General features: G+C 46.9%; 1 protein-coding gene across 1 annotated transcript; it reads right to left on the reverse strand.

Moving 5' to 3' along the window:
• Positions 1–21,360: 21,360 nt before the first annotated feature.
• On the reverse strand, positions 21,361–60,720 carry LOC141194319 (uncharacterized). Its single transcript, XM_073662222.1, has 2 exons — positions 60,696–60,720; positions 21,361–22,878 (listed from the first exon to the last, which is right to left on the reverse strand). Exons 1-2 carry the CDS (start codon positions 60,718–60,720, stop codon positions 21,542–21,544), a joined length of 1,362 nt encoding a protein of 453 aa, XP_073518323.1. The 3' UTR covers positions 21,361–21,541.
• Positions 60,721–60,948: the final 228 nt, after the last annotated feature.

Genomic DNA, 60,948 nt, shown 5'->3' on the forward strand with positions numbered 1-60,948 from the left:
TATGTGTGAATGTAACGTGGGATTTTCCTGCTTGTAGACAAATAGACGACACATGAGGTGATTATTACCAGTTACCGGACGTCTACTATATGGCGGCATATGATTGTGCTATCCACCTCATACCAGGAGCTAAAAGGCCGAAATCTAGTTTGTTTAACCCTTTCCAGGGAGGGCGGCCTTGATAGACTATACTCAGAAGAGTCCGGCTGAGGGCAGAGACAGATGGCCGTACTTCTCCTGCGAGGATCGCCTCGAACCTCATACTGGCCGACACCTCTCCTGACCTGAGCTTGACAGCTGCAAAGAAATCCATCATGCTGTCATGTTCAGGTCAGGAGAGGTGCGGGCCAGTCAATTCAGTGCGATGCGATCCTCGCACGAGTTATACGGCAGTGTGTCTCTGCCCTAAGGGTCATATACGGCCATCCACCTCTCTAGTTGTAGTGGGGGTTTTTACTTGTTAAAAAAAGGATGGAGAGTTGCATCCGTGCTTGAATTTTAGAGAGATTAATAAAATCACGGTTCACAATCCCTGTCCTTTGCCCCTTATACCGGACCTGTTTAAGCAATTATCTGGAGCTAAATGGTTTTCCAAACTTGACTTGAGAGGGGCATATAACTTTATACTCATACATCAGGGTGACGAACGGAAGACCGCATTCATTACGCCTCAGTGTCATTTTAAAAATTTGGTGATGCCATTTGGGTTAAGCAATGCACCTTCAGTCTTTTAAAATATCATAATATTTTTTGCTCACTAGTGGGTAGACTTGTGGTGATTTACCTGTATGACATATTGATTTATTCACATACTCTGGAGGAGCATCACAAGCATGTCAGAGAGTTTCTTCAGGCTCTACGTGACAACCATTTATTTGCTAAACTGGAGAAATGTCAATTTGAGGTCCAGCAGATAAGGTGACTGTCTTGACCGATCATAAGAACCTGTTGTACGTTGACGGTGCTAAGTGCTTAAACACCAGACAGGCTTGGTGGGCCTTGTATTTTTTGCCCGGTTTGATTTTGCCGTTACTTATCTCCCTGGCTCTACGAATGTCAACACGAAATTCAAGTCAAGATTCTTAGTGAAGGGGTGGGGAAGATCTCAGGCAGCGCATTTGACTAGCCCAGGGGGAGATGGGGATGAATCGGTACCCGGGCCTTTAGCCTGGCCTTTAGGGATGTCGCGGTGGTCGGCTCCCGGGCCCGTACCCTGGGCCTCTCCTTTAAAAAAGGGTTAGTGATTTGTTAAGTTTATAAAAGAGTTTGTGACGCCACCTATGGTTTCTGATGATATTCACCAGCGCTGCGCAGTCCACTGAGGACGGTGATCAGGCAGCTAGATGGTATGGCTCCCCATAGGTGGAGCTAGGCCTCAGGGCAGGGTACGGACGGGGTATGCAGGACGGAGAGACTCAGCCGGGTCAGAGCAAGAACAGGGATGGACACAATAGTCACTTCAGTACCTTTTACTGATGGAAATTCAGGCACTCCCCGGAGCACTGTAGGGTGAAGGGTGTATGTCCGGATCTTCCCCAATGAGCAGGTTTTGGGCCTCATGCTTCTTGACTCTGCGTAGTAAGTTTCTGACCTGCCTGGAGCTAGGCCTAACTTTGTCTCTGTCCTGCGCTGGCTGACCTTGTGGTAGGGCCTTCTCTTGGAGTGCACGCTCCCGACCTACGGGGCCTATGTGTCTCCTGGCTCTGGTACGTATCAGCACTTTAGCGATCCTGGGACTTGTAGTTCTCCAGGGATTCCGGTTTATCTTACTGGGTCATGGAGATCCCGGTAAGCTTCGGACCCGGTGTCCGGTAACTGCTTCTTCGGGGTGAGCTAGTTAAGCTCCTCTGCCCCCTATGAACTAACTCTGTCTACTCGCCTTCGGCCTACTTGGGCCCTCTCTAGGCTACTCACACTAACGGCAGCTTGCCGCGCTTCACCGATCTTATGGCGCCGGCACACCTGAAGCTCACCTCTCTGAGCTACACGGAGTCTTGATCTGGATAAGCTCCACTGCAGGTTAGCAATTGCAGGAGCTGGAACAGGCTTTTGTCCTCTGAGGTAACTCCTCTCAGACTGCACTGGATTCACTGCTAAACCAGACTGAACTAGACTCTGACTCAAACCAACTGCTGCCTGGCTCCACCTTCCCTTTTATATCCCTAACGGTCTCCCTCTGGTGGTCTGAGGTGGAAGGTGGAGATGTGTGAATGGTTATGGGGGCCTCTTGTGGAGGAATCCTTCAACACACCCTTCTAGGATTTGTGATACCAAGCACAGCTGGGCTTCACACATTCAGGATGCTCAGGACAGTGCGCAGGAAGGTTTACCTATAAATAAGCTTTATGTACTGCCCTCTTTAGTCATAGATCTTCTTAATGAAGTACATGATTCCTTTTTCGCTGGCCATGTGGGTTCTTCTGCCTCTTCAAGATCACTTTCTGGGTCTTTTTAGTGGCAGAATGCTCTTAAGGATATTGAAGAGTATGTCTGAAAATGCAAAGTCTGAAAGTCTGTGCCAGGGCTAAAGCCTCTAGTTATCTCTTCCCTAACGATGTTCCATTACAAACCTGGACCCACTTGTCTATGGACTTTGTCACTGATTTGCTTAACTGGTGGTATTACTGTCATGTGGGTGGTGGTAGACCGTTTTAGCAAAATCATTCTTTTGGTCCCACTTCAAAACATGCAAACTGCTAGGATCTTAGCAACTTTGTTAATTTCTCAAATCGTTAAACTTCATGGTGTTCCCAAAAACATAATTTTCGATTGAGGAGTTCAATTTCTGGCTAGTTTTTGGCTTAGTTTTTGCTCCAGATTGGGTATCAATCTGTTTTTTCTCTTAGTGTATCATCCCGAGACTAACAGTCAAACAGAAAAGGATGATCCTGGAAATAGAGCAGTATTAGGGATGTTTTGTCTCCTCTAATCAGAAAGACTGGGTGGAATTTTTGTCCCATACCAAGTGTGCTCTAAATAACCATTCCTCTAAGACTACCGGGACCTTGCTTTTTTTTTAGCTGCTGTAGTTTGTAGTGTTTGGGAATTTTTCAGGATTACAATCCTCCATGTCAGAGGAGGAGAGATTTTGTCCCCAATTAATTAAGGTCTGGAGGGAGGTCAAAAGGGATCTTTAAGTAGCTAGTGACCAGGCCAAAAGGTAGGAAGGCTTCTATCTTTAGGGAGGGAGATTTTGTGTGGTTGTCTTCAAAATATCTGCACTTAAAGATCACATCTAGAAAGTTTGTGCCTAAATTTGTAGGTCCTTATAAAATTATAAAAATGTTAAATCCTGTAAGTTAAGTTGCAACTTCCTATTGCCTGGAAAATCATAATTCTTTCTATTCTTCTCTTTTAAAAAAAAAATTGATGGGGCCTCAAGACATAATTGAGGTGGATTTGGAAGGGTATCAGTAGTATGAGGTAGGGCGAGTGCTTTGTTCCAGGTGGGTCAGGTGCCGTCTGCATTATCTCGTTAAGTGGAAAGATTATGGTCCTTAAGATAGCTCCTAAGTTAATTTGGGGATCTTCATGTGATCAGATAGACAGATTATTGGGTGGGGCTGGGGAAAATCCAGCAGTCATGGTACACATGGGTACCAATGACAAAGTTAGAGGGAGGTGGAGGGTCTTTGAAAATGATTACAGGGAATTAGGAGAGAAGCTGAAGTACAGGGCCTCCAAGGAAGTGTCTTCAGAAATACTGCAGATTCCACTATCATCACTAGAAAGTTAACTGGATCTTAAAGAGTTAAATAAGTGGCAGGAAGAAAGGGTTTGGATTCATGGAGAACTGGGCCAGCTTCTCTGTCAGCTACAGGCGCTACGATAGGGACAGGCTGCACCTTAACGGGGAGGGTGCAGCTGTGCTGCGGGAAAAAATGGTCAGATGGATGAAGGAGCTTTTAAACTAGGATCTGGGGGGAGGGAGGGTACTTGTGTAAATAAGGACATACAGTAGACAGAGAGACAGTAGGGGTCAATGAGGATTTATGGGGGCTAGGACATGCAAGGAAATTAAGTAGGCGAGTAGGAGTAATAAATGTCTGCTGGCAAATGCAATAAGACTTGCAAACAAAATGAATGAATTAGAGGCTCTTGTGTCAGCCACAGATTACAATGTGGTGGGCATTACGGAAACCTGGCTAGAAAGCCATGACTGGGTGACAAACAGAGGGTTACACTACACTTAAAAAGTTAGGAAAGAAACAAAAGATAGAGGGATGGGTATTTTCATTAAATCCAATTTATAACCTGTGCTCAATGACGACAATGAAGGGCCAGTATGGGTAAATGTACATGGAAATGGCAATAATGGAAAGCTGCTAATTTGCGATTGCTGCAAGCCTCCTAATATAGCTGAACACGTAGAGGATGATATGCTGCAACACATTTAAAAGGCAACAAAAACAAGTCATGGCCATAGTGTTGGCTCCCTTGAAATTGTTCCAGAAAATTATTACAATCACACATGTTTTGTTATACACGTTTATTTCTTTTGTGTGTATTGGAACAACACAATAAAAAAAAAGAGAAAAAAAGGCAAATTGAACATAATTTCACACAAAACCACCAAAAATGCGCCGGACAAAATTGTTGGCACCTTGTCAAAATTGTGGGGTATGGGTAAACAACTTTATTTCATGCATGTGAAGCTCGTTCAAACTCAATTGTGGCAACATGAAAATTACACCTGAAACCAGATAAAAAAGAGAGAAGTTGATTCAATCTTTGCATTGTGTGCATGTGTGTGCCACACTAAGTATGGAGAACGAAAGAGAAGAAGAGAAATGTTTGAGGACTTGAGAACCAAAATTGTTGTAACCTTGAAATTGTTGATATTTTTCAAGTCCATCTCCAGAGATCTGGATGTTCCTTTGTCCATGGTGCGCAACATAATCAACACATTTACAACCCATGGAACTGTAGCTAATCTCTCTGGATGTGGACAGAAGAGAGAAACTGACGAAAGGTTGCAATGCAGGATAGTCCAGATGGTGGATAAGCAGCCCCACTAAAGTGACACAGAGACATAAAGAAGCTACACTGCAGTTTGCCAAAATGTACATGAATAAGCCAAAATCCTTCTGGGGAAGCGTCTTGTGGACAGATGAGACCAATATAGAGTTTTTGGTAAAGCACATCATTCTACTGTTTAAACAAAATGAAGCCTACAAAGAAAAGAACAGAACACAGTAACTACAGTCAAATATGGTGGAGGTTCAAAGATGTTCTTGAGTTCTTTTGCTGCCTCTGGCACTGGGTGCCTTGACTGTGTGCAAGGCATCCTGAAATCTGAAGATTAAGAAAGGATTTTGTGTGGCAATGTAGTGCATAGTGTCAAAAAGCTGGGTTTATGTTCTAGGTAATGAGTCTTCCAGAATGACAATGACCCCAAGCATACATCAAGAAGCACCCAGAAATGGATGGAAACAAAGTGCTGTAGAGTTGTGAAGTGACCAGCAATGAGTCCGGATCTAAATCCCATTGAACACCTGTGTATAGATCTTAAAATTGCTGTTTGGAAAAAAATATTAAAATTTGAGAGTCTTCAGTGGTTGATACCTTTGGTTAACTGAAAAGATGGTAACAAATTACAAGCTTTCGAGACTACTCAGATCTCTTCATCAGACATAGTATAACACAAAATCTGAAGAGTCACATATTTATACACAACAGAGCACAGGAATAATGCAATAGATAAGACAAGTGACGTGAAGCAGAACTATTAGTATGGGAGAGGGAGAAGCAGTTGTGGCTGTGAATATTGGAACAGTTCATTGATAAGGAGTATAAAAGTTTTATTGCCCTGTGATTGAGGTCTGGTCCATGATTGTGATGCCCCCAAACGGTCTGAGGAGCACATTCCTTAGTTGATGAAGAAAGACATATATCCATGTGACACATTCATTCCTGCTCTGTGTGTCAAAGATTGTCATAAGTTTGTAATTCCACATTTTTCTGTCTGAGATTTGAAGTTACCTTTTAATACAAGTAATTTCATGTCCATGATGCTGTGATCAGGGATAAAAAAATGTTAGGCCACAGGTAGATCTAATCTTTTTTCTTTTATTGTGTGGCGATAACAATTCATCCTTGTTCTAAGTTTTTGCCCTGTCTCCCCTACATACAGACCCCCAGCTGGACATTTATTACATATAATTAAAGTACACTACATTAGATGTGATGCAGCTGAAAGTACCTGGGATAGTGTGGTTGTCTCCTGATTTGAGTTGGGAATCTTTATCTTATCTGTGTTCATTATAAATAGACAGGTTTTACATTTTTTTCTGGTTGCAGGGAAAGGTTCCTGTAGCTGTTGGAGAGGACAGAGAGCTTCTGACAATGATGCTTTTTAGTTTTGGGGGCTGCCTAAAACACAGAAGTGGGGGATCTGGAAATATAGATTGTAATCGGGCATCTTTTTGTAATAATGGTTGTAATTTCCATGCAGCTCCCCTTAGCACCTCCAGATTTGGATTTTAGGGGACTATTAGAAGCACCCAGTTGCTTTCTTGTTTAGTTTTGTAATGTAGGAGATGATTCCTTGATATTCTGGTGGCTCTTGCAATCTGGTTTTCAATTCTTCTTGTATGGTATCCCTCGTTCATAAAAGTCCTTCTGAGGCCACCAAGGTGTTGTCTCTGTCCATAGGGTTGGAACATATCCGATTGTATCTTGTCACGGGGTCCTTCTCCAACATCACACAATCAACAGAGCAAGAGAAGATTGAACAATTCCAAGACCTTTATTATAGGCAATACTGAAAGGTCCATATACAACCCACCACACAGAGGATAAAAATAGTCCAGAAACATGAATGCAGTCCGGTAATGGTACAAACGCCCTGGGAGATGAGAGTCCAACAATCCAGCAGACAGAGGATAAAATAGTCCATATGTTTCTCCATATATATTCCTTCAAGAAATATTTCCAAAGTCATCCAGGCTTCTCCCATTCTCTCTGGCATGCAATCCTCACATCCTCGTCCCCTACAGAATCTCACCAATGTCTCCCCTGGCAGTGATATTTAAAAGTCCCTTCTCCTCATTCACAGGTCGGAGGGGGGGGGTCACATTGCTGGTATTTCCATTGCATTGCAAAATCAACAAGCTAGCCTGGTTCAATATGTCAGCATATTATTATTAGCATATTAGCAAACAGCATTATTCACTGACCCTGGGCAAAGATAACAGTACAATAAACTGTGGGAGCTGATATCAGATGATAATTAACAGCTATTCATCAATTAACAAATATCAACTCATGCTACAAGAGAAGTCAGAAACCAAAGACAAGAAAAATACCCAAATAACTGAAAGTAAATGTATAAATCGCACGGTGCAAAAATAATAATAAATAATAAAGGGTATTTAGTTAACATAATTTTGATCAAAATAATGTGAAAGCCATCCCGCCACTTCACGGCAACCCTTATGGGACAGTCCTAACTCTAATATTAAAAACCTTACCGTTTGTCAAGTGACATACATATGGACAAGGGCAGAGAGACTGGATCCCTGGTGTAAGCATAAAGCCAAGCAGAATGGGCGTCTCAGCCCAAAGGGCGGCCACACCCTTTTATATGCACTAAAGCATACTGACTGCAAAAAAAGAGAAGTCAACATTAAAAGGGACACAGAGCAACAAAAGAACACTATGAAAATCAGTAAAATATAACTATACACAAAATGATACCCACATACCATATCACACCATCACATATCTAATGGGTTGGTTGTAGACAATAGAGTTTTATTATGTGTTTTGGATGGAAACTGACCCATGTAGAGGGACAGGGACATCTCTATTTCATTGTTCAATAGCTTGAAGGTGTCTAAAAAGTTAGTTTCAGTACATGAGTGAATAGTTGCTTGATGAGTTGATGGTGGGATAAAATTTATTAAAGTGTTGTGAGGGGTCTGCTCTGTGGTAGGCGCTGGTTCACACAGGGATGCAGTGCGCAGGTTCAAACAAACTGGTGGGTTATCAAATGTCCATAAACCAGGCAGGAAACAAAACATAGCAGCCTATTTCAGGTTCCAAAAAGGTATAACAGAACAAAACACAAAATAACTAGTCCATACAGCACGGACTCAGTCGTTTAAATGCAGATGCCTTTTTCTGCCTTCAGCAAGGTCTGAGCAGCACACGCAAGGTCTGCTCACCTTGCACAACACAGAGCACACTGAGACAAGCACAGCTGTCTTAAATCAGGCCTTCCAAGACCTGGACTGGAGGTAAGTGAGCAGCTGATCACCCCAGCTCTTTCAGCTGCCCGTAAAACACGGCCCTATAATCCGAGCCCATTAAATACCTCTCAGCACTATGTGTGCTGCAGCCTACTTTTCCGAGTCTTACATTATTATTATTATTTATTATTATAGCACCATTTATTCCATGGCGCTTTACATGTGAAAAAGGGGTATACATACATGAACTATTACAAAGATCTTTAACAAAACGTGACGACAACTGGTACAGGAGGAAAGAGGACCATGCCTGCGAGGGCTCACAATCTACAAGGGATAGTTGAGCATACAGTAAGTGAGGGTAGAGCTGCACCAGTATGGTGGAGCAATGGTTACTGCAGGTTGTAGGCTTGTCGGAAGAGGTGAGTCCTCAGGTTCCTTTTGAAGGTTTCCATGGTAGGTGAGAGTCTGATATGTTGGGGTAGAGAATTCCAGAGTAGGGGGGGATGCACGGGAGAAATCTTGTATGCGATTGTGGGAAGAGGAGATAAGAGGGGAGTAAAGAAGGAGCTCTTGTGAGGATTGGAGGTTGCGTGCGGGTATGTACCAGGAGACCAGGTCAAAGAGATAAGGAGACAGGTTGTGGATGGCTATGTATGCCAGGGTTAGGGTTTTGAACTGGATTCTATGGGCAATGGGGAGCCAGTGAAGGGATTGACAGAGGGGAGAGGCTGGGGAATAGCGTGGGGACAGGTGGATTAGTCGGGCAGCGAGCAGGGACTGGGGAGAGTGGGCAGCCATTGACGTTGATAGATAGGTCAGGTGGGGGGGGGGTGAATGAGATGGCGGAAAGACAATGAATTCTGTTTTATCCATGTTAAGTTTTAGAAATCTGTCAGAGAAGAAGGATGAGATACTGGGCAGACATTGTGGGATTTTGGTTAGTAGGGAGGAGATATCGGGTCCAGAGAGGTGGATCTGTGTGTCGTCAGCATAGAGGTGGTGTTACGGGTCCGGGTGGTGGAACCTCTGTGCCACGGTGCAAGGAGGGACCCAGAGGGGCGTAACTAAGTATCAACCCGAACCGACCCTGGTCGGACGGCAGCTAACGACTCCGTGACCAGGGAGGATCCGGGCAGAGGGACCAGGTGCTACTCTGGGGATGACCTTGTAAGAGAGCCGGTGGCCCCCGCGGGTCAGATGGCTGGAACTGACCGGTATGACGGATGGACACAGCAAGCAGGCAGAAGTCTCTGGTTAACTGACAGGTGGTCACGGTACGTGACAGCAGAGCAAGTAGTAGTCTCTAGATTTACCAGGCAGGTGGTCACAGCAAGTGACGGCAGGGCCTCCAGGTAGGCTAGCAGGAAACAGGCGGGTGCTCCCAGGTGAGCGGGCAGGCAGACAAGGCAGGTAACAGGCAGGTTAGAGGTGGGCGCTCCCAGGTGAGCGGGCTGACGGACACCGCAGGTAACAGGCGGGTGCTCCCAGGTGAGCGGGCTGACGGACACAGCAGGTAACAGGCGGGTGCTCCCAGGTGAGCGGGCTGACGGACACAGCAGGTAACAGGCGGGTGCTCCCAGGTGAGCGGGCTGATAGACACAGCAGGTAACAGACGGGTGCTCCCAGGTGAGCGGGCTGACAGGGCAGGTAACAGGCAGGTAACAGGTGAGCGCTCCAGGTGAGCAGGCTGCCAGGCTCGGCAGGTAACGGGCAGATAACAGGCTGGCAGGCAGGACGAGGAGTCAGGCTAGCAACGGGACCTGAGGGCTGAAGCAGAGATAAGAAACTGTGCAACAACTTTGCTCGGGCACCTCCATTTTGGAGGAGGTGCCCTATTGGCCGGGGACTCCTTAGGACGGCACGTGTGGCCCCTTTAAGAGGGGGGGGAGCGTGCGCGCGCGCCCTAAGCAAAGTGCCCGGGGGACTGCGCGTGCCGACAGCAGGCTGAGAAGGAGAGCGGGGAGAGCGGAGAGAGAGGAGGTGAGAGGGAAGGCGTCTCTGCCTGGCAGGAGGCAGAGACGCTGATGTTACAGGACTGCGCGAGCCGACAGCAGGCTGGGAAGGAGAGCGGGGAGCGCGGGGAGAGAGAGAGGTGAGAGGGACGGCGTCTCTGCCTGGAAGAAGGCAGAAACGCCGATGCTACAGTACCCCCCCCCCCTTTACGCCACTCTTTTTTAGGCCAGAAAGGAATTTTTCAAGGAGAAGCGGGGCGTGGATGTTCTCCCTGGGTTCCCAAGTTCTCTCCTCTGGGCCAAACCCCTTCCAATCCACCAGAAAAAAAGTTCTCCCTCTTACCCTCTTGGTGGCCAGAATATTCTCTACCTCAAAAACGTCCTCAGCAGCAACCGGCGCAGGAGGAGTACCTGAATTATTGGAGAAAGAGTTAAAGACAGCAGGTTTGAGGAGAGACACGTGGAAGGAGTTGGGAATGCGTAGGGTGGGTGGAAGATTCAACTTGTAGGCCACTGGATTGATCTGTTTAAGGACCTTAAATGGACTGATGAACCGAGGGCCCAGCTTGTAGGAGGGTATTTTGAGCCGCACATGTTTGGAGGAGAGCCAAACCTTGTCTCCCAGACGGAATTGAGGCGGATCCAGACGTTTTTTGTCAGCAAATCTCTTCATCCGCTCGGAAGACTGAAGAAGTGCGGACCTAGTATTCTCCCAAATAGTGGAAACGTCACTGACCATGGACTCCGCAGCAGGGTTGTCCACAGAAGCGGAGACGGGAAACGGAATCCGGGGTTGTTGGCCATAGACAATAAAGAACGGGGACTTGGAAGTGGATTCACTCTCATGATTGTTATAAGAGAATTCGGCCCATGGCAGGAGGTCCACCCAATCAGTATGGTGGGCATTGACAAAGTGCCAGAGGTAGCTGGTAAGGATCTGGTTGATCCGCTCTACTTGACCATTGGACTGAGGGTGGTAGGCGGAGGAGAAATCCAGGGTGACATCCAGCAGCTTACAGGTAGCTCTCCAGAAGCGTGAGGTGAACTGAACCCCTCGATCCAACACGATGTGGAGGGGTAGGCCATGGAGACGAAAGATATGGTGAAAGAAGTCTTTAGCTAGCTCAGATGCAGACGGGAGACCAGGCAGAGGAATGAAGTGGGCCATTTTAGAAAAGCGGTCCGCGACCACCCAAATGACTGTACAACCGGCAGAAACAGGGAGATCGGTAATAAAGTCCATAGCGATATGTTGCCACGGGGCAGCAGGTATGGGAAGAGGCAGGAGATGACTGGCTGGTAAATGTTTGGGAACTTTGTTGCGGGCACAAGATGAACAGGCTGAGACGAAGTCTACCACATCCTTATGCAGGGTAGGCCACCAGTAATGCCGGGTAATGAGCTGGAAGGTCTTCTTTTGACCAGCATGGCCAGCTAGTTTAGAAGAATGGCCCCAGCGAAGAACCTTCTCACGTTCTGGAACAACTACAAACGTCTTACTGGGTGGAAGACGAGTTACATCCAAGGGGGCCACATTCATCACCTTGGAGGGGTCGATGATGTGCATAGGCTCCTCCTCTTGATCGGAGGACAGGAAGGATCGGGACAAGGCATCGGCTTTGACATTCTTGTCCGCCGGGCGGAAATGCAGGATGAAGTCGAAGCGGGCAAAAAACAAAGACCACCGGGCCTGACGCGGATTGAGTCTTTGGGCATTCTGGAGATATGCCAGATTTTTGTGATCTGTATAGATGATCACCGGGTATAGAGCCCCCTCAAGCAGGTAGCGCCACTCCTCCAGCGCCAATTTGACAGCTAGCAATTCTCGGTCTCCTATGGAGTAGTTGGGCTCAGATGAGGAGAAGATTTTAGAGAAGAAGTCGCAGGTTACCATTCTCCCGGAAGAAGATTTTTGGGTGAGCACCACCCCGGCTCCGGAGGAGGAAGCATCAACCTCCAGGTAGAATTGTTTATTACAGTCCGGACTGTGCAGTACAGGGGCAGAGGAGAAGGCTTGCTTTAAGGAAAGGAAGGCCTCCTCGGCTTCGGGCGACCATACCTTGGGATTTGCTCCCTTACGGGTGAGCACAGATATGGGAGCCGTCCGGGACGAGAAGTGTGGAATGAAGAGACGATAGTAATTGGCGAAGCCCAGGAATCGCTGAATCGCCTTCAACCCCTCCGGACGGGGCCACTTTAGGACAGCAGAGAGTTTCTCGGGGTCCATTCGCAAGCCTGTCTGGGAGATAACATAGCCTAGGAATGGAAGAGAGGTCTGTTCGAAGAGGCACTTCTCGTATTTAGCATAGAGGTGGTTCTGCCTGAGCCTAAGCAGGACCTGATGAACATCCCTCCGGTGTGTGGGAAGATCCGGAGAGAAGACCAAGATGTCGTCCAGGTATACCACCATGCAGGAGTAAAGAAGATCACGGAAGATGTCGTTGACCAGTTCTTGGAAGACAGCGGGAGCATTGCAGAGACCGAAGGGCATCACACGGTACTCATAGTGACCGTCCCGGGTATTGAATGCCGTCTTCCACTCGTCTCCTTGCCGGATACGGACCAGGTTATATGCTCCACGTAGATCCAGCTTGGAAAAGATCCTGGCACCTTTAAGGCGATCAAACAACTCGGAGATGAGTGGCAGGGGGTATTTATTCTTTACCGTGATCTGATTGAGTCCTCTATAGTCAATACAAGGGCGTAGCGAGCCATCCTTTTTTATGACAAAGAAGAATCCGGCTCCAGCTGGGGAGGTAGACTTCCGGATGAGTCCCCTAGCCAGATTCTCTTCAATGTACTCAGACATGGCCCAGGTTTCGGCCGCAGACAAAGGGTAAATACGGCCATGGGGTGGAGTGGCACCAGGTACCAGGTCGATCGGGCAATCATATGGCCTATGAGGTGGCAAAGTCTCTGCTTCCTTTTTACCGAAGACGTCAGCATAGGGCCAATAAGGAGGCGGAAGACCGGGTAAATTAGCTGGGGTAGGTGGTGGACGAACCGGGTGAACCGGAACCAGGCAGGTCTTGTGGCAGTCCGGCCCCCACCGGAGTACTTCACTGGATTTCCAGTTCAACACGGGTTCATGTGTCTGGAGCCAAGGTAGGCCTAGCAATAGGGAGTGAGAGAGTCCAGGTAGCACATGGAAGGAGATTTTCTCAGAGTGCAGCATTCCCACCTGCAGGGTTATGGGTTCCGTGACGAGCAGGATGGTCACCGGAAGGAGTCTTCCATCCACGGAGGCAACTAACAATGGTTCAGCCAGAGACTTGGTAGGAATATGGTACTTCTCAACCAGGGACTGGGAAATGAGGTTTCCAGCAGCTCCGGAATCCAGGTGAGCGAGTTCAAAGTGACGGTTCTCTCTCCAGGAGATAGAGACAGACAAAGTCAGGGATGGAGAGGGTTTACTTTTGTCTAGGGCGACCTCTCCGAGCGTTCCTAGACACTGGAGTTTCCCGGCCTCTCTGGGCAGGAACGGATCAGGTGCTCCTTACTGCCGCAATAGAAACAGCTCCCCTCAGCTCGGCGTGACTCTTGGCGAGATTTGACCATCTTGGTCTGGTTGATCTGCATAGGCTCAGGTGAGTGCGCCCGGGGAGTGACAGATGAGGAGACAGGTCTCTGGAAAGTAGGAGCAAGGCGGGGAAACCTTCTCTCACGGGTGGTCTCTTTGGTGCGCTCTTGAAACCGGATGTCAATCCGGGTAGCCAGTGACACCAGGTCATCCAGGGTGGTAGGAATGTCCTGACCAGCGAGCTCGTCTTTAATCCGACCGGAAAGGCCCTCCCAGAAGACGGACACCAGGGCCTCGTTATCCCAGGCAAGCTCAGAAGCGAGGGTGCGGAACCATATGGCATATTGGCCCACGGTGAGACTCCCTTGGTGGAGACGTAGCAGAGAGGAGGCTGATGAGGTCTTACGTCCCGGTACATCGAAGACTTTCTGGAAAGCCGTGATGAAAGACGACAGGTCGGACACCAGGGGGTCTCTTCTCTCCCACAGGGGATTTAGCCAAGCCAGTGCCTCCCCAGTGAGATGGGACATGATGAAGGCCACTTTGGCCCAGTCGGAGACAAACTGATGTGCCAAGAGTTCAAAGTGCAGAGTGCACTGGTTTATGAAACCTCGAGCCAAGACGGGGTCTCCAACAAAACGAGGCGGTGAAGAAAGCTGGGGACCGGGACTGGATACCACGGTATTGATGGGCAGCGGTGCTGCCGGGGTGCGAGTCGTGCAACTAGAGGCGGGTACTGGTGGAGCAGTCAGTGTGTCCAGGCGGGAGTTGACATTCCGCAGGTGGCTCAGGATGGATTCCTGTTGGGATCTCTGACGGGAGACTTCATGGTATAGGTCAGAGAGCGAGGAAGCTTGGGTGTCACTGGGTACCATGGCCCGAGCAAACTGTTACGGGTCCGGGTGGTGGAACCTCTGTGCCGCGGTGCAAGGAGGGACCCAGAGGGGCGTAACTAAGTATCAACCCGAACCGACCCTGGTCGGACGGCGGCTAACGACTCCGTGACCAGGGAGGATCCGGGCAGAGGGACCAGGTGCTACTCTGGGGACGACCTTGTAAGAGAGCAGGTGGCTCCCACGGGTCAGATGGCTGGAACTGACCGGTATGACGGATGAACACAGCAAGCAGGCAGAAGTCTCTGGTTAACTGACAGGTGGTCACGGTACGTGACAGCAGAGCAAGTAGTAGTCTCTAGATTTACCAGGCAGGTGGTCACAGCAAGTGACGGCAGGGCCTCCAGGTAGGCTAGCAGGAAACAGGCGGGTGCTCCCAGGTGAGCAGGCAGGCAGACAAGGCAGGTAACAGGCAGGTAACAGGTGGGCGCTCCTAGGTGAGCAGGCTGACGGACACCGCAGGTAACAGGCGGGTGCTCCTAGGTGAGCGGGCTGGCGGACACAGCAGGTAACAGGCGGGTGCTCCCAGGTGAGCGGGCTGACGGACACAGCAGGTAACAGGCGGGTGCTCCCAGGTGAGCGGGCTGACAGACATAGCAGGTAACAGACGGGTGCTCCCAGGTGAGCGGGCTGACAGACAGGGCAGGTAACAGGCATGTAACAGGTGAGCGCTCCAGGTGAGCAGGCTGGCAGGCTCGGCAGGTAACGGGCAGATAACAGGCTGGCAGGCAGGACGAGGAGTCAGGCTAGCAACGGGACCTGAGGGCTGAAGCAGAGATAAGAAACTGTGCAACAACTTTGCTCGGGCACCTCCATTTTGGAGGAGGTGCCCTATATATGGGAGGACCCTCGGCTATTGGCCGGGGACTCCTTAGGACGGTGCGTGGCCCCTTTAAGAGGGGGGGAGCGCGCGTGCGCCCTAAGCACAGTGCCCGGGGGACTGCGCGCGCCGACAGCAGGCTGAGAAGGGGAGCGCGGAGAGAGAGGAGGTGAGAGGGACGGCATCTCAGCCTGGCAGGAGGCAGAGACGCCGATGCTACAGGACTGCGCGCCGACAGCAGGCGGGGAAGGAGAGAGTGGAGCGCGGGGATAGAGGAGGTGAGAGGGACGGCGTCTGCCTGGAAGAAGGCATAGACGCCGATGCTACAGGTGGTACTGAAAGCCATGAGACTCTATGAGTTGTCCCAGGCCAAAGGTGTAGATGGAGAAGAGCAGGGGCCTTAGGACTGCACCTTTGGGGACATCGACAGATAGGGGGTGAGATGAGGAGGTGATGTGTGAGTGGGAGACACTGAATGTCCTGTCTGTTAAGTATGAGGAGATCCAAGATACGGCCAAGTCTTTGATGCCAAGAGATGAGAGAATCTGTAGCAAGAGGGAATGGTCCACTGTGTCGAAGGCAGATGACAGGTCTAGGAGGAGGAGGACAGAGTAGTGTCGCTTGGATTTGGCGGTTAGTTGGTAGTTGATGACTTTAGTCAGAGCAGTCTCAGTAGAATGGTGCGGTCGGAAGCCAGATTGGAGGCGGTCAAAGAGAGAGCAGGAGGAAAGGTGGGAAGACAGTTCAGAATGGATGTGTTGTTCCAGTAGTTTTGAGACGTAAGGGAGAAGTGATATGGGGCAATAGCTAGTCAGAGAGGATGGGTCAAGGGAGGGCTTTTTGAGGATGGGTGTGATCGAGGCATGTTTGAAGCATGAGGGGAAGACACCAGTTGTTAGTGACAGGTTGAAAAGGTGGGTAAGGGTTGGGATGAAGACTGTGTTAAGGTTGGGGATGAGATGGGACGGGATTAGGTCAAGTTCACAGGTGGTGGGGTGTGATTTGGAGAGTAAAGAGGAAAATTAGTCTTCCGTACATCACCAAAGCTTGGCACCTTGAGTACACATACCTCCTGTCCACGACATGTCCAGCTGCAACCTTACATACCTCCCCTCTGCCCAAAGCCGTTGGGCTTGGCACCTTCTGCCACCATACAAAGACCCTTGATAAGGCATCATCATTACCATGTTTTTTCCCAGGCCTATGCTCCACCTGGAAACTAACAATAAATAAAAAGGGGAGCGCAAATAGCGCTGTTACCAGATTAAGTCGTGAGAAAACAGAAATTTCTCACCTTTTTGGGTTGTGAAATGCATAACACATGTGGTATGTACAATGGAGGGCATCAGGCAGCACTGAATCCACAGAGGGATAAACAACAGAAAGCCAGAAAGAATAGTAATGGTGCCAAATAAATCTGCGCTCCTCCACACATGGATAAGGAATCAAAGGTTCAATTAAAGTCCAAAATAAATAAAGCCTTAAATAAAAGATGGACTTTAATTGAACCTTTGATTCCTTATCCATGTGTGGAGGAGTGCAGATTTAATTGGCACCACTCCTATCCTTTCTGGCTACCTGGAAACTAAAATCTTGTAGGGCTAGGAACCAACTAGTTACTCGGGCATTGTTTCCTTTCTTTTCTCGCATCCACCTTAGTGGGGTATGGTCCGGCGCTAACCTGAACCTTCTACCTAACAGGTAATACCTCAGAGAGTCTAACGCCCACTTGATGGCTAAACATTCTTTTTCTACTATGGAGTAGTTCTTCTCACACATGGACAGTTTACGACTGAGATACATTATTGGGTGTTCCTCTCCTTTAATATCCTGGGACAAGACTGCTCCCAGTCTGACATCCAATATGTCCGTCTGGACCACAGACTCTTTGGAGAAGTTTTGCGCCACCAAGACAAGCTGTTTACAGAGGGCCAGTTTTAAATCCTGGAAGGCCGCTTCAGCTTCCGGGGCCACTTAGCCATAGCCGACTTCGTCCCTTTCAGAAGATCCATCAGCGGGGCTGCTATCAGGGCAAAGTTATGGACAAACCTTCGATAGTCGCCACAATGCCTAGAAATGCCCTGACCTGCTTCTTCGTGAGGGACTGTGGCCAGTTCAGAATCGCCTCAACCTTATTTATTTGTGGTTTTATTTCCCCTCTATCAACCACGTAGTCCAGATACTTGGCTTCCTCCATCCCCATAGCACATTTCTTCAGGTTGATGGTAAAGCCCACCTTCCTTAGGGCGTCAAGTATTGCTTGAACTTTGCCAAGATGACTTTCCTAGTCCTGGCTGAATATGACGATGTCAACTAGGAAGGCCACTGCATACTTATTATGGGGTGCTAAGATCCGGTCCATGGTTCTCTGGAAAGTGGCCGGATCTCCCTGAAACCCAAACGGCATCCTGACATATTGATAACATCCGTCTGGCGTCGAGAAGGCTGTCTTCTCCTTGGCCTCTTTGGACCGGGGAATTTGCCAGTATCCTTTGGTGAGGTCCAGGGTGGTGATGTACCGAGTGGGTCCTAGCCTTTCGATAAGCTCACCTACCCTAGGCATTGGGTAGGCGTCGAACTTCGAGACCTTGTTAAGCTTCCTATAGTCATTGCAAGTATCTCATTATTTCTCTGTAGCACCCAGGCCAGCAGAACCTCTGGAGAATCCGTTCCTCAGTCTTATCTGCGCCAGGTGACCACCAAACACATGGGAATGAGCCATGTCAAGTACCCTGCATCTAAAGGGCCCTGGCACTAGCAACTGCTCTATTACCTCACCCCTTGACTTGGTTACTATGTACAGCAATTTCCCATTCACAGCAAAATAAGGGAACCCACTGTCGGCCCCCCGGCTCCTGAGGCACTCCATTTAACACGGTAACATTTTCGAACGCCACTTTCAAAGTTAAATCCATGAGTTGGGCAGTTCCAAATTTTCCCTCAGACACCCCCTGCTCAGGGATATTGGCCTCAGGGGATGCTACCTCATCCTCATCGCCCACAAACACACATGGGAAACTCGTCCATTACAGCCTGCGGCGAGGTGTCTTCAGGGATGATCTGGCTGACGTCCGAGCAACCAGGTGTCCCCGCTTTCCCCCACATATCCCAGAATAAAGCAAAGTCCCGTCCGATTATTATCAGGTGCATCAAGTCTTTAACGACCCCCACTTCCTGAGATGAGGTGCCACAGTCCATGTTTACATCCACCCAGGCCACAGGATAGTTTTTAGCGTCCCCATGGATACACAGGACACCCACCACCTTCCCAGAAACCAGCTGATGAGGGAGTTTGGCGCTTATCAGGGTTACCAAACTTCCTGAGTCCAACAGTCCAGACACTTGCACCCCGTTTATGGACAATGAGCATGCCTGAGCGCCCTCGCCATGTTGAGGAACCGCGCTGCAGGCGGGGTAGGCAAAATAAGAGCAACGCCGGCCTACGTTGCAGTCCATTTGCTCAGAGTACATGGGACACCGAGTGGCTATATGGCCAGGGGCATGACACCTCCAGCAGAGGATAGAATGGAACTGATTACCCAGCTGCGATTCAGCTGCCTCCTGGGACTTTGGATGCCCACCCAGTGAAGATTTAGTCCTCTTCTTCTGGGAGCTCTAGAAAGGTGACATAACCACTGCTTAACCACCCAGGGAACCCTTTACCGCCTGGTACCTCTCTACTAGGCCCACCGGGTAGTCTGCATTTTGGAGATCTCCCTGGGCAGCCCAGGACTAAATTGGCTTAGGCAGTGAGTGGATAAACTGATCCATGACCACTCTCTTGACCATCTGGGCTGGGGAACAAGTCTCTGGCTGCAGCCACTTCTGTACCAGGTGCAAAAGATCAAACATTTGTGACCGAGGAGGTTTGTCCCTGTGGAAGTTCCAGAGGTGAACTTGTTGTGCCCTGACTGCGAGGGTTACTCCCAGTTGCGCCAGCCTCTCAGCCTTAAGCTTGCTATACTCCTTAGCGTCCTATAGGGCCAGATCAAAATACGCCTTCTGTGGTTAAAGCGGTCAGATATGGAGCTAGAACCTCCGCCCACTGCTCCGGTAGTAGTTGCTCACGGTCCGCCACCCTCTCAAACACGGCCAGGAACGCCTCGACGTCATCCCCTTGAGTCATCTTTTGCAACACCCGTCTCACGGTTTTACTTACCTGGGTCTTGTCGCTTCGGCCTTGAGGTGGTGCGGCTTCTCTGATACGGACGGCCTCCGCCAGGAGCGTCATCAGTTCCTGCTGCTGTCGCAGCTGCATCTGTTGCTTTTGAACCTGGAATTGCTGTATCAACAATTTGTTGGTCTCCTTCTGAGCTTGCTGCTGATGCATATTTGCCTGCACCAGTTGCTTAATCAGCTCCTCCATGCTTGCTGCTAGACGAAACTTGCTGGCTGGCAGCCTTCACCCAGGACATATACAGTTTCCTCTAGCAATCACACTGCCCCTTGGGATTCATGCCCACACTTCTAGCACCAATTTGTGAGGGGTCAACTCTGTGGTAGGCGCTGGTTCACACAGGGATGCAGTCCGCAGGTTCAAACAAACTGGTGGTTTATTAAATGTCCATAAACCAGGTAGGAAACAAAAATATCTCAGCCTCTTTCAGGTTCCAAACAGAACAAAACATAAAATAACCAGTCCAAACAGCACGCCCTCAATCGTTTAAATGCAGACGCCTTTCTCTGCCTTCAGCAAGATCTGAGCAGCACATGCAAGCCTGCTCACCTTGCACAACACACACAGACAGACAGACTGAGACAGGTGCAGCTATCTTAAATCAGGCCTTCCAAGACCTGGACTGGAGGTAAGTGAGCAGCTGATCCCACCTAGCTCTTTCAGCTGCTCGTAAAACCCAGCCCTCTAATCCGGGTACATGAAATACCTTTCAGCACTATGTGTGCTGGAGCCTGCTTTTCCGAGTCTTACATCACCAAGACTTGGCACCTCGGGGACACATACCTCCCGTCCAAGACCTGTTCGGCTGCAACCTTACAGTATTCATGGAATGTCTTAAGCTGTTGCTCAGATTCCATCCAGATGATTAAAATATTGTCAATGTAATGGTAGTAGGCAAGAGGCCTGATGGTACATGAGGACAAGAAGTCGCTTTCAAGCTTGGCCATGAAAAGATTTGCATACTGTGGAGCCATTTTACTTCCCATTGCTGTACCAGTCTCATGTAGATATATGTTGTTACCAAATTCAAATAATTGTGGGTGAGGATGAATTTTGTAAGTTTCACCACAAAGGTGAAACAATCCTCCTTGTCTGTTTGCTTTCCCTCCCAGTACCTTTTCTTTCTACCACTGTTAGGTTTCTGGGAAGTTATACTTATTCCTTTTATTTTTGGTTCTCATTAGCTTGCCTTCTTTGCCCTATATGAATGTGTTTCTCACTCAGGGTTTTTCATATCTTACTTCACACTTTTCTTTCCCTTTATTGACAGTGTGTTGCGGCCTCCTCTCTGGTACGAGAAACTCCTCAAATGCCTATTTAAGGGTTAGGTCCTAGTTTGTGTTTTTAGTTGTGCAGCTATGGCCTTTCTAGTCTGTACAGAGACCAGTAGGGTGCAGTCGCTGCATTCTCCTCTGTGTGGGTTCTCCCGTGGCTATCAAGATGCACTTTCTAGTTAAAACATTTCCCACATTTTGAACATGAAAAAGGCTTCTCCCCTGTGTGACTTCGCTGATGTTTCTTAAGAGATGATTTCCATGTAATATATTTCCCACATTCTGAACATGAAAAAGTTTCACCACTGTGTGACTTTTCTGATGTGTATTAAGAGTTGATTTCCGTGTAAAATGACGTGAGTCACAACACTGCTGGAACAGCACCAGCACGGGACCTGAGTATGAGTTTTTTTATTTTATCATGAAGAAAGGGTTGTCCTAGTAGTGAACAACCCCTTTAAGAAGATCCAGTTTTCGGTTAAAACATTTTCAACATTCTGAACATGAAAAAGGCTTCTCCTCTGTGTGATTTCTTTGAAGTTTATTAAGAATTGATTTCCAAGTAAAACATTTCCCACATTAAGAACAGGAAAAAAGCTTCTCACCTGTGTGACTGCTCAGTCTGGTGCTGAACAAAATTTGATTTCTGTATGAAATATTTCCTACATTCTGAACAATAAGAATATAATTTAAGGAAATAAAAAAGGCTTTTACCCTGTGTGACTTCTCTGGTGACTAATAAGAGATGATTTATCTACAAAACATTTCCCACATTTTGAACATGAAAAAGGCTTCTCCCCTGTGTGACTTCTCTGATGTTTCTTAAGAGATGATTTCCGTGTAAAATATTTCTTACATTCTGAACATGAAAAACGCTTCACCCCTGTGTGATTTTTCTGATGTGTTTTAAGACTTGATTTCTGTGTAAAATATATCCCACAATCTGAACATGAAAAAGGCTTCTCCCCTGTGTGGGTTCTCTGGTGCTTAACAAAATCTGATTTCTGGCTAAAACATTTCCCACATTCTGAACATGAAAAAGGCTTCTCCCCTGTGTGGATTCTCTGGTGCTTAACAAAATCTGATTTCTGGTTAAAACATTTCCCACATTCTGAACATGAAAAAGGCTTCTCCCCTGTGTGAGTTCTTTGATGTGTAAAAAGAGTTGATTTATCTAGAAAACATTTTCCACAATCTGAGCATGAAAAAGGCTTCTCCCCTGTGTGAGTTCTCTGATGTCTGATAAGCTTTGATTTCTCTGTAAAACATTTTCCACATTCTGAACATGAAAATGGCTTCTCCCCTGTGTGAGTTCTCTGATGTGTATTAAGAGTTGATTTCTTTGCAAAACATTTCCCACATTCTGAACATGAAAATGGCTTCTCCCCGGTGTGAGTTCTCTGATGTGTGATGAGATGTGTTTTCTCTGTAAAAGATTTCTCACATTCTGAACATGAAAATGGCTTCTCGCTTCTGTGGATTCTCTGGTGGCTATTAAGATTTGTTTTCCATTTAAAACATTTCCCACATTCTGAACAAGAAAAAGGCTTCTCCCCTGTGTGGACTCTCTGGTGATTGAGAAGAGATATATTCTTCACAAAACATTTCCCACATTCTGAACATGAAAATGGCTTCTCCCCTGTGTGAATTCTCTGTTGACTAACAAGATCTGATTTCTGGTTAAAACATCTCCCACACTTGGAACAAGAAAATCTATTCTTTGCTGTGTGAATTTTTTGATGTTTAAGAAAAGACTTTTCGAGGGGAAAACGATTTCCATATTGTGAATGTGAAAATGGCTTTTTTGCTTTAGAAGCAATTAGTTTTTTAATGCTTATTTTGTGACTTTGATTTTCCTTAGTAGTCGGTAATGAATCAGAAGACAGGACCTGTTTCAAAGGATCAGATGACAGATCTTTGCTGTGAAGGGATGATGGTATATCTGGAGTAATGGCATTCACTTCAATTGTATCCTGTGAGATCTCAAAATCATCTGATTTGAAAATTGAAGATGTCAGCAGTCCCTCTGATCTCCTGGTACAGTCATCTGCCAAGAAGAAAGCAAATTATTATTTTTTAAGTATCCTTGAATTTTATATTTTTGAACATTTCTACTTAAATGGTTCGTAAAAATGGTAAGTTATGTAAAAAAAATTGAATTATTCACCAAGACAATGACAGTTCACAGTCTAATAGAAAACCTCATAGCATGAACCAGTAGAGCGTGGTGTCCAACTGTTTGTTAATTCTGCCTCCCAAATATGGAATAAAAAGCCACCAAACAATGTTATGTAGGTGAAATAATACCAATAAAAACTTCTATTCATCCCGCAAAAAACAAGCCCCCACTCAGATCCATCATCTGTCTATGGAAAAACAGAGGTTTCCACATTATTAGTGGCTTAAAGGCTTTTGAAAAGCAACATGGCTTCCATAAACCAATCCAGCAATATCCGCTCTCCCAAAGTCAGATCTCCCCCTCACTTCTGAGCCTTGCAGTGTGCCAAACCACATTTATCATCCATGTATTTGGCATTACTATAGTGAGAAGAACCCGCTTAATTTATGGTGTGTGTCTCCTGTGCACAATCTAGGCACTATGTGTTGGGTAATAAAATGGCAAATGTGCAATTTTCACTCTCTAACATCCACTGCGTGCTAATTTACGGAAAGTGGCTGTGAAGTCAAAATAGTCCCTACTCCTATAGATTAATTCACTGAGGGTTATAATTCCCAAAATGGAGTCACTTTATGGGGATTTTTACTGCTCTGGTTTTCTGCCATTTTGTTATATTACGGCTTCTGTAAATGGTGGGTCCCATCTCCTCCGGGATCTGCTCCTGTGACGACTGCTTGTGTTACCATGCGCCGCCTTATTCATACTTCAGGCGGCACTGGTGATGGAGGAGACGTCGGAACCAGAATTTCTGGGTGGCCCAGGCCCTGTCCAGCCACTAAGATTAGAGTGCCTGGAACCAGTAGTACCATCCAGTCTGGCAGCATGGGAGTTTTTTGTCCAGTTGAAGTAATCTGCTCCCTGCTTCAGCCAATTGGAAAGCACCGCACCCTACTAAAGCTGGAAGCATATTTCTGGAAGCTGCCAGATACAGCCTTGTTCTCCTCTGGTTCAGTCCTCTGTGCTCAGCTCCCGGCTTGTGTATTTGTTTCCTGTTGTGACCTCGGCCCGTTTACTGACTACTGGTGTCTTCTGATTTTGTATTTTCTCGGCCCTGCTGGTTCTGACCCAACTACCTGACAATTCTTCTTGCCGTCTCACTCCACAGAACTGCAGGTAAGGCCACAGCCCCACTATCAGTATTTGTTAAGTATTTGGTCAGTATTTTTTCTCAGGAGTGGGAGCCAAAACCAGGTGAGGAACAATCAGAGAAAAGGTATAATAGAAACAAGTCACCAATTCTGCATTTATTACCCACTCCTGGTTTTGGCTCCCACCCCTGAGAAAATACTGACCAAATACTGATAGTGGGGCCGTGGCCTTACACCATGGCCCAAGCCTAGAGGTCTCTGAGTAAAGGCCCCGTCACACATAACGAGATCGCTAGCGAGATCGCTGATGAGTCACGTTTTGGTGACGCAATAGCGATCTCGCTAGCGATCTCGTTATGTCTGACAGGTAGCAACGATCAGGCCCCTGCTGTGACATCGCTGATCATTACAAAGCTTCCTGGACCATTCCTGGGTCGTTGCGCTCCCGCTGGGCAGTGTGCATCGCTGTATTTGACACCTTGTCAATGACCTCGCTAGCGATTCAGAACTGAGACACATTGAGGTGCATAAATTGAACTTTTCTGCGTTCATTGTCCCTGATTGGTGGTCGCTACTGCGTCCTTGTTTTTTTCAGATCCCACCAGCGTTCTCCGGCTGTGACTCCACTTTGAACAAATCAGACATCTTTAGCGAGGTAGGTATTGTTTGGGGTCTCAAATGAGTTTCCATTTTTAATTCATTTATAGGACATCTACCAATTATCTGCTATCATTGCTCTTCAGGGAGGGAGTGAGGGCTTGGCTTCAATCTGTATATATATGCTTTTGCATGGGCAGATATTTTAGGGGTCTCGTGCACACACACCCACACAGCACGTTTTTCTGACACGCTGTCGTGGCCAACCGCTTCAGAGTTTTTCATACGCCAATTAACATGAAGCTTAAATCAATAGACTCTGTTCTTTTGGCCTGTTGCACGCTTCAAAATTTTCTTCGTCGACGTGATGCAATTACGTACTGTCCGCCTGGCTTTGTGGACTCTGTGGACCGAGCCAATGGGGAAGTGGAGCTCGGTGAATAGCGTGCAAACGATCCTGCAATTGTAGGCCTTCAACCAGTGGGACATGGCAGAAACACCCATGATGCGAAGACCTGCCGCGACAACTGCTGCCAGTATTTTAATGGTCCTGGTGCCCCGTCACACATAACGAGATCGCTAACGAGATCGCTATTGAAGCCAAGCCCTCCCTCCCTGAAGAGCAATGATAGCAGATAATTGGTAGATGTCCTATAAATGAATTAAAAATGGAAACTCATTTGAGACCCCAAACAATACCTACTTCGCTAAAGATGTCTGATTTGTTCAAAGTGGAGTCACAGCCGGAGAACGCTGGTGGGATCTGAAAAAACAAGGACGCAGTAGCGACCACCAATCAGGGACGATGAACGCAGAAAAGTCCAATTTATGCACCTCAATGTGTCTCAGTTCTGAATCGCTAGCGAGGTCGTTGACAAGGTGTCAAATACAGCGATGCACACTGCCCAGCGGGAGCGCAACGACCCAGGAATGGTCCAGGAAGCTTTGTAACGATCAGCGATCTCACAGCAGGGGCCTGATCGTTGCTACCTGTCAGACATAACGAGATCGCTAAGCAAGATCGCTATTGCGTCACCAAAACGTGACTCATCAGCGATCTCGCTAGCGATCTCGTTATGTGTGACGGGGCCTTAAGTCCAGATACATGTGTAGGTGTTAATCCCTTTACCCCCCCCCCCCCTCCAAAGCCTGTTTTCACCTTCATGATAATTCTGACAAGTGTCACTTTATGAGGTAATAACTGTGGAACTGGCAAATAAAAACTGGAAAATGCCACTGCTCCTTCACACGCGGCAAGTTCAGCCGCAGGTAAGCCACCGGCCGGGGCTCCTTGCGTGCTCATGCCGCCACCTCCACATCCAAGTAATCAGCACTGACAGCTTCAAGCATCGGACATCAAAACGCCGACACAGTGAGTTACTGTGGACCTTCTCATATAGGTCCCGCTGCTCGTCTCTCATGGACTGTCAGGAATGTTAATGGACGGTAATTAACCTCTAACTTGCATACAAGCGTCGGACAATAAAACGCAGACACAGTGAGTTATTGCGGACCTTCTCACATAGGTCCCACTGCTCGTCTCTCGTGGACTGTCAGTCAGGAATGTTAATGGATGGTAATTAACCTCTAACTTGCATACAAGCATCGGGCAATAAAACGCTGACACAGTGAGTTATTGCGGACCTTCTCACATAGGTCCCGCTGCTCGTCTCTCGTGGACTGTCAGCCAGGAATGTTAATGGACGGTAATTAACCTCTAACTTGCATACAAGCGTCGGACAATAAAACGCCGACACAGTGAGTTACTGCGGACCTTCTCACATAGGTCCCGCTGCTCGTCTCTCGTGGACTGTCAGTCAGGAATGATAATGGACGGTAATTAACTTCTAACTTGCATACAAGCATCGGGCAATAAAACGCTGACACAGTGAGTTATTGCGGACCTTCTCACATAGGTCCCGCTGCTCGTCTCTCGTGGACTGTCAGTCAGGAATTATAATGGACGGTAATTAACTTCTAACTTGCATACAAGCATCGGGCAATAAAACGCTGACACAGTGAGTTATTGCGGACCTTCTCACATAGGTCCCGCTGCTCGTCTCTCGTGGACTGTCAGCCAGGAATGTTAATGGACGGTAATTAACCTCTAACTTGCATACAAGCGTCGGACAATAAAACGCCGACACAGTGAGTTACTGCGGACCTTCTCACATAGGTCCCGCTGCTCGTCTCTCGTGGACTGTCAGTCAGGAATGATAATGGACGGTAATTAACTTCTAACTTGCATACAAGCATCGGGCAATAAAACGCTGACACAGTGAGTTATTGCGGACCTTCTCACATAGGTTCCGCTGCTCGTCTCTCGTGGACTGTCAGTCAGGAATGTTAATGGACGGTAATTAACATCTAACTTGCATACAAGCATCGGGCAATAAAACGCTGACACAGTGAGTTACTGCGGACCTTCTCACATAGGTCCCACTGCTCGTATCTCGTGGACTGTCTGTCAGGAATGTTAATGGACGGTAATTAACTTCTAACTTGCATACAAGCTCTAAACACATGGTGTGTATGGTGTATATGTGTATATAAATTTTTCTTCATTTGTGCGGTCACTGGATTGATTATATATGATATAGCATAACCAGTGAGGTATTGTTTTTTGATATACAGATTGCTATTATATGGCTATTAAACTGCATTGATGTAATTTATACAGTCTAGATTGACCAATACAGATCAGACTGCAGGATCCTCCACAACATATATCTGGATCACTTTTTGTTAGTTAAATATTAGTTGTGGACACTGCAGGTTTGTTCCTAATTGGTCATCATTTATGGTACTCTGAAGTGGGTATTTTTTGGGCATTTTCCAGTTTTTATTTGGCAATTCAAGTATTCATCAATCCAGGGATGTTGGTTGTCACTAGCTGCTGACATACTTGATACAATGACACACTATTTAGCGCGGGTGTCTCTCTTGTTTACCCCTTTTTTTTCCGTTGGTAAATTACTCTGGAACGCTTCAATGAATCCCACTGATTCTGAATTTTTTTTTCGGAACATATTATACTTCATGATAGTGGTAAAATTTCTTCAATATGACTTGCGTTTATTTGTTAAAAAAAATAGAAATTTGACGTAAATTTTGAAAATTTAGCAATTTTCAAACTTAATTTTTATGCCCTTAAATCACAGTTGTAAACAAAATTTCCCATATGTCTACATTACATCAGCACAATTTTTTATTTTTATTTTTGTAAGCAAGTTATAAGGATCAAAAGTTGTCCAGTGATTTCTCATTTTTCCAACAAAATTTACAAAACCATTTTTTTTAGTGACCACATCACATTTGAAGTGACTTTGGGGGTCTATATGACAGAAAATACCTAATAGCGACACCATTCTAAAAACTGCACCCCTCAAGGTGCTCAAAACTAGTGTTGAGCCACCCCCGTAGTGTTCGAGTTCGGTTCGTCGAACACCCGTGTGTTCGCCGAACTGTTCGTCGAACTGTTCGTCGAACACCTTCGAACACCGTTAAAACCAATGGCAGGCAAACAAAAACACATAGAAACACATAGAAAACACCTTCAAAGGTGTCCAAAAGCTGACAAACTGCTCAGAAGACACAACTAACACATGGAAAAGTGACAAGTACATATAGTTATGCGAAAAGAAAAGAGGTGGAGGAGTAAAAGGAGGGGGAGACACAAATATAGGCATGTCATGCCCTTCTAAAATCCAAAAAGTGAGAAGCCGACACGTTCAGTCCGCTCCTGCCCGTGCCACCTCCGTGTCGCCGGGTTTGTGCCAGAGCCGCGGTGAACCCTGACGGCCAGCCCCCCTCTCCCAATACTGGTGCCTGTCCGCTGGTGGGTCGAGCGAGCCCCCCTGTGGTGGAGGCAGCTCTAAGCTTTTTAATTTAAATTGTCTCTCTAATTTGAATGAATACACTTTAAATCCATTTACAAGGATCTATTGGAGGGCAAGTCTCATGCCAGCAGCCGCGTAATTCCAGCTCCAGTAGCATCCACTAAAGCTGCTGCAGTTAAAAAGCTTTTATAAGGATCGAGCTCGGCTGTCCACCGCAAGGCATCCTACTGCCAGTCCTAGCCCCTATGCCTTGGGGTCCCTCCTGATGCTCTTCACTGAGTATCCCGTGGTCCCGAAGCATTTCCTTTGAAAAAATTAAGTGTCCAAACTACAGGTGGTGTAGCTTGCTTAACAGCCAGGATAATCCGCTGACTAGCAGACACTGCTACTAGGCACAAAGTATTTCCTGGGCTAGATGCAGTTAAAAATTTGTAATTAGATACTCTCGTTGGATGCTGAGAAAGCATTCCATAGAGTCTCCTGGCACGCCATATATGATTCTCTTAAAAAGCTTGGGGTAGGGGTCTAGGGGACCCTTTTATAGCCAAAATCACGGCCCTGTATCACAATACGTCACCTAGGCTGAAGATAAATGGAACTGTAGCACCCTGAGGGCTCGGTTGCTACAGAGGTATTGCACCTCACCCAGATGTGTGATATCTCACTCTCAGGTAAGGATGGAGTGTGGATCAGGACCCGACACCTGCATGCATTACACCACATTGCCGTGGGGCAGGGCGACCAATATGCCTCTGAGATGGGCACGACAGTCCCTGTCCCTGGCTGGAGTGGGAGTTGTCTGAGCCCCTCACCTGGTGAGCACAGTACGACGTGGGCAGCCGTTACCTGCAGACGTGGTCTGGATAATAAGAACTGTGAGTAAAGGCCCTGGACTGCATCACTGACTCCGTGTCGTTACTGCTGCTGCCCTGCACCATCACCCCCATCCTCCGCATACACTGCCCTGAGGCTATACTCCTCCCGTGGGGAGTTATGCTACGCTCTGCTGCACCCACAACACCAGCCTCAGCGGTCTGCCCTGCAGCGGCGGTTCACTCTGACCGCAATCCACGGGTGGCGTAGTCGGACATTTAAACATCAAAACCACATAAATAGTTCCGCCACTGGTTTGACCACCCTGAGCCACGGAACCGGGTCGCCGCCACGAAGACTACAACCACCAGCATCCACCAAAAAGGGTCCGGCTCCGGGTGTCCCAAGGCCCGGGGGTGCATCAGAACATTTTCATCACCTTTCACAATCACCAATGGGACAAGGCAGGGATGTCCTCTCTCCCCTCTCTTATACATCCTAGTGACGGAGCACCTGCTCTCATCAATTCGCCATAACCCCAATATTAGGTGGATTGAGGTGGGAGGCACCGAGTACAAGTGCTCTCTATTTGCTGATGATGTCCTAGTATATATCACTCAATCACATATATCCATCCATGCTGTTATGGCTGAAATAGATCACTTTGTTACATGGTCAAATTTTAAAATCAATGCAGCGAAGTCTGAGGCCCTCGATGTCTCCCTCCCCAAATCCATATAGGATTCCATCCAGTCCAACTTTCCCTTTGCCTGGCCCTCACAGGGTATCAAATACTTAGGAATTCCTATTCATAGAGACCTCTCCCATCTATGTTATCTTAATTTTGGGCCCTTTATTGAACAACTCCATACAGACCACGGTTGGCAAGTTAGAACTGTAAGATTCACTACGTGAACCACTGGTGTTTTGTGGAAAAGCACATGTACACTGTGTTCCAAATTATTATGCAAAAAGTGTTTAGGAGTGATAAGGGAAGAATTTGTTTGTTTGTCAGTTAAACTCATTGATGGTGATGTGTGTCAGGGCTCTTTATATCACTGTAAGCAATTGCAGACACCTGTGCTAATTAGTTTGGCAGGTGTGTCCAATGAAAGGCAAGACTACTTAAGAAGGCTGTCTCACATTATTAAGCAGCCTACATTTTCTGCCAAAATGGGAAAGAAAAAGGATGTGTCGGCTGCTGAGAAGCAACAAATTGTGGAGTGTTTAGGTCAAGGCATGAATACAATCAACATTGTGCGATGATCAGGATGAAGTGTCTTGGCAATCAAGAAGTATGTAGCTGATTCACAGTACACACATGTGCGTGCTGATAAGGGCAAATTGAGGACTCTTTCCTACAGGCAATTACGTCAGGTTAAAAGAGCAGCGGCAAAAAAGCCTTGTCATAGCAGCAGACAAGTTTTTGAAGCTGCTGGTGCCTCCAACGTCCCCCGAACAACAAGATGCAGGGTCCTTCAGAGGTTTGCAGCTGTGCATACGCCATCCTGTCGACCTCCTCTATCCACTTCACACAAGCAGAAACGGCTCCAGTGGGCTAAACATTACATGAAGACTGATTTCCAAACTGTTTTGTTCACGGATGAGTGCCGTGCAGCGGAGGATGGCTGGTTGATGGACACCCCACGCAAACACGGCTACAGCGCCAACAAGGAGGAGATGGAGTAATGTTTTGGGCTGGAATCATGGGGAGAGAGATTGTCGGCCCCTTTAGGATCGCTGAAGGCGCTAAAGATGAACTCCATAATGTATGTGGATTTTCTCAAACAGCACTTCCTGCCATGGTTCAAGAAGAAGAACCGTGTATTTCACAGCAAGATCATTTTTTTGCATGATAATGCACCATCTCATGCTGCACATAAAACATCTGCATCTCTGGCTGATATGGGCATAAAAGGGGACAAACTTATGGTGTGACCCCCATGCTCCCCTGACCTCTACCCCATTCAGAACCTCTGGAGCATCATCAAAAGGAGTGTCTATGATGGCGAGAGGCAGTTCACATCTAAGCAACACCTCTGGGAGGGTATTCTGTCCTCATGCAAAACAATTGAAGCAGAAACCATCCAAAACCTGACAAATTCAATGGACGAGAGAGTTCAGAAGCTCCTTTCGAACAAGGGGTCCTATGTGAAAATGTAACATCACCTAGAATAAAGTTTTGAGGTGAAAACTGTTTGATTTCAGTTTCTAATAACCTGCTAATGCTTATAATTTCAAAAATGACCATTTTTTTGGTCTTTATTAAAATGAAAAGGTTGATCGAAAAGTTTGGGGGATCTAAGAGTGTGGCAACCCAGTAGTCATGATTACTTCGAATTCTGACAATATGAGGGTCATGTTGCAGGTAGTGCAGCAAGAAGGCACTTATGTGTCTTGCGCATCTCGGAGTCCCAAAATTATTTTCCGGGCTAGATGCAGCTAAAAATTATTATTAATTTTAAATCTGGTGGAGCTTATTATAGATGGCCTAATAGGATCAGTGCTGCACACTGCTACAAAGCCCAAATTATTTTCCAGCCAAGATACAGATAAACATGATTAGTAATTTTAAATCTGGTGGAGCTTATTATAGATGGCCTAATAGAATCAGTGCTGCACACTGCTACAAAGCCCAAATTATTTTCCAGCCAAGATACAGATAAACATGATTAGTAATTTGAAAGCTTAAAACGGTTGGTAGGGTGATTTTAACCAATCATCAAGCTTTTACTCTCCCCAGGATGACACAGGGGTAGAAAAGTCGTTTCGGATCCATGATTTGTTCATCTTTATGAACGTGAGTCTGTCTACATTATCAGTGGAGAGCCGCGTGCGCTTATCTGTCAGCACACCACCAGCAGCGCTGAACACACGTTCAGACAGAACGCTGGCTGCGGGGCATGACAAGATCTCCAAGGCGTAAGTGGCTAGCTCCGGCCATTTATCCAGATTGGAAGCCCAAAAAGAGCAAGGGTCCAGTGACACAGTCATGGCTTCAATGTTTACTTGGAGATACTCCTGTACCATCGTCTCTAGGCGTTGACTATGTGTCAGACTTCTTGTCTCCTGTGGCCTTGCAAAGGATGGGCTAAAAAAGTGGTGAAATGATTCCGCAAAATTGATGTTACCAGCAGATACTGTGGTTCTGTTACAGTTTGAGTGCTGAACACTTGACGGTCCCACGGTTGGCAAGTTGGAACTGTGAGATTCACTACGTGCACCACTGGTGTTTTGTGGAAAAGCACATGTAAGATTCTGCAACAGTCTCTGCTGATACTCCTGCATGCGTGCATCCCTTTCTATGGCAAGAATAATTTCGGCAAATTTACTTTTGTACCGGGGATCTAACAGTGTGGCAACCCAGTAGTCAGGATTATTTCTAAATCTCACAATTCGAGGGTCATGTTGCAGGTAGTGCAGCAAGAAGGCACTCATGTGTGTTGCGCATCCAGGAGCACCAAGTCCCTGTTGTGTTGGTGGCGAGGTAACAATCATGCTTCCTTCCTCTGTCCTCTCCCCCCAACCTCGCACAACAGAAATGTGATCAAGGTCTCCCTCATCTGATGAGTCTTCCATCAGTTCATCCTCCACTTCTTCCTGGGCTCCTGCACCTTCCTCACTAGTTTGGCTGCTACCATGCGCCCTGGTAAAACCATCTCCCCCACCCTCACATGCCTGCCGCCTTGGTGCTGCCGACCGTCTGGACCTTGCAGATGTTAGCCCTTCCGCATACAACTCCTCCTCTACTTCCTCCACCTCCTCTTGTGCCACCACCTGACTCCGAATTCTGTTTAACATGTGCTCCAGCATGTAAATCACCGGAATAGTCATGCTGATAATGGCATCGTCAGCACTAAACATCTTCGTCGCCATTTCAAAACTGTGCAGAAGGGTGCATAGTTCCCTGATCTGAGACCACTCCTCCAGCGTGATTTGCCCCACCTCTGGATCTCGTTGGCCCAGGCTATACGTCAGAACGTATTGCACCAGGGCTTGTCGGTGCTGCCACAGTCGCTGCAACATGTGCAGAGTTGAATTCCACCGGGTAGGCACATCGCATTTTAGCCGGTGAAGTGGCAGGCCCAACGACTTCTGTAGAGATGTAAGTCGCTGAGCTGCGGGATGCGAACGGCGGAAGTGAGCACACAGCGACCGTGCCCTCTGCAGAAGGCCATCTATTCTGGGATAGTGGGCTAAAAATTGCTGGACAACCAGGTTCAACACGTGAGCCATACAAGGCACGTGTGTGACATTGCCCCGGCGAAGGGCCGCACCCAGGTTTGCAGCATTGTCGCACACGGCCTTCCCTGGTTTCAGGTCCAGTGGAGACAACCATTCATGAAATTGGTTCTCCAGAGCTGACCACAACTCCTCAGCTGTGTGACTCACATTTCCCAGACATTTCAAAGTAAAAACCGCCTGATGACGTTGAGCCCTACTGCCAGCATAGTAAGGAGGTGTGCAGGATCCCTTCTGCGCAGTTAGAAAGCTTGTGGCATGACCAGACAGGCTTTGGGTGCAGGTGGAAGACCGAGAGGAGGTTGAGGAGGCAGAAGCAGTGGAGGAACTTTGACATAAAGAGGATTGACGCACAACTCGTGGGGACGGCAAGACTTGGACAGCAGCCCCTTGTCCTGCTGTCACCATAGTTACCCAGTGCCCAGTCAGCGACATGCAACGCCCCTGTCCATGCCTACTCGTCCAAGTGTCTGTGGTGAAATGCACCCTGTCACACACAGAGTTTCTCAAAGAAGCGGTGATGTTGTGTGCGACATGCTGGTGGAGCGCAGGCACACCTTTCTTTGAGAAGCAGTGCCGACTGGGCATCTGGTACTGGGGCACTGCGACGGACATAAGGTCTCGAAAATCCTCTGTGTCCACCAGGCGGAAAGGCAGCATTTTTGTAGCCAAGAGCTTGCAGATGCTGAAATTCAACCTCTTAGCTTTCTCATGGCTAGGAGGAAATGGTCTTTTACTTGTCCACATCTGAGGGACCGAGGGCTGGCTATTGTGCTTAGACGGGGTTGATAAGGGTGTCCCCGGCAAACTGCCGGTCTGTGAGGAAGATGCAGGCGGACATGTTAGGTTGCCTTGATCCAAAGGTGGTGCTATCGATGTCGGACAGCGCTCAACACCAGCTGGTGTTACCACCTCCAAAGAAAATGATGACCTGCCAATCACGCTGGCTGTTGCGGGTAAAGAGGTGGCAGGTCTGCGCCCCAAAACAGGTGTGACTGCTGTCCCCCCAGTCACAGAGGATGAAGAGGCCGCGGATGCACAAGATATGGCAGACGGTGGTTGGCCCGGCCGGCTAGGCCGCATTGTAGCACACTGAGCTTCCCACTGCAACTTATGCTTCATGTCCATGTGCCGGTTCATGCATGAAGTACTCAAACTATGTATTTTTTGGCCTCTACTTAGCTTTTGCTGACAAATGTTACAGATAACACGAGTTGGGTCATCTTTATCGGTCTGAAAAAATGCCCAGGCTATGCAAGGCTTAGCACCCATGCGACCTGAAGAGCCACCACGACTTGTGGTGAGAGGCAGAGTTGTGTTTGAGGATGCAGTTGTTGACGTGCTTCCAGTACTACGTCTCTGTCCAGGAAGGCGCAACCTGACCTCGTCGTCACTAGCATCTTCCTCCACCTCCTCTGCTGACCTCATCTCTTGGCTGACTGTGGGTTGACAGTAAGTGGGATCTCCAACCTCATCATCATCACCCTGTGCGTTATCACACCCGTCGTCCTCAGAGCCAACCTGTTCCTGCCCTGACAAAAAACTAAAGTTGTCGCTCCAATTAGGTATTTGAGTCTCATCATCGTCTTCCTCATTGTCTCCACCAACAGGAGTTACAGTTTGGGAATGAGGGTCTACATTATGGTCAGAACCTTCTGCGTCTGGTCCTGGATCCGACTCATAAAGATTCTGGGCATCAGTGCAGATCATTTCCTCGTCTGGATTCACAGAAGCGCTGGAGTCGACCTCTGATTCCCAGGCTATAGTATGAGTAAACAGCTCTGCAGACTCAACCATCTGTTCTACCTCATACTCAGACGGGCAGCTGGAGATTTGGGAGCTGTGAGGAAGCAAGTGCGATTGGGGTGACACCTTTGAGGACTGGAGTATTTGTGATGTTGAAGTTGATGTGGAGGAGAGCCCACTTAAAGGAGCACTTGATATCCGTTGAAGCACCTGTTGTTTTTGTGCCTCATCTGGAATTTGTAGCGATTGGCGTGGCCGTAAGAAAGGGATCTTATCACATTGTCCGCTAAAAGAAGTAGACATTTTAGTTTGGCTGGAAGATGGTCTTTCTTCTGCAGATGTTACTGTTGCTTTAACACCTACCCCACGGACACAACCTTTTTTCCCCTTCCCAACACGCCTATTCCCCTTTCCACCAGCAGCAGGCCTTTTTCCACTCATTTTGGTGGTTAACTAATTCACAACTCTGGAGTTGTTTGCACAAAAAAACAATGGATGGGAACCGAGCAGAGCTGAGTGGCCAAACTGTGGTATTAGGCCAAAACTATTGGCTGGGTTAGATGGAGAAAAAAATTATATTCGATTTGCAACCTGATGGAGGTCAGTATAGATGGACTAATAGAACAAGTCCCACACACAGCTAGAAGCCCAAATATTTTTTCAGAGGTAGATGCAGAAAAAAAATATATTCAGTTTGCAACCTGATGGAGGTCAGTATAGATGGACTAATAGAGAAAGTCCCACACACTGCTAGAAGGCCAAATATTTTTTCAGAGCTAGATGCAGACAAAAAATTATTTTGAATTTGCAACCTGATGGAGGTCAGTATAGATGGACTAATAGAACAAGTCCCACACACAGCTAGAAGCCCAAATATTTTTTCAGAGCTAGATGCAGAAAAAAATTATATTCAGTTTGCAACCTGATGGAGGTCAGTATAGATGGACTAATAGAACAAGTCCCACACACAGCTAGAAGGCCAAATATTTTTTCAGAGCTAGATGCAGATAAAAATTATTTTTAATTTGCAACCTGATGGAGGTCAGTATAGATGGACTAATAGAGAAAGTCCCACACACTGCTAGAAGGCCAACTATTTTTTCAGAGCTAGATGCAGAAAAAAATTATATTCAGTTTGCAACCTGATGGAGGTCTGTATAGATGGATTAATAGAACAAGTCCCACACACAGCTAGAAGCCCAATATTTTTTCAGAGGTAGATGCAGAAAAAAATATATTCAGTTTGAAACCTGATGGAGGTCTTTATAGATGGATTAATAGAACAAGTCCCACACACAGCTAGAAGCCCAATATTTTTTCAGAGGTAGATGCAGAAAAAAAATATATTCAGTTTGCAACCTGATGGAGGTCAGTATAGATGGACTAATAGAGAAAGTCCCACACACTGCTAGAAGGCCAAATATTTTTTCAGAGCTAGATGCAGAAAAAAATTATATTCAGTTTGCAACCTGATGGAGGTCAGTATAGATGGACTAATAGAACAAGTCCCACACACTGCTAGAAGCCCAAATATTTTTTCAGAGCTAGATGCAGAAAAAAATTATATTCAATTTGCAACCTGATGGAGGTCAGTATAGATGGACTAATAGAATGATGCTATGCCCAAAAGATTTTACTTCACTTGGTGCAGTAAAAAAATTGGTATTCTATACACAGGTGGTATATCTTGCAACACAGATAGGCTACTCCACTGACTAACACACTCTGCAATAGGCCAAAAAGGATTAGCTTTGCTAGATTCAGCCAAATGCTGTGAAAAAAACTTGCACAGCACTGGCACAGACCTGCCTGGCAAAAACTGATAGGAACTGATGTAACCTAGTCCTGAAAAGGACTGCAATTACAATTAGTCTTTACTCCCACAATCTATCTATTTAAGAGCACAGACCTGCCTGATAAAAGTCGTAGGAAATGCTGTAACCTAGTCCTTAAAAGGACTGCAATCACAACTATTCCCTACTCCCAAGCTATCTGTAGATTTGTGCGAAAATTGGCTTGAAATTAACAAGGTATAGCGCACACAGCAACAGCGGTGTCGTCTAACACGCAGCTGCAGCAGTGAGAAAATGGTGGCGACGGGGAAAATGGCTTGGTCTTATAGGGCAAGGACATGTGACATACACTGCCAATGACACATGCCCTTGCTTGTGTGAAAAACAGCAGTTCGCTCCGTGTGTGCGCTGCTGATAGGCTGACAGATTGCACCTCCCCACTGCAAATGCGGGAAAGAGAAAAAAAAATGGAGATCTTCATTATTCCTGCAGAGATCCATCCCCTGCCCCTCCCCCCACCCCGCTGTACACTCAAACTGCGTATTAACATTAATTTTCATCATTACTGAGAAAAAATCCAGTTATGATTTTGGTGCACGAACAGTTATCGAACATAACCTCGAACAGCCGAATTTTTCTCAAATCGTTCGTGTTCGCCGAACGGCTCGAACACCGCCCAAAACAGCTCGAATTTGAGATTGGCGAACAGTTCGAGTAGAACAACGCTCATCTCTACTCAAAACCACATTCAAGAAGTTTAGCAAACCATCCGATGCTTCACAGGAATTAATGGAATGTGGAAAGAAAAATGAACATTTAACTTTTTTCACAAAAATTTAAATTTAGACCCAATTTTTTTTATTTTCACAAAGGTATCAGGAGAAAATGGACCCCAAAATTTGTTGTGCATTTCCTCCTGAGCACGCCTGTGGAGACACTGGGTCTTCCGAGGGCATAATAGTACTCAAACCACACAGTGTGAAGGTTAAACTGTGTGGCAATACTTTATTGAACAGTCCCAGCAAACACACAAGATGGTGCAAAATTACGCAGTCTCACCCTTTCGCTGGCTCACTGGGAATAGAGCAACTGCACTTTGGGACTTCCAGAGACAACTACCTCAACCAGTGGCCCCCGCTTTTGGTGGGCACCCACAGAGAGGAGGTAGCAGCAAGTTTAGGAAGCTGACAGTCCATTGAGGTACGTTGCAAGGAGACCTGAAGATCCCACCCTGGCTTTCTCCAAACATATCCATGGATCCAGGTGACCGGATGGTCCCAATCTGGGTTTCTCCGGGTGTATCCATGGGTTCCAGGTGACCGGATGGTCCCAACCTGGCTAACCCAAACATATCCATTGGACCAGGTGACCGGAGGGTCACAATCCTGGCCTTCCCCAAATGTCTCCATGGGACCAGGTGATCGGATGGTCCCAACCTGGTGTCTCAGAACATATCCACCGGACCAGGTGACCGGATGGTCACAAACCTGGTTACCTCAAACATCTCCATAGGGTCAGTGATGGTCAATGGAGCAGATCTGTATCCTTACAGCCAGGGCAGTGGTCCCTTAGGCTGGATTCCTGAAGAATCTAAATCTGTGTCCCTCTGGATGGAGCCATGCTACCAAGCTGCTGCCCTGAAGTGTCTCTCTGATACTTCCTGCAGCACCATAGAAATCCCTTTTTATTTATACATCTGTGGCTCAGGTCATCATTCACAGGTCAGGGGGGAAGGTGCAAGGCTCATGTCTCATTGTTTGAGCATTTAATCAATTTCCATATCTTATACTTTTCTGCTCTGTGAGTCAACAAGCCACAGGGTCCACACAAAGGTTAATCAACATATTTAGCAAATATTCATTGTTCACAGATCAAGAGAAGTCAACATTCAGACTTATGACAAAAGTCTATGTTTCTTGTGCCACCTGAAGAAAGAAAAACACATTTCTTCAAAAGTCAACACACACAATAGTGTAGTTCTTCTGGCCTAACAAATCTAGTCGTCTTGCTAATTAAGATTAGAAGCTGTGTCCTCACAACGCCCATACCCCATTTGTGGGGGAGAACCACTGTTTGGGCTTGAAGGGGAAGGAGCGCTATTTGACTTTTTGAATGTAAAATTTGTTGGAATAATTAGCGGATACCATGTTGTGTTTGGAGAGCCCCTAAAGTGCCTAAACAGTGGAAACCCCCTCAAGTGACACCATTCTAGAACCTAGACCCTCAGGGAAATTTATCTAGAAGTATGGTAAGAACCTTGAACCCCCAAGGACTTCACAGAAAAATCAAATTTATCCCCACAAAAATTTTTTTTAGCCCCAAATTTTGCATTTTCACAAGGGTAACAGTAAAAATTTAACCATACAATTTGTTGTGCAATTTCTTCTGAGTATGCAGACACCCCATGTGTGGATGAAAACTACCGTTTGGGCGCACGGCAGGGCTTAGAAAGGAAGAGTGACTTTTGGAACGCAGACTTTGATGGGAATGATCCTCGGGTGTAATATTGCGTTTGGAGAGCCCATGATGAGCCTAAACGGAGGAAAACCACCACAAGTGACCCCATGTTGGAAACTAGACCCCCTCAAGGAATTTATCAGATGTGTGGTGAGCACCTTCAACCCACAGGTGCTTCACAGAGAAGTTTATAATCTTGAGCCGTAAAAATAGAAAAAATCCAATTTTTCCCACAAAAATGTTTTTTTTAGCCATGCAATTTGTTGTACAATTTCTTCTGAGTAAACCGATACCCAATATGTGGACAAAAACTCCCGTTTGGGCGCACAGCAGGGCTTGGAAGGGAAGGAGTGCCATTTGACTTTTTGAATGCAAAATTTGCTGGATTAGTGGACGCTATGTCGCGTTTGGAGAGCCCCTGATGTGCCTAAACAGTGGAAACCCCCACAAGTGACCCCATTTTGGAAACTAGACCCCTCAAGAAATGTATCTAAATATGTGGGGAGCACCTTGAACCCCCTGGTGCTTCACAGAAGTTTATAACGTTGCGTTATTTTAAATTTTAGACCCCAATTTTTATTTTCAGAAAGGGTAACAGGAGAAAAAGGACCCCAAACTTGTTGCACAATTTATTCTGAGTACGATTATACCCCATATGTGGTCAAAAACTACTTTTGAGACACAGTGTAAGGCCATGGCCCCACTATCAGTATTTGGTCAGTATTCGGCCAGTATTTTTTCTCAAGAGTGGGAGCCAAACCAGGAGTGGGTGATAAATGCAGAATTGGTGACTTGTTTCTATTATACCTTTTCTATGATTGTTCCTCACCTGGTTTTGGATCCCACTCCTGAGAAAAATACTGACTGAATACTGATAATGGGGCCGTGGCTCAGAAGGGAAGAAGCGCTATATTGGAGTTCAGATTTTCCTGGACTGGTTTGAGGGCACATTGGCAGAACCCCTGCGGTGCCAGAACAACAGAACCCCCCCATAAGAGACCCCATGTTACAAATGACGCCACTCAATGAATTCATCTAGGGGTGCAGTTGTTAATATGATCACTGCACCCCTATATAGGGGTGCCTACATTGGGCAGTGAAGAAAAACAATTACATTTTTACCACCAAAATTTTGTTTTAGCAGATATTACATTTTCACACTGGAAAATGGGTAAAAATAGCATCAATATTTATCCCACAATTTCTGCTTAATGTAGAAATACCCCATATGTGGCTGTACAGTACAGCTTAGCCATACGGCGAGACTCGGGAGGGACGGAGCACTATTTGCCTCCAATGCACCTGGTCTGTGATAGTCTCAGGGTTCTGTTTCAAGTGCAGAGAGCATCATGAAGACCAAGGAACACACCAGGCACGTCCGAGATACTGTTGTGGTGAAGTTTAAAGCCACATTTGGATACAAAAAGATTTCCCAAGTTTTAAACATCTCAAGAAGCACTGTGCAAGCGATCATATTGAAATGGAAGGAGTATCAGACCACTGCAAATCTACCAAGACCCGGCCGTCCCTCTAAACTTTCATCTCGAACAAGGAGAAGACTGATCAGAGATGCAGTCAAAAGGCCCATGATGACTCTGGATGAACTGTAGAGATCTACAGCTGAGGTGGGGGAGTCTGTCCATAGGATAACAATCAGTCGTACACTGCACAAATCTGGCCTTTATGGAAGAGTGGCAAGAAGAAAGCCATTTCTCAAAGATATCCATAAAAGTTCTCGTTTTAAGTTTGTCACAAGCCACCTGGGAGACACACCAAACATGTGGAATAAGGTGCTCTGGTCAGATGAAACCAAAATCAAACTTTTTGGTCACAATGAAAAATGATATGTTTGGCGTAAAAGCAACACAGCTCATCACCCTCAAAACACCATCCCCACTGTCAAACATGGTGGTGGCAGCATCATGGTTTGGGCCTGCTTTTCTTCAGCAGGGATAGGGAAGATGGTTAAAATTGATGAGAAGATTGACGGAGCCAAATACAGGACCATTCTGGAAGAAAACCTGTTGGAGTCTGCAAAAGACCTGAGACTGGGAGGGAGATTTATCTTCCAATAAGACAATGATCCCAAACATAAAGCAAAATCTACAATGGAATGGTTCAAAAATAAATGTATACAGGTGTTAGAATGGACAAGTCAAAGTCCAGACCTGAATCCAATCGAGAATCTGTGGAAAGAGCTGAAAACTGCTGTTCACAAACGCTCTCCATCCAACCTCACTGAGCTCGAGCTGATTTGCAAGGAAGAATGGGCAAGAATTTCAGCCTCTCGATTTGCAAAACTGATAGAGACATACCCCAAGCGACTTGCAGCTGAAATCACAGCAAAAGGTGGCGCTACAAAGTATTAACTCAAGGGGGCCGAATAATATTGCACTCCCCACTTTTCAGTTTTTAATTTGTTAAAAAAGTTTAAAATATCCAATAAATTTCGTTCCACTTCACGATTGTGTCCCACTTGTTGATGATTCTTCCAAAAAAAAAATAGAATTTTATATCTTTATGTTTGAAGCCAGAAACGTGGCAAAAGGTAAAAAAGTTCAAGGGGGCCAAATACTTTCACAATGCACGGTGTATATTTATGGGTACATATATATATGTACCCATAAATATTGTTATGAAAAAACAACGTAAACCACATATACATACAGTACAGACAAAAGTTTGGACACACCTTCTCATTTAAAGATTTTTCTGTATTTTCATGACTATGAAAATTGTACATTCACACTGAAGGCATCAAAACTATGAAATAACATATGTGGAACTATATACTTAACAAAAAAGTGTGAAACAACTGAAAATATGTCTTATATTCTAGGTTCTTCAAAGTAGCCACCTTTTGCTTTGATGACTGCTTTGCACACTCTTGGCATTCTCTTGATGAGCTTCAAGAGGTAGTCACCGGAAATGGCCTTTCAACAATCTTGAAGGAGTTCCCAGAGATGCTTAGCACTTGTTGGCCCTTTTGCCTTCACTCTGCGGTCCAGCTCAACCCAAACCATCTCGATTGGGTTCAGGTCTGGTGACTGTGGAGGCCAGGTCATCTGGCGTAGCACCCCATCACTCTCCCTCTTGGTCAAATAGCCCTTACACAGCCTGGAGGTGTTTTTGGGGTCATTGTCCTGTTGAAAAATAAATGATGGTCCAGCTAAACGCAAACCGGATGGAATAGCATGCCGCTGCAAGATGCTGTGGTAGCCATGCTGGTTCAGTATGCCTTCAATTTTGAATAAATCCCCAACAGTGTCAACAGCAAAGTACCCCCACACCATCACACCTCCTCCTCCATGCTTCACGGTGGGAACTAGGCATGTAGAGTCCATCCTTTCACCTTTTCTGCGTCGCACAAAAACACGGTGGTTGGAACCAAAGATCTCAAATATGGACTCATCAGACCAAAGCACAGATTTCCACTGGTCTAATGTCCATTCCTTGTTTTCTTTAGCCCAAACAAGCAGTCTCTTCTGCTTGTAGCCTGTCCTTGGCAGTGGTTTCCTAGCAACTATTTTACCATGAAGGCCTGCTGCACAAAGTCTCCCCTTGACAGTTGTTTTAGAGATGTGTCTGCTGCTAGAACTCTGTGTGGCATTGACCTGGTCTCTATTCTGTGCTGCTGTTAACCTGCGATTTCTGAGGCTGGTGATTGGGATAAACTTATCCTCAGAAGCAGAGTTGACTCTTGGTCTTCCTTTCCTGGGGCGGTCCTCATGTGAGCCAGTTTATTTTAGCGCTTGGTGGTTTTGCAACTGCACTGGGGGACACTTTCAAAGTTTGCCCAATTTTTTGGACTGACTGACCTTCATTTCTTAAAGTAACGATGGCCACTCGTTTTTCTTTACTTCACTGCTTTTTTCTTGCCATAATACAAATTCTAACAGTCTATTCAGTAGGACTATCAGCTGTGTATCCACCAGACTGCTGCACAACACAACTGATGGTCCCAACCCCATTTATAAGGCAAGAAATCCCACTTATTAAACCTGACAGGGCACACCTGTTAAGTGAAAACCATTTCCAGTGACTACCTCTTGAAGCTCATCAAGAGAATGCCAAGAGTGTACAAAGCAGTCATCAAAGCAAAAGGTGGCTACTTTGAAGAACCTAGAATATAAGACATATTTTCTGTTGTTTTACACTTTTTTTGTTAAGTATATAATTCCACATGTGTTAATTCATAGTTTTGATGCCTTCAGTGTGAATGTACAATTTTCATAGTTATGAAAATACAGAAAAATCTTTAAATGAGAAGGTGTGTCCAAACTTTTGGTCTGTACTATATATATGTATATAGTGTATGTGGTTTAATTAGTTTTTTCATAACAATATTTACGGGTATATATATTAAATAAATATATATATATATATATATATATATATATATCTTACTCACACACAAACACAGTGGGTACGGAAAGTGTTCAGACCCCTTTAATTGCAGCTTTATTTAAAAAGAAAAACTGAAATATCACATGGTCATAAGTATTCAGACCCTTTGCTCAGCATTGAGTAGAAGCACCCTTTTGAGGTAGTACAGCCATGAGTCTTCTCAGGAATGATGCAACAAGTTTTTCACACCTGGATTTGGGGATCCTCTGCCATTCTTCCTTGCAGATCTTCTCCAGTTCCGTCAGGTTGGATGGTGAACGTTGGTGGACAGCCATTTTCAGGTCTCTCCAGGGATGCTCAATTGGGTTTAGGTTAGGGCTCTGGTTGGGCCAGTCAAGAATGGTCACAGAGTTGTTCTGAAGCCATTCCTTTGTTATTTTAGCTGTGTGCTTAGGGTCATTGTCTTGATGGAAGGGGATCCTTCGGCCAAGTCTGGAAGAGGTTTTCATCCAGAATATCTCTGTACTTGGCCGCATTCATGTTTCCTTCAATTGCAACCAGTCGTCCTGTCCCTGCAGCTGAAAAACACCCCCATAGCATGATGCTGCCACCACCATGTTTCACTGTTGGGATTGTATTGGGCAGGTGATGAGCAATGCCTGGTTTTCTCCACACATACCGCTTAGAATTATCACCAAAAAGTTCTATCTTCACCTCATCAGACCATAGAATCTTATTTCTCATAGTCTGGGATTTCTTCATGTGTTTTTGAGCAAACTCTATGCAGGATTTCATGTCTTGCACTGAGGAGAGACTTATGTCGGTCCACTGGTGGAGGGCTGCAGTGATAGTTGACTTTGTGGAACTTTCTCCCATCTCCTTACTGCATCTCTGGAGCACAGCCACAGTGATCTTGGGGTTCTTCCTTACCTCTCTCACCAAGGTTCTTCTCCACGATTGCTTATTTTGGCTGGACGGCCAGGTCTAGGAAGACTTCTGGTGGTCCCAAACTTCTTCCATTTAAGGATTATGGAGCACACTGTGCTCTTAAGAACCTTGAATAATGCAGAAATTCTTTTGTAGCCTTGGCTAGATCTGTGCCTTGCCACAATTCTGTCTCTGGGCTCCTTGGGCAGTTCCTTTGAGTTCATGATTCTCATTTGGTCTGAATTGCACTGTGAGCTGTGAGGTCTTATATAGACAGGTGTGTGCCTTTCCAAATCAAGTCCTATCCGTTTAATTAAACACAGCTGGACTCCAATGAAAGAGTAGAACCATCTCAAGGAGGATCACAAGGAAATGGACAGCATGTGACTTAAATATGAGTGTCTGAGCAAACGGTCTGAATACTTATGACCATGTGATATTTCAGTTTTTCTTTTTTAATAAATTTGCAAAAATTTCTACATTGCTGTTTTTTTCAGTCAAGATGGGGTGCAGAGTGTACTTTAATGAGAAAAAAATGAACTTTTTAGAATTTACCAAATGGCTGCAATGAAACAAGGAGTGAAGAATTTAAAGGCGTCTGAATATTTTCCGTACCCACTGTATGTATATATATATATATATATATATATATATATATATATGTATGTGTATATATATATATATATATATATATATATATATATATATATATATATATATATATATATATATAGTGGTAGATCGTCTCACTTATTTGCACACGAACACAGTCTAGAGGACTGCATAAGCCACAGCATTGTTAGCAAAACAAACACGGCCTTCCCGGCCTAACAGGAAAAAACAAAACATAACTTATGGCACAGTCCTTATTGCTACGGGTAACCGCCTGCTTCAGGTATAAACAACCAAAGGTTTAGCTTAGCTTAACATGAACATCACAGCTCCAGAGCTCGTGCCTCCAGGCCCTCTCCACACCAAATGCTCTGAAAGGCCGGGGGTCCACTAGCATAAGGTATCCGATCCGATATGCTAATGACATTCAGCTCCTGCTCTGCTGAGAGCGGGAGCCGAATGTCAGTGCTCTGTGCTCCGATCCTCTCGCACAGAGAGGATCGCAGCACAGCTGCGGAGGGGATGGAGAAATCAATTTTTCCAACTCCTCTGTTGCTGGTGTCGGCGGGAATCTAACTGCACTCGGGTGATATCCGAGTGCAGTGCGATGTTTCACACGCACCCAAAGTCTTTTATATGTGTATGTGATCTGAATCCAGCATGCTGCGATTTTTTTTCAGCCCGATCGCAATCTAATCGGTGCTGGAAAAAAAAACGCCACTGAGCCCAGCAGCATAGGATTAAATTGGTCCGAACGCAATCCAATTTTTGCAATCCGATCGGATGGCAGAGGGGGCTCTGTCCCTCTGCCTGTCTTCTAAATGCTGCGATGGATGTCAATCGCAGTAATTCGGGGGTTAAAGTGCCGGGAGCGGTGCCCTGAGTGTTGGGTGTCAGCTGTCAGTTCAGCTGACAGCCAGCGGCGATTGTGTGTGCATAGCTCCTGGGCACACAAAATCGCCTGGACGCGATACGTCCAAGGTCATGAAGGTGTTAAAGGGTGATGAGCAAGACAATCCCTGGGATTTGGAAAACGGAGTCGATAGCGCCAAGCCTGTTCGTGGTCGCCATCTTTTGAGCTGCCAGGTGACAATGAACAGTGCCCCCCAATATATTGTATCTGCAAACTATTCCAGCAAGATCTGCATTCACATAGCTTAATGTCGCTCCTTCCCTTCTTAACCTGCCATGTGCCCAGACAGCAGTGTACAACCGTATATAGGGGATTGTCAGATTCAAGAGAAGTTGGAAAATAATTTGTAAGGTCCATTTGTTTCCTATTATCCTTTGTGAAGAATTCCAGAGTTATCATCATATAAAGTGACACACGTCAGATTGGAAAAATGGGCCCTGATAGGAACACAAAACTGGCTGCAGGAAGGGGTTAAATCAGAGTATTTTGGGCACTAACTCCTGTAGTCAAAAACTGTGACTGTAGACAATAACACATCTACTGAAATGATCCAACTCAACAGTCTTCATCAGTAATAAATGAGTAACTAGTGGTGAAACCTCTCTGTGGTAATTGGAGTATGGGGCTCGGTGGCTCTTGGGAACCTAAAATGTCTATTTATTTTTCTTCAAGTGATTTTCTCACTTGTCAGCACATTCTACGTTCGCTGTCATTTCGCTTTGTATTTTACAGATCTGGGTAGGTAATGGTCAGCGTCTTCTAATCCCAGGGGGTCAGTGGACCTCCCAGGTTGCAAGTTCTCTAGAAAAGGGCTTTCACTGCCCTAAGCCAAACCTGGGCAAAGTGGACGCACATCCGGCCCTCTGGCTGTTTGAGTCCAGCCCGCGGACTGAAATGGCCGAGGGGCTGGAAAACAGTGGCCTACGGGACACACCACAACCTCCCCCACCGCCTGCTCGCCGGCCGTCTGCTGTCTCCAAACTCTCCATCCGCGCCGACTACATTGGTGGAGGAGGGTCCTTTGGCCCCTTCCTCCACAAATCAGCGTGTGAAGCAGCGGAGAGAGCAACAGAGGCAGAGCGTCGGGTGTAGCGAGGTGAACATGGGCTCTCATGCCGAGCATGGGGCAGGCCATGGGGCTCTCATGCCGAGCATGGGGCAGGCCATGGGGCTCTCATGCCGAGCATGGGGCAGGCCATGGGGCTCTCATGCCGAGCATGGGGCAGGCCATGGGGCTCTCATGCCGAGCATGGGGCAGGTCATGGGGCTCTCATGCTGAGCATGGGGCAGGCCAGGGAGCTCTCATGCCGAGCATGGGGCAGGCCATGGGGCTCTCATGCCGAGCATGGGGCAGGCCATGGGGCTCTCATGCCGAGCATGGGGCAGGCCATGAGGCTCTCATGCCGAGCATGGGGCAGGCCATGGGGCTCTCATGCCGAGCATGGGGCAGGCCATGGGGCTCTCTGCTCTCTGGCTGTGCATGGGGCAGACTATGGGGCTCTCTGCCTGTGCATGGGGCAGGATATGGGGCTCTCTGCTCTCTGGCTGTGCATGGGGCAGGCTATGGGACTCTCTGGCTGTGCATGGGGCAGGCTGTGTGGGGCTCATGCTGCATATGGGGAGGCTGTGTGGAGCTCATACTGCATATGAGCAGGCTGTGTGGGGCTCATGCTGAATATGGGGAGGCTGTGTGGGGCTCATGCTGAATATGGGGAGGCTGTGTGGGGGCTCATGCTGTATATGGGGAGGCTGTGTGGGGGCTCATGCTGTATATGGGGAGGCTGTGTGGGGGCTCATGCTGTATATGGGGAGGCTGTGTGGGGGCTCATACTGCATATGGAGAGGCTGTGTGGGGCTAATGCTGCATATGAGAAGGCTGTGTGGGGCTCATGCTGTATATGGGGAGGCTGGGTGGGTGCTCATGCTGTATATGGGTAGGCTGTGTGGAACTCATGATGTATATGGGGAGGCTGTGTGGGGGCTCATGCTGTATATGGGGAGGCTGTGTGGGGGCTCATACTGCATATGGAGAGGCTGTGTGGGGCTAATGCTGCATATGAGAAGGCTGTGTGGGGCTCATGCTGTATATGGGGAGGCTGGATGGGTGCTCATGCTGTATATGGGGAGGCTGTGTGGAACTCATGCTGTATATGGGGTGGCTGTGTGGGGCTCATACTGCATATGAGCAGGCTGTGTGGGGCTCATGCAGTATTTGGGGAGACTGTGTGGGGGCTGATGCTGTATATGGGGAGGCTGTGTGGGGGCTCATGCAGTATATGGGGAGGCTGTGTGGGGGCTCATACGATATATAGAAGGGGCTGTATTCAGGTTTAAGTAGTATTTAGTTAGAGGCCAGCATACTTAATTCTGCTCAATATTAATGCAATTAATTGATGCAATTAATTATTAATTATATTAATAATATCATTAATATATTGATATTAATATTGAGCAGATTAATTTCAGCCTATTGTTTGGGCCCTTCACAACAGTCACGATCTCTAATGTGGCCCCTCGGGAAAATAAATTGCCCACCCTTGCCCTAAGTCATTTGAACAGTTTTTGGGTGGAGGAGAATGTTGTGGTCTAGCGGTAAAATTGTGATCACACAATTGTGATACGGCCGGACTACACCACCGATAAAGCAGCCACAGCCGGTGACTGAGAAGAATCTGTGACTTCTCTGCATTTAGTGGTTACTACTCACCTGGGTAGTCATATGTAGGAATCTCCTCTTTACACCACTCATCACCCCTCACATATGTCTCTGTAGTATTAATATGGGTCAGATCTTCACCCTGAAACAAATATTGTAAAAGTCACAGACAGATGGAGAAGTCACATCTATGATCAGCTCTAATCCTGCCATCTCCACCGTTCTCATTACACAAGTATAAAACATATAATACTGGCGGATAACACAAGACTGAGCACAAGACCTTCACAGCCGTCTACACATCATAGGGGAGATCTCATGACACCTTCTCTCGATCTACCTGCTGATCCTGAGGAACATTGGGGTCTTCTTGTTTACAGTCCTGTGGAAGAAGAAGACGGGGACATCTCTCTGGTGTTGTCCTCTTACTGGATAGATCTGGAGGAAACACATACAGGGACTGAATTCATTCTTTACATACAGATAATTATAGGCCGTGTGTATTTAGTCCTGTCTATTACCTGGTGATGTGAGGGGCTGGGGAACCTCCATCATGACATCCTTGTACAGATCTTTGTGTCCTTCTAAATACTCCCACTCCTCCATGGAGAAATAGACGGCAACATCCTGACACCTTATAGGAACCTGACACATACAATGATACCGTCATCCCCCCGATCCCTCCATAGCGTTACTGTATAATGTCCCAGCATTCCCAGCAGTGTCACCTCTCCAGTCAGCAGCTCAATCATCTTGTAGGTGAGTTCTAGGATGTTCTGGTCATTAATGTCCTCATGTATCAGGGGGTGAGGAGGAAGCTCCGTGAATGGGCTCAGGGGTCTTCCCCATCCCTCAGACACAGGGTCCTGACAGCGCTCTCTAGTGGTCTTCTTCACTACTGTGTAATCCTGGTTACGGAGAGAGACATTAATAAATCTCCCTCCAGACATTTCCAGAGTCCTCCCCTCTCCAGTTCTGTCCATCTGTTATACCCATAGATAAGAATGATGTAATGTGACGTCATCAGAATCTCTCACCTCTCCAGTAAGCCGGAAGAGGATCTCTAGGGTGAGGTGTAATATCCTCTCTGTCATCTTGTCCCTGTCTATATTCATCCTTGATGAGTAAATCAGAAAAATTCTCTTTTATAGTAGATCTTCACTGAGAGGATCTGATATTGTAGAGACCTGAATGAGAAGAAGATGAGCCGATGTAACATCATAAAAATCTTGTGTAATAATACAATTACTGGAGATAATAAGGGAAACATATGAGTAGATTTATTATTTTACAGTATTTAGTTTTCTTCTTTACATCTACTAATAAAACCTATATATTTTAGGTCACAGACAACAAGCAGTTTCTTCCTTGGAGTCTGCATCTGAATACGTTTCTCATAGACTCATCTTCCATAAAGCTAAATTAAAAATAATTACTTCATGATGAGGATGACATCTTCATCTTCTACTACGTCTCTATAAACGTATTTGGCCAGAGTCGGTCACTGACTACATCTCCACCGGCCGTCTATATGTTTCCCGTCTTCACCGGACTGTAATTTTCTATCACGTTAGATCTCATGTTTGATTCACACTCAGAAGTTTGAGGCTTTTATAAAAGCTTGTTTGCAAAAGCATGGAGACAACAGATATTTAATTCCAAATTCTCTATATGTATTTTTCTTTCTCTGGATATGATGGGATATTTTTTAACATTCTAACGCAGGTTTCCCTACATTGCATGAAAAACACCCCAAAAAAATAAAATTGGGGATGGAGGTACTGGGGGAATATTATACTGTGTGTGGGAACCAAGAAAGGTGCACTGTACTATGGGAGCAATACATGATTCCTGCACAAAAAACACCCCACAATTTGTGAATCTTCAGGGTAAATCGCTTTCTAACCATGTGATTAGAGCTGATACTATTAAGCTAAAGTTTCTAAACAGACTTTCTTTCAAATCCATAAAGGGGCACTTTTCCGTGTTTTTCATGCCAGAGCTGTTGGAGGATTATTAAAGGTGATAGTTTTCCCACCAATTAGTCCCCAGCGCGACTTTTGATCACCCAGGGCAGCGCGCCGTCATCTGTGCGTCCTGCTCATCTCTTGTTGGGACCTGTAGATTATTTTTTTGTTCCTTCATTCACAGTCGGAGCCGGCAGAACTTTCTCATTTCTTTGTAGCTTCACTATACGACATCCGGCTTTTCTGTAAGGCCGTGTTCATACAGTGCAGAAATACTGTGTTTTTGGCTTTCTGCAAGATTCGCACCAAACTACAGAATAACAATCTTCTCTAATTATTGCCGCATTTTTTAGGCCTTTTCCTCCTTATTTATCACAAGGGGGCACAATTCTCATGAAATCACATCCACTTTGCTTGGACAGTTAGGCCGGTTTCACACGTCCGGATATTTCCGGTACAGGAAAAACCAGTACCGGAGATATCCGCGGCCGTGTGTGGCACACGTGTGGCAACCATGTGCTGCCCGTGTGCCGCATCAGGAGCACACATATCGGCGCTTAGGAATCAGTGTACAGTTAGCGCTGTTCCTCATCATTGTTTCCTGCTGGCGCTGTGATCAGCACCAGCAGGGACAATGATGAGAGTAGTAGCTGTAATCCATGGGACAGATCACTCCTGCAGCAAGCGGGCCCCAGAGCTGCCCTCAGCAAGTGACAGGAAACCGCTCATGAGCTCAGCGCAGCTCTGGGGCCCGCTCGCTGCAGGAGTCATTCTCTTCAGTTCCTCGGTGTGATCGGTCGCATGGATTACAGCAGGTGACACTTAGGTGAGAATATGGATTTTTTTTTCTCTATTTTTACAGGTGTAGAAACCGGGAGCAGACTACTACTCTCATCATTGTCCCTGCTGGTGTTGATCGCAGCGCCAGCAGGGACCAATGATGAGGGCAACGTCCAGCACCCCCTGGCGCTTGGGAACAGCGCTAACTGTACACTAATTCCCAACTGCCGGTATGTGTCACATGGATGGCATCCGGGTGCGGTATGTGTTTATATGGATCCTTTGACTTGAATGGAGCTGTGTGATCCGTGCTGACGGCCAAAAACGGATATGTCTACACGTGGATCACACGGACACACGCTCCGGAATGTGATTCCATGAAATATCCGCCCTCTGTGGTCTGAAGACGCTGCAGAAATCTGCGGTTTTGGTGTATTTTTTCTCTATAGGCTTCTTCTGAAAAAAAAAGCATGAAGAAAAAAACACTGTAGCATTTTTAAGTGCAGAATCAAAGCTTTTCTGTACTAATAAAAAAGCATTAAAAACGCATCTTCACATCTGCACCAAAATTGCATCAAATAAGCAGGAAAACGCATAAAAGAAACGCAGCAAATACCAATAGTCAGAGAAGATTGTTACTGCGTCGTGTGCTGCAGACATCTACAGAAAACGTGCAGAAAAGAAGCATTAAAGAAAACGCCGCACTTAATCTACATGTGAACACGGCCACAGCGTTACGCTGTTAATACATTTCTTATAAGTTTAATAGAGAAAAAATATCAATCACGCCATTTACTGATTCCCATAAAGTGAAGTGAATATTATAAGTGTAATTTATGCGCTTCACAGGGAGGAGCTACGAAGATGTCCGAGAGGGGAGTATGAGCCGGAGAACAGCGGAGACGGGACGGGACTAGACGGGACAGTCCCATAGAGTACGGGACGCTGGGAGCTGTGCCACAGAAACCGCTGAGAAATAATCATCTAATGCTGCGATTCCAGGATTATTCTAGAGGGAATCGGCTGCGATATCCCCTGTGCAATATATATCTAGTATTAATGCTCCAGTAATGGGGGATCTCCACATACCTCCACCTGCAGAGCCGCCACCACATATATGGCTGCTCTGTGCGCACAGGAGCTGTGATGAGGTCACAGGAGGGGAGGAGTCAGGGGTCACATGATCAGGGGCCTCAGTGGATGCAGGACTCTGCTGTGCTGGTTGTCATGGTGCTGGATGAGCTGAAGTTTATGTGTGGGGTCAGGAGGGGTTTACAGTGTGGATGTAGCAGAGCCGCGTGTGTACGAGGTGTACGGAGCGGAGCCGCGCGTGTACGAGGCGTACGGAGCGGAACCGCGCGTGTACGAGGCGTACGGAGCGGAACCGCGCGTGTACGAGGCGTACGGAGCGGAACCGTTGTGTACGAGGCGTACGGAGCGGAACCGTGCGTGTACGAGGTGTTCAGAGCGGAACCGTGTGTGTACGAGGTGTACGGAGCGGAACAGTGCGTGTACGAGGCATACGGAGCAGAACCGTGTGTGTACGAGGTGTTCAGAGCGGAACCGTGTGTGTACGAGGTGTACGGAGCGGAACCGTGTGTGTACGAGGTGTACTGAGCGGAACCGTGTGTGTACGAGGTGTACTGACGGAACCGTGTGTGTACGAGGTGTACTGAGCGGAACCGTGTGTGTACGAGGTGTACTGAGCGAAGCCGGGCCTGTACGAGGTGTACTGAGCGGAGCAGCGCGTGTACGAGGTGTACTGAGCGGAGCCGCGCGTTTACGAGGTGTACTGAGCGGAGCCGCGCGTGTACGAGGCGTACGGAGAGGAGCCGAGTGTGTACGAGGCATTCGGAGCAGAGCCGCGTGTGTACGAGGTGTACGGAGCGAAACTGCGTGTGTACGAGGCGTGCGGAGCGGAACCGTGTGCGTATGAGGTGTACGGAGGGGAGCCATGCGTGTCCCCGCTTTCCCCCACATTTCCCAGAATAATGCAAAGTCACGTCCAATTATTATGGGATTCAATAGGTCCTTAACGACCGCCACTTCATGAGATGTGGTGCCACAGTCCGTGTTTACATCCACCGGGGCCATTGGCCCAGGAATCAGTCCATGAGGGAGTGTGGCCCTTATCAGGGTCTCCAAACTTCCTGAGTCCAATAGTCCAGAGACTTGTGCCCCCTTTACTGACACTGAGCATGCCTGAGGGCCCTTGCCATGTTGAGAAAACGCGTCGCAGGCGGGGTAGGCAAAATAAGAGCAACGTCGGCCCATGTTGCAGTCCATTGGCTCAGAGTTTACGGAACACCGGGCGGCAGTATGGCTAGGGGTATGACATCTCCAACACACTATATTATGGGGTGGGACGTTGAGCAGCAACTCAGAACCCTCCTGAACTCTATGACGCCCCCCAGGTGTGGCGCTAGCTACCTTCTTTTGGTTGTCCGCTGCCTTTTGAGAACCCCAGTATTGAGAGGCTACGACCCCTTGTTTTTCCAACGGACTCTCAACCGCCTGGTATCTTTCCACCAACCCCACCAAGTCATTGGCATTATGGGGATCTCCCTGGGCAACCCAGGATTTCACCAACTTCGGAAGAGAGTGTATAAAACTGTCTATAATGACCTTCTCCACCATCTGTGCTGGGGAAGAAGATTCAGGTTGCAACCACTTTTGGACCAGGTGTAGGAGGTCGAACATCTGGGACCGGGGAGGTTTGTCACTGCAATAGGCCCAGTAGTGCACCCATTGCGCCCTGACAGTCAGAGTCACTGCTAAGCGTGCCAAAATCTCAGTTTTCAACTTAGCGTACTCTTTCGCGTCCTGCAAGGCCAAGTCATAGGCCTTCTGCGGCTCACCTGTCAAATGTGGCGCCAGCACCTCCGCCTACTGCTCCGGAGACAATTTTTCCCGCTCTGCCACCCTCTCAAAGACAGTCAGGAACGCCTCAACGTCATCACCCGGGGTCTTCTTTTGTAATGCTCTTCTTACCGTCTTCCTGACGTATGAGTCATCACCTGGATCTGAGGATGTGGCAGTCGTCCTGCCATGGATCTGCTCTGCCAAGATTTTCATTTGTCTTTGCTGCTGTTGGATCTGCTGCATCAGAAGTTTATTTGTTTCCTGCTGCAGCATGCTCTGCTGGTACTGCTGCTGGTGTTGCGCTTGTTGCGCCTGCTGTGCCTGCAACAAATGTTTAAGCAGGTACTCCATTTTGTCTGGCGACACTTGCTGGCTTATGGCGGACTTCACCCAGGACATATACGTCTTCTTGCAGCAGTCACACTGCTGCTTGGGATCTGTGCCCGTGCTTCTAGCACCAATTGTAGGGATTTGTACTCACTGAGCCGCGTTGGAGGTAGGCACAGATTCACACAGTGATGCAGTCCGCGGGTTCAAACAAACTGGTGGTTTATTTAGTGTCCATACAACAGTGAGGAAACAAAAGTAACAGCCTTTTCCTGGCACAAAAAGGAATAACAGAACAAAGCTCAAAATAACAAGTCCATGCAGCACGGCTTCAGCCGTTTAAACAAAGTGCCTTCCTCTGCCTCCTGCAGAGTCTAAGGAGCACATGCAAGGTCTGCTCACCTTGCCCAACACACACAGACTGATAGAGACAGGCGCCGTTGTCTTAAATCAGCCTTCCAAGACCTGGACTGGAGGTAAGTGAGCAGCTGTTTCCCCACCCCCCAGCTCTTTCAGCTGCTTGTAAAACCGGCCCTGTAATCCGGGCCAATTAAATTCCTCTCAGTACTATGTGTGCTGGAGCCGGCTTCTCCCAGTCCTATATCACCGAAGCTTGGTACTTCGGGGACACATACCTCCCGTCCACGACCTGTCCGGCAGCCACCTTACAATATATATATATATATATATATATATATATATATATATATATATACACAGTACAGACCAAAAGTTTGGACACACCTTCTCTCTTAAAGATTATTCTGTATTTTCATGACTATGAAAATTATACATTCACCCTAAAGGCATCAAAACTATGAATTAACACATGTGGAATTATATACTTAACAAAAAAGTGTGAAACAACTGGTGCGGGGGTGCTTTGCTGGTGACACTGTTTGGGATTTATTCAAAATTGAAGGCATACTGAACCAGCATGGCTACCACAGCATCTTGCAGCGGCATGCTATTCCATACGGTTTGCGTTTAGCTGGATCATCATTTATTTTTCAACAGGACAATGACCCCAAACACACCTCCAGGCTGTTTAAGGGCTATTTGACCAAGAAGGAGAGTGATGGGGTGCTACGCCAGATGACCTGGCCTCCACAGTCACCAGACCTGAACCCAATCGAGATGGTTTGGGTTGAGCTGGACCCCAGAGTGAAGGCAAAAGGGCCAACAAGTGCTAAGCATCTCTGGGAACTCCTTCAAGATTGTTGGAAGGCAAGAAGTCCCACTTATTAAACCTGACAGGGCACACCTGTGAAGTGAAAACCATTTCTGGTGACTACCTCTTGAAGCTCATCAAGAGAATGCCAAGAGTTTTGCAAAGCAGTCATCAAAGCAAAAGGTGGCTCCTTTGAAGAACCTAGAATATAAGACATATTTTCAGTTGTTTCACACTTTTTTGTTAAGTATATAATTCCACATGTGTTAATTCATAGTTTTGATGCCTTCAGTGTGAATGTACAATTTTCATAGTCATGAAAATACAGAAAAATCTTTAAATGAGAAGGTGTGTCCAAACTTTTGGTCTGTACTGTATGTGTATAGGGTCAGTATGTATATATTCTGTACTGTATGTGTATAGGGTCAGTATGTATATATTCTGTACTGCATGTGTAGATTTATAAAGATAAGTGATATAGTGATCGTACACCTCGTACACACACCGCTCTGCTCCGTACACCTTGTACACGCGTGGCTCCGCTCCGTACACCTCGTACAAACGCGGATCCGCTCCATACATCTCGTATACACGCGGCTCCGCTCCGTACACCTCGTACATGTGCGGCTCCGCTCCGTACACCTCGTACATGCACGGCTCCGCTCCGTGCACCTAGTACATGTGCGGCTCCGCTCCATACACCTCGTACACTCGTGCCTCCGCTCCGTACATCTCGTACACACACGGATCTGCTCCGTACACCTCGTAAACACGCGGCTCCGCTCCGTACATCTCGTAAACACGCGGCTCCGCTCCGTACTCCTCGTACACACGCGGCTCCGCCCCGTACATCTCGTACACACGTGCGGCTCCGCTCCGTACACCTCGTACACATGCGGCTCCGCTCTGTACACCTCGTACACACGCGGCTCCACTCCGTACACCTCGTACACGCGCGGCTCCGCTCCGTACACCTCGTACACGCGTGGCTCCGTACACCTCGTACACGCGCGGCTCCGCTCCGTACGCCTCGTACACGCGCGGCTCTGCTCCGTACGCCTCGTACACGCGCGGCTCTGCTCCGTACACCTCGTACACACACGGCTCCGCTCCGTACACCTCGTAAACACGCGGCTCTGCTCCGTACACCTCGTACACACACGGCTCCGCTCCGTACGCCTCGTACACACACGGCTCCGCTCCGTACACCTCGTACACACGCGGCTCTGCTCCGTACACCTCGTACACACGCGGCTCTGCTCCGTACACCTCGTACACACGCGGCTCTGCTACATCCACACTGTAAACCCCTCCTGACTCCACACATAAACTTCAGCTCATCCAGCACCATGACAACCAGCACAGCAGAGTCCTGCATCCACTGAGGCCCCTGATCATGTGACCCCTGACTCCTCCCCTCCTGTGACCTCATCACAGCTCCTGTGCGCACAGAGCAGCCATATATGTGGTGGCGGCTCTGCAGGTGGAGGTATGTGGAGACCCCATTACTGGGCGCAGGGGGTATTAACCCCTTCAGCACCGAGACTCTTTTGGGGTCTTGTGTTGCCCCTTTATAAGAATCATAAGGTCTTTGTTCTGTTTCCTGTAATAGATACATACGACCCAACTATGGAGACAGGAAGGGAGGAAAGGTATTGTTCTCATAGTACAGGACCCCTTTACTGCCCCACAGTGTAATGCCCCCATTATGCCCCTTATGCAGGATGTTGATGCCCCCACACAGTGTAATGCCCCCATTATGCCCCTTATGCAGGATGTATGATGCCCCCACACAGTGTAATGCCCCCATTATGCCCCTTATACAGGATGTATGATGCCCCCACACAGTATAATGCCCCCATTATGCCCGTTATGCAGTTTGTATGATGCCCCCACACAGTGTAATGCCCCCATTATGCCCCTTATGCAGGATGTATGATGCCCCCACACAGTGTAATGCCCCTTATGCAGGATGTATGATGCCCCCACACAGTGTAATGTCCCCGTTATGTCCCTTATGCAGTATGTATGATGCCCCCCACACAGTGTAATGCCCCCATTATGCCCCTTATGCAGTGTGTATGATGCCCCCCACACAGTATAATGTTCCCATAGTACCACCTGAGGTTTTACAGTTGGAATAATCCCTCTGGAGTTGGTTTTCCCTTTGCCTGCTCCCCTACATATAGACCCTCGAGCATGTATACAGGCATGTAGGGGAGCAGGCCTTACTAGATATCGAGGCTTTGTACAGTAATATACCGCATGAGGATGGTATCAGAGGAGTAAGATGTTTCTTGAAATCGAGATCAATAGAGTGTAGCAGACATAATGACTTCATGGAGGATCTTCTAAAATTCACTCTTACTCATAACTCCTTTGTTTTTGACAGGAAGTACTTCCACCAGCTCAGGGGTACTGCGATGGGTAGCCTCTGTGCCCCCTCATATGCTAACTTATCCCTGGACTGGTGGGAGGAATCCACAATATTCAGGGATGATGATAAGTGATGGCATCCATATATTGGGGTATGGTACAAATATCTTGATGACATTTTTATCACCTGGTCAGGGACGAGTGAACAATCTTTTGAATTTGTCGGGGAACTCAACATCAATAGAGTGGGCCTGAGATTTACATCTGAATTTATTATAATAATAATTTTTATTTTTATAGCGACAACATATTCCACAGCACTTTACAATTTTAGGGGGGACTTATACAGACAATACAGACCTTACAGAATAAGCATAACTCAGAAATTAAAAGGAGTGAGGGCCCTGCTCGCAAGCTTACAGTCTGTAAGGAAATAGGGGAGACACAAAAGGTAAAATGTACATATATTGTATAATACAGCCTTAATATACTAAATAGGGTAAGTACATAACACCACATGAACTGGTCGCCAGCCAGTATGTGCCAGTATTTTTTAAGAAAATTTTAATATGGGCCAAACTGGGACAGTTAGATAAGTGTGTTGAGGTGATAGGCCAATCTAAAGAAATGGGTTTTTACGGCACGCTTAAAACTGTGAGTATTGGGAATTAATCAAATTGTCCTGGGTAATGCATTCCAAAGAATTGGTGCAGCATGCGAGAAAACTTGGAGACGGGAGTGAGAGGTTCAGATTATGGAGGATTTTAGTTTTAAGTCATTAGCAGAACGGAGGGCACGGGTAGGGTGATAGACTGACACGAGGGAGGTGATGTAGGGCGGTGCAGAATCGTCAAGAGCTTTGTGGGTAAGAGCAATAAGTTTATATTGAACTCTGTATTGGATGGGCAATCAGTGCAATGACTGGCACAGGGAAGAGGCATTGTTGTATCGGTTGGTGAGGAATATGACCCTGACTGCTGCGTTCAGGACGGATTGGAGAGGGGAATGTTTAGAAAGAGGGAGACCGATAAGTAAAGAGTTGCAATAGTCCAGACGAGAATGAATAAGAGCTACAGTAAGAGTTTTTACAGAGTCAAAGGTAAGAAAATTTCTGATTCTAGAGATGTTTTGGAGGTGTAGATGACACGAGCGAGCGATTTGATGTGAGGAGTGAAGGAAAGATCTGAATCAAGTATGACCCCAAGACAGCGGGCATTTTGCTGGCGAGTAATGATGGAGCCACAAACGGAGATGGCAATATTGGGCATAGGTAGGTTAGTGGAGGGAGGAAATACGAGTAGTTCAGTTTTTGACAGATTCAATTTTAGATAGAGGGAGGACATAGTGTTAGAGACAGCGGAAAGACAATCACTGGTATTTTGTAATAATGCAGGGGTGATGTCCGGAGAAGAGGTGTATAATTGGGTGTCATCAGCATAGAGATGGTACTAAAAACCGAATCTGCTGATTGTTTGTCCAATAGGAGTGGTATATAAGGAGAAAAGAAGGGCGTCTAGGACTGATCATTGAGGAACCACGACAATAAGGGGAAGGGGAGAGGAAGAGGAGCCAGCAAAAGACACAGTGAAGGAGCAGGCAGAGAGGTAGATCCACAGTGTCGAATGCTGCAGAGAGATCCAGGAGAATCAGCAGGGAGTAGTGACCATTAGATTTGGCTGTTAGTAGATCATTAGACATTTTAGTGAGTGCAGTTTCAGTAGAATGTAAAGAGCGGAAACCAGATTGTAAAGGGTCAAGAAGGGAGTTATCTGAGAGATAGCAGATTAGACAGCAGTGGACCAGTCATTCCAGGAGTTTAGAGATAAAGGGAAGATTGGAAATAGGTCTGTAGTTAGCAGCACAGTTCTGGTCGAGGGATGTTTATTTAAGTAATGGATGTATGCTGGCGTGTTTAACCCCTTTATGACCCAGGGCATATTAGTACGTATCTGTGCCCTGGGCCTGATGCGTATTAATACACCCTGGCGATTTCGCCCACACACAAGCGGTGCGGGCGAGATCGCCACCGGGTGTCAGCTGATTGTTACAGCTGACACCCAGTGCTATGTGCAGGGAGCAGCCCCGCACCGCTCCCGGCACATTAACCTCCGAAATGCGATCGAAATCAATCGCAGCATTCCGGTGGCAAGAGGAGGTAAGCTCGATACTTACCTTGTCTGCCGGCGTCCAGCGGCATCGGAGTCCGGTCCTGGATGTTGCCATGGTGACCCGACGTCATCATGACAACATCTGGGACACCAGGAGGCAGGAAGTTGCTTTGGTCATGCACAGTGCACGACCAAAGTAACTTCTCCCTGTGCAGCGCTGACAGACTGCATGGCATAGGGAGCTGCTGCTCTCTATGCCATGCAGCCGATCAGGCTGCAAAAAGTGAAAGTCCCATAGTGGGACAATGTGTAAAAGT

This window comes from Phyllobates terribilis, unplaced genomic scaffold (genome assembly GCF_046119375.1).
Source record: "Phyllobates terribilis strain yellow unplaced genomic scaffold, ASM4611937v1 Scaffold_69__1_contigs__length_7402412, whole genome shotgun sequence".
In the NCBI taxonomy this organism is placed as follows: Eukaryota; Metazoa; Chordata; class Amphibia; order Anura; family Dendrobatidae; genus Phyllobates; species Phyllobates terribilis.

What these genes read in the sequence shown, in the direction of transcription:
- LOC141194319 (XM_073662222.1), bottom strand. Translation starts at nt 60,720, where the DNA reads ATGCCGCTGGACGCCGGCAGACAAG. An exon ending in GCTGGACGCCGGCAGACAAG is followed by an intron (nt 22,879 to 60,695) that starts GTAAGTATCGAG and finishes TCTTCTTGGCAG; the next exon opens with ATGACTGTACCAGGAGATCA.